Source organism: Glycine soja, chromosome 1 (genome assembly GCF_004193775.1).
Source record: "Glycine soja cultivar W05 chromosome 1, ASM419377v2, whole genome shotgun sequence".
Taxonomy (NCBI): domain Eukaryota; kingdom Viridiplantae; phylum Streptophyta; class Magnoliopsida; order Fabales; family Fabaceae; genus Glycine; species Glycine soja.
Window position 1 is genome coordinate 51,858,422 of NC_041002.1, and position 69,221 is coordinate 51,927,642.

Genomic DNA, 69,221 nt, shown 5'->3' on the forward strand with positions numbered 1-69,221 from the left:
TGACCAGTCGCTGTCGGTTCTTACAGAACTCGCATTCAAACAAATCACAAAACGACAAACATTGGAGTAAACCCTCGTTCATGTGTCCAACACTGCTGTACTCTCCTTGCAAATTGAACGAACCATTGGCCTCAATAAGTTGAGAAATGAGGATAACAGCAACTTCAACGCGCAAAAAAAAAAAAAAAAATCCTCTTTCTCTCTCGCTCTCGTCTTACTATATTGTACTTCGTATAGTGTATTGTACTATTATTATACTAATCTCTAATATCTAATAATCTTCACGCACGACACCTTCCAACCCCCCAAAAAAAACAAGTCTGACATCACCCTTCCTCATTACTACTAATTAATCAAACTTAACATCTTCTCATTTTCATTGCCCTGCGACTTTCCCATTTATCACCTCATTTTCTGATGAAAAAAGTTACACCTTTGGAAACGCCCAAGAGAAGAACCAACGAGATCGAGGACCTTCTTCTGCTTCTGCTTCCGCCTTTTCCTTCGCGCTTCGGTGCTGCCCACCTACACTCATTCCGTCCAAACCCCTTTTTGTCTGAAAAATCAAACCTTAATTTCTGCGTTTTTTTCTATTGGATCCAACTTCACTCGCCGGCTAGAGTTTCCCGAGGCACTACCCTATTGGGTCTAATCATTCGAGTTCTTCGATTAACGTGAATTTGGGTCAGAGACCCCATCATCAGAGCTGGCAGGTGGTGGGTAAAAGAAAATTTGCAGGTTGACCGGTAGATATAGCAAAGGAGAGTAGAAACCCTAGAAGAAGAAGAAGAAGAAAAAGAAACAATCCCCATATAAGAAAAAGGATCTAAAACCAAAACTTTCTCCGTGAGGTTAAATGCCCTTAAGGTTATTTTCCCTCTAAGAAATCCTCGAGTCGTTTAAGGTTCCCATGCCGGTTGACTTGGACAATGTTTCCACAGCTTCAGGGGAAGCTAGCGTGTCTTCCTCTGGCAATCTGACAGTGCCCCCAAAACCCACAACAAAGAAGAAGCGAAACCTTCCAGGAATGCCAGGTACCACAAAAAAATTCATTTTTTTCAATCAATCATCATCATCTTGTGTTGTTTTTCTTATTTTACTTTTTATGGGGTTATTCAGATCCGGATGCAGAGGTGATTGCTCTGTCTCCGAAGACCCTGATGGCCACGAACCGTTTCGTGTGTGAAATTTGCAACAAGGGGTTTCAGAGGGACCAGAACCTTCAGCTTCATCGGAGGGGTCACAACCTTCCGTGGAAGCTGAGGCAGAGGTCGAGCAAGGAGGTGAGAAAGAGGGTGTACGTGTGTCCCGAACCAACGTGCGTTCACCACGATCCTTCTAGAGCGTTGGGGGATCTCACGGGGATTAAGAAGCACTTCTGCAGAAAACACGGCGAGAAGAAGTGGAAATGCGACAAGTGCTCTAAGAAATACGCGGTTCAATCCGATTGGAAGGCTCACTCCAAGATTTGCGGTACCCGAGAGTATAAATGCGATTGTGGCACTTTGTTCTCGAGGTTTTACCCTTTTGGCTTTCATTCACCCTTACCCTTTGTGATACTATTGACAAAGTTTCTATTTGGGGATTTGGGGTTTATGAAAGTTTTGTTTTGTTTTTTTGTTTTTTTCTGAAGGAGGGATAGCTTCATCACGCATAGGGCTTTTTGTGATGCGTTAGCAGAGGAAAGTGCGAGATCTCAGCCTCAGACTGTTGCAAAGGCTAGTTCAGAGTCAGATTCGAAGGCTGTGACCGGTGATTCGTCGCCTCCGGTGGCGGTGGAGGCTCCGCCGCCACTTGTACCGCCTGTTAGTTCTCAGTCAAACAGTGTTGTTGTACCATCATCTAGCTTGCAGACACAAAAACCAGGTAGATAATACCCGAATCTGGAAAACATTGAAATCTTCTCGGTCGTTTCTTTTGTCGCGTTTGATAGGGTTAAAACTAGACCAACAAAACATTTGTTGTTTTTGTGGGTGGTGTTTTTCTTCTTTTTTTTTTTTGTCTCTGTGATCTTGGAGCTTACTGGTTTTTGTCTGCTACCGTTCTTTGTTTTCATCTGTGTGTTGTGTGCTTTGTATATTCATAACATCAGAGTAAGTGATATAAGATTCGGAGAGTTAATTTAAGTAATAATATTGTGAAAGTAATTAAGTAATGGAATTATAAAAGTAAACCGCGGAAAAGGTGTTCTTTGGAACTGTGGTATGTAAACTATGCAATTGTGGACAAAGAAACTCAAAAGATTCAAAAGCTAAAAAGGGAAAGAAAAGCTTTGTTTTTTGGGGGGTGGAAGGGGGAATGGATTTGAGAAAGGAAACCATTATTTGTTCTTTTCTTCCCAACTTTAACACAGAAAGAAAAGGCACATACTTTGCAAGTCTATGCATCGTAAGTGGCTGCTTCTTTACTCCCCTTAATTATTATCAATAGTTAATAGTAATATCATTCTTCATCTTATTAATTACTACAATTTTCCCCCCTGTTTTGATCTTTCAGAGTTGCCTGAAAATTCCCCACAAATCATAGAAGAACCAAAGGTCAATACTGCTATGAATGGGAGCTGTAGCAGTACCAGTACCAGCACTACCAGCTCAACAAGCAACAGCAACAGTGGTGCTAGCAGCAGTGTATTTGCAAGCTTGTTTGCCTCATCATCAGCATCCGCAACTGCAAGCCTCCACTCTCAAACACCAGCATTCACTGACCTAATTAGGGCCATGGGGCATCCGGATCATCCAGCAGACCTCTCAAGGCCTTCATCTTCAGAGCCCATTTCTCTGTGCCTAGCCACCAATCATGGCTCATCCATTTTTGGAACGGGAAGGCAGGAACGCCGTCAGTATGCCCCACCACCACAGCCAGCCATGTCTGCCACTGCATTGCTGCAGAAAGCCGCCCAAATGGGTGCAGCTGCAACAAATGCCTCTTTTCTTCGTGGGTTAGGCATTGTATCATCTTCTGCATCAACGTCATCAGTTCAGCAAGATAATTTGCAATGGGGCCATCAGCCAGTGGAACCAGAGAGTGCCTCAGTTCCTGCAGGTCTTGGACTTGGGCTTCCCTGCGACAGTAGCTCTGGACTAAAGGAGTTAATGATGGGGACTCCCTCCATGTTTGGTCCAAAGCAAACCACCCTCGATTTTCTCGGGTTGGGGATGGCTGCTGGGGGCACCCCTGGTGGAGGCTTATCGGCACTCATCACCTCCATTGGTGGTGGTCTGGATGTTACTACTGCGGCGGCATCCTTTGCTAGTGGAGAATTCCCTGGCAAAGATATTGGAAGGAGGAGCACTTGATATTTTGGGTGCAAGGACTATATTTTTCGGGGCGATAAGTTCTGGTTGTACAGTGTTATGTGGTCCTTGCACATTGTGAAGTTGCAGTTCAATTGGGGGAGAATTAGTAAGAAGATATAGTATGCTCCTATTGAGCAGTGCTACAGGCAATTCTGAACGGGTCGTTTTGGATTATCCTATGCCTCTAATGTGGGCGGAAAAGAATGTATATTTTTTATTATATCAAAGAAGAGGCCCAGAGAGCCTTCTTTCCATGAGTAATGGCACGAGTTACAATATTATGTTTACTCTGGACCACTGGATTTGGTGTTGTGCAGAAGGTTGAAATTGATGTTGGGTTGGTTTCATTGGTTGTAGCGACAATGGTGAATTTGAAGACTTCATCTAGAGATCTTTTGCTTATCGGGCATCTACAGTTTTGAATTAATTCTGCTGTTGGATGATTTGGTTGGTCCATAATAGTAGCCTGTAGACATAAATCAGGAAACTTCTATGTTTTCTTCTACTGTTAGCAGTAAATGGGTGGTTGAATGTTTATCGCGAAGAATATTGTCATTATGTTGTAAAATTGTATTCCATTGAAGTTCAATTTTTTCCCCATGAATCAAATTCCACGTTATTCTAGCATCCCCTAGGATGCAAAATTGCAACCGTTGCCTATAAGATTGTAATGGTGTAATTCCTCACAATAAAAAAGGATGCAAATAATAGCTCCCTAGTAGGTAGCTTTTCTTCGGTCCCCAAGTTGCATAAGCAACATGACACTTGACATTTGTTTGACATTTAAGCATGAAGAAACCTTTGCAAATCCATAGCCGAAATTGGTGTGCGAGTGCGGTGGCCCTTAATTTTTACTTTTTAGTAAAATGACTGAGCTGCATTCATTGACACTGACGTAGCGGGTTTGGTGAGGTTCAACGACCGACCTGTTTTGATTTTACGTTGGAATGATAATTTTCTTTGTCATTCCCATTACGTATTGATAAAAACGACACTCTATCATTCTTTCTTACTCGTCTTGGCTTCTTGAAGAATACGTGCTTTTCACCTCTTCATTTGTGTCTTCTATATTTTTAGCATAGAATGCATCTTTTTTCTGCAAGTATGCCCTGGTCTTTTGAAGTTTGGTCGTAAGAACCAAAGCAAATCAAGTCCATCTTCATAGATTGTAATATTCACATGCAGGTAAAAAATTGAACAATTCACATGGCGAGATTAGCCTCAGATTTTTCTGCGATGTTGTTTTTCAACCAATTCAAGTAACTCGCCTATAGATATTGTTTAGGTCACATTTATAAGGGCAGCAAGTCCAACTCATAATAATAGATTTGTTTGTTGTGATTCTCATGAAATATATATAAAAAATGTCTTTTGTGTCACTGTTTTTTTGTAAGTCTTTTTATGTCATAGATGTGAAAAATTTATATTTATTTATCATAATTTTTAATCACACTAATGTATTTAATATATATCAAAAGGACATAAACACAGGAAATTTCACACAACTTTGCAAATGAAGTATCCATTTCCCAAAACTTGCTGAAAGAAAATTATAAGAAAATAAAAAAAAAGGTTTGAGTGAAACCTTGAAGATTTCAAGTCAAAAACAATATCCGAAGGAAGATGGTGCCCGAGAATGGGAATCAAATTATGGTTGTTTAAAAAAAAAGCAAATAATTATTTTTTCTTTGTTTATAAGTGACCCTCTTGTTTTATATCTTAATCATATCTTATATTTTTTTCGTTCATAATAATAATCGCCCTCTAAAAAAAATATTTCAAAATATTTTTCATTTTAACTTTTTAATATATTATTACTATTTTTACTTATATATCATATAATAGATTATAAAACAAAAAATAAATTAACGATAATAATATTAATTTATAAAATTATTATTTTTTTCATCTATTTATTAATGTTTAATAACGATAATTATAACACAGAGAGAACACATTTCCGTCATATCTCAATATAATCCCATCATATCTTAGCATATTTCTGCTAATATCTTAAGAGAATTTAGGAAATACGAGGTTGGGAAAACTTGCTGAGTAAAAATACAGAGATGCCATTGATTGTTACCCACTATCCCACTTTCATTCTCGGCCGCGTTTGTTCTTGTTGTTGCAGGGGAAATTCTTGCTGCTCTTTCAACACGAAACGCCTCCTTCAACAGGTACGCCACAGAACATTAGAACCCATCTTCTTTTTCTTGCTGATATTAATTTACGGTGGGATCAGGTGGTTCTTAGTTCTTACGCGCCCCACATTTGAATTCAAGCCTGCACTTTTTCTGAGATGCTTAGCCGCTAATTTGTGTCTATAATGATGTTTTTGACCCATCTGTAACTGTTTTTTTCCTTTCATGTCCCTTCCTTGTGCCATTTCTCTTCTTAGTTCTTACTTTTTTTTCTTTCGTCTCCTTTTTCTTTTACCATGATTTGATCATAGTATCTTCGTAGTTGAAACAAATCTGCAATTCTTATATAAGCATATTAACTTCTTTGCCACAGTTGAAACTTGAGAATTTCATCAGTTTCTTCTGCTTGACATGTGTTGTTTTTTTCTTGGCAAATGAGAGCATTCTGATTTGGAGACAAATATAGACAGCTAATATGCAAAATTATTGAATTGCATGTGGAGTTGGGCAGAAAGGTTTTGACATGAAACTGCATAAATCTAGGTATAAATCTAATCCTTTAAACTATTATAGGGGTGTGAATTTGGGTACATGTACAAGGTTCAATCTTTTTGTTCAAATACCTCGTGATTCTCCCAGGAATTCGCCCTTTTAAGTTATTAACAATTTTTTTATCCACCATCTTCCTATTTTGCATTTGCTTTTTGTTATTTATATCACTAAACTGTCTTCCTTGTTTATACATTTTATGGTTGGCAATTTGTCTGTTTAATGCCTCAACACTGTTCTTTCATTTTGCTGATAAACTACTTTGGTTCAAACAGGGAGGGGAGGCATTATGTTTGCGACCACTGTATAAACGAACGATCCAATGAAGAAAGGCATGATGTTTGCGATCACTGCAGCACAGTGTGAATCGCTATTGGGAAAATTTTCAGCTTCTCAATTTCATTCTGAAACCAAAAGGCTGCACGCCCTCATCCTTACCCTAGGTATTTTCTCCTCCTCCAACCTTTGCTCTAAGCTTGCCACAACATACGCGCAATGCCACCACGCGTCCTATGCATCCCACCTGTTTGATAAGTTGTCTCAGCCATGTTTGTTCTCATGGAATGCTATGATGAGGATGTATGTCCAAATTGGGCGCCCCTTTGATGCCCTCAACTTGTTTGTGGAAATGCTCGGCTCTGGTCGTACCCTGCCTGACAAATTCACATACCCGGTTGTTATCAAGGCTTGTGGTGACTTGTCTCTGATCGATGTGGGTGTTGGAATTCATGGGCAGACCTTTAAGTTTGGCTACGATTCCAACACATTTGTTCAGAACACTTTGTTGGCAATGTATATGAATGCTGGGGAGAAAGAAGCAGCACAACTTGTTTTTGACCCGATGCAGGAACGGACCGTGATTTCTTGGAATACCATGATTAATGGGTACTTTCGGAATAACTGTGCCGAAGATGCAGTGAATGTTTATGGTAGAATGATGGATGTGGGTGTGGAGCCTGATTGTGCAACTGTGGTTTCAGTGTTGCCTGCTTGTGGCCTTTTGAAGAATGTGGAGCTTGGGAGAGAGGTTCACACGTTAGTTCAAGAGAAAGGGTTTTGGGGAAATATTGTAGTTAGGAATGCGTTGGTGGACATGTATGTTAAGTGTGGTCAGATGAAAGAAGCATGGTTACTAGCGAAGGGGATGGATGATAAAGATGTGGTGACATGGACAACTTTGATCAATGGATACATTCTGAATGGGGATGCTAGAAGTGCTTTGATGCTTTGTGGGATGATGCAGTGTGAAGGAGTGAAACCAAATTCAGTAAGTATAGCTTCTTTACTATCAGCATGTGGCAGTTTGGTTTATTTGAACCATGGCAAGTGCCTGCACGCATGGGCAATAAGGCAAAAGATTGAGTCTGAGGTCATTGTGGAAACTGCCTTGATTAATATGTATGCCAAATGTAATTGTGGCAACCTCAGTTATAAAGTGTTTATGGGAACCTCTAAAAAGAGAACGGCCCCATGGAATGCTCTTCTATCTGGGTTCATACAAAATAGGCTTGCAAGAGAAGCAATAGAACTCTTTAAGCAAATGCTAGTGAAAGATGTACAGCCCGACCATGCAACCTTTAATAGTCTTCTCCCTGCGTATGCTATTCTTGCTGATCTCCAACAGGCAATGAACATACATTGTTACCTTATAAGATCTGGTTTTCTTTACAGACTTGAAGTAGCAAGTATTCTAGTTGATATATACTCAAAGTGTGGAAGTTTAGGATATGCTCACCAGATTTTCAATATAATTTCTCTGAAGGACAAGGATATTATTATTTGGAGTGCAATAATTGCTGCTTATGGAAAGCATGGACATGGCAAAATGGCTGTGAAACTTTTCAATCAGATGGTTCAATCTGGAGTAAAACCAAATCATGTCACCTTCACCTCTGTTCTGCATGCTTGCAGCCATGCAGGTTTGGTTAACGAGGGTTTTTCTTTGTTCAACTTTATGCTCAAGCAACATCAAATTATTTCCCATGTTGATCATTATACTTGCATGATTGATCTTCTTGGACGTGCTGGTAGACTGAATGATGCTTATAACCTTATTCGAACAATGCCTATAACACCTAACCATGCCGTATGGGGTGCACTACTCGGTGCTTGTGTGATTCATGAAAATGTTGAACTGGGAGAGGTGGCTGCTAGGTGGACTTTTAAGCTTGAGCCTGAAAATACTGGAAATTATGTTTTGTTGGCAAAACTTTATGCTGCTGTAGGAAGGTGGGGAGATGCAGAGAGGGTTAGAGATATGGTAAATGAGGTAGGATTAAGAAAACTACCTGCTCACAGTTTAATTGAGGTCAGAGATATGTGAATTGAATATGCTCATTTAGATTACAATGTCAGCTTAACAACATCTGCCACAAACATTGAAATTCTGTCCAAAATGAGAGTCATTATTGCTGTAGTTATGGAAGACCCTATAAAATGTGAAAGGTATTTCCTTTATTGAGGAGGAAGTGCCTACCTTTTTCCATTATTTTAATTATGACGGAGGGAAATGTCTTTGCTTCAATAATGTTTGGCATGCATAGAGTTCAAGGCCGAGATTTTGGCTCCAATTTCCTTGATACACTTCTGTTGATGCACAATAGCCAATAACAACCAGTGCCTAATGTCTGCGACTTTTCACACACATTCATCACCTAACAAGCTTCTCAGTTGCTAGGTTTGTGGTTTAACTGAGATGGATTTTTGAGTATTCAGGATATTGCATTTTGCTATGATTGTCTGGTTGTTGTTGATCCCTTAGACTGGTTTCAACTTCTTATTCTCCCATTTTCTTGGTAAGTAGTTGGATTTTTTTTTTTTTTGCTACTTTTACTTTCACCTGCTTTTAATGGTTATAAAATAAATTATGTTGCTCCTGTTCTTGAATTGTGGTTCCTTGCAGCAAGATGACAATGATGACATATTGACTATGAGGGAAAGAGGCAGAGCAGAACTAGGTCGGTACCACCTATTCTTATAGACTTATACTTTATGCAGTCGCTTGTTAGCTATGTTGAGCATAATGACTTCACTTACTGGTGATGCTCTTTGTTTGATGACTCTGTCTTTATGAAGACATAGACACTGCTGTGAATATGTAATTTATATGTTCAAGGTTCACAAATTCTACTAGGTTTTAGTCATTTTATCATTAAGTATCTGATTAACTGAAGTGACTGCTTATATTTTAGACATATTGATGTAAGCCATAATCTTTTTGAAATTTTATTGGTTTATCAATTGTAAAAAATATTGACAACCTACTACTCATTTTTTGTTAATTCATGGAGTTAAATTATTTATGTACTTGACTTTGTTGGCACCCATTATGATCAGTTTTTTGCTTTTAGTTAACAAAAATATTATAGTCATGCATTACTTTTGTTTTATATGTTTATAATCGCTTGTTTTTTTTTTTTTATCAATGGAGACTCAACAGCTGGCATACAAATGATATAAACTGCGTCGGCATTGTCATGTTGTCTGACCATTTCATGGTATTGATAACGAATTAATCTTCGTCCAAGTTCACAAATATAAAATAAATGGCTTGTCTGCTAATTTGTTTGACTAGTTAAATGTTATTTTGAGGTGATAAACACAGATCATTGGTATACCAGAGATCTTTCACACACAACAATGCAATATATTTCTAACTACGATTCTCTCAAATTGCAGTAGCTATTTCGCTAATCTGTGGCAGGAAAAAGAAGCTAGGTTCTAAGCCAAAACTCCTGTTCTCGACAGTGTTCCAGACTAAAGAGTCGGTGCTATTTATCTCTCTGATGCAGTGATGCTTCATAGACATTATCAAATTATTCTGGAAAGAAAAAGGTGGAGGGGAAAAGCAATGAGCTAACATCAGTTCTGGAGAAATATATATAACCCAGATGTCATGATAGTGACCTTTCTTTTCTCACATTCTCTTCTGGGTTCTTACAATAATTTTGTCTCAAATATTGGGCTAATACATGCAAACCCAATAAACATATAGTTGTCTGTCTTTTGCCCTTGTTTCTTTAAAAGCCTATCAAATCACATAGTCCAACTAAAGGATAGTGCTGAGCATCTAAGAATTATAGTAGTAGTCTTTAACAAGTAGATTGCTCTATTCGTATTACACCCTCTCTACACACATGCACACTCGCCGCTGTATTTTTATTTTATTTACATCTAATTATCCCTACAACATTTGGATAATCATTATCATATATAACTATTTAATTAAATGTAGCATAAAAAATCTTTATATTATTAATACATTGTTATTAAATCGTTTCTTACTATTCTCTGTCTGTAACATGCAACTTTATCCTTGTTTAATATTTATTTGATTTAATTATTCATTTGGATCATCTGTATCTTTTAGGTCTAGTTTTAAAGTGATTTTTTTAGTCTTTAATTTTTATTTTAATTCTTTTTTAGTTTATATAGTTTGAAAGTGATTTTTTTAGTTCTTATAATTTACATTTTAATTCTTTCTTAGTCCCTTTAATTTAAAAGTGATCTTTTAGTTCTTATACTTTATATTTTAATTTCATTTTAGTCCTTATCATCAAAATATGAATAATATTATCAATTATATTTAATTACACAAATATTAAAAATATTATTTTTAAATTATATGAATTAAAAGAGGATTAAAATGTAAATCATAGGGACTAAAAAAATTACTTTCAAATTATAGAAACTAAAAAGTACTAATGAACTTTAAGTACCAAATGAATAATTTAACCTATTTATTTTTATATTTAAAAAAGTAAATTATTAATCATTTTTTTTAGAAAGGATACTTTCAAGAGAGGAACAGACAAAAGAGAAGAATTTAAATTTGAAATGTAATCAATGACATAATAGACAAAAGAGAAGAATTTAAATTTGAAATGTAATCAATGACATAATGAAAAGAGAGGGATAGATACAAAAATTAATGTTATATACATTATTTTATGTGTTTCATATCTCTTATTTTGAGATCTGTCTTCCTCGCCCTCCCCCTAGATTTCAATTTTATTAGTTTAAAACTTTTATTTCTTGTATTAAAAATTCTATTGTTTCAAATCAAAGTTATTGATACTCGAGTCAATTATTGTTAAAAAAAATTTCAAATTGATTTTTTTCTTATATATGTTTTCCTAAAAACACTAGTTGAAAAATAACTGTTCAAAAGGCTATCATTTAAGATAAATAATTAGTATAATTTACAGAGATTTTTTTAAATTATACTTAAGATTAGAAACTGCCCATCTAATTCTAAAACACAATATATACTTGTTATTATACTAACATTAACACAATTCACATCTAGACCATCACTAAGATGTTGACCAATTAGCATTAGGTTGTTACATCTAAACACAAGTTCGATTCCAAAAAAAAAAAAAAAAAACCCACATCTATATCCATTCTTTTTTCCGAATATATGTTCATTTTGTCATTTAATAATCATTAATGCTGTTCAAGAATAAATTCGTACCACCTATTGACATTGATATACTAAGAACTTAGTTTCGTTTTTTAAAAAATTGACATGAAAAACAATCCAACTATAGCTATTTGCTTGTTACGCACTTTTAATTCTCTCAAATTATTCTCTTTTGTTATGTTAACACTACATTCAACAAAACTAACTCAAAAATTAACTAAAAATTATAAAACCAACTTATTAAATTACAAGTATTCATTAAATTACAAGTATTCGATAAAACTAACTAAAAAGTATAAAATGAAAAAAAAATTATAATTTATTTAAAATGATAGCTAAAAAATTTGATAAATATATTGATGATAAAAATAGAAGAAAATATAAACAACTAGAAGCTAGTTTTAAAATATGTTAAAAGTTATTAAAAAAATCTTCTTTACCAAATAGATAAACAAGTTTTCCGGCTAATAAAACAACTAGACGCTACCTTGTCAAACATAGCCTAAAATACTAAATTAAAATTTGTTACTCTTAATTTTTTAGGCAAGTCGGTAGTATTTGTATTATGGATAATTAAAAATTCATGGCATAAATAAAAATATAAATATAAATAGACACATCTATATTTTAAGTAAACAAAAATCACATTACTCATTCTAAAGAAAACCTCCGCCACATTTTAGAAGTCCAGAAGTGTATAATCTCATAACGTGAAAGAACGACTGTTTGGCAAAGAATAGAAATTAGCCTGAAGTCTTTAATGAGCATATTATTTGGTGACTCTGTAAGCCTGCAAACCAAAACCAAATTTAGTGTGTATAACACCCAATTGATTGTTTTATGTATTTTACTAATTCGAAACAAGGCTCACCTTGACCCTTTTCAGTAGCTCTTTAGCATTGCTGTCCTTCCTAAAGTGTTCCCTAACAGGCTGCAGAGTCCAAGAAACAATAATTGAGCTTGTGCCACATACTAGAAATGAAGAAATAAAAAGAAAAAATACCATAGTTCACATAAAATATAAGCTATAACACCACTAGTCTTGGTTTGTACAAGTTCACAATGAATAGTAAGATGCTACCAGCACCAGTAGGATATAATGTCCAGAGCAGCCTAAACATGAGGGTAGCAGCTCTGGTGTCTAATTATCAATTCCTCTCCCAGGTGAAAAAACTTACTAGAGACATGAACATACCTAAAGCTAATAATTGAAGCAAATATACGAAGCCACTTGAGTCCCAATAAAAACGTTAGGGTTTGATCATAAAAATGCAGAAGGATGAAGTGTAAACAGTACACTATTTAAACAGAATTATTTAACTTGGAGAATCTGTTGGATTAAACAATTTGAATTATTTTAACTACCACATTGATATTTGCAGATTGAAACCACATTAAAATTTTAAGCCCAACAAATTATAAACACACAAATCAATACGATTATAGGAATCTGAAAAGCAATAGGCTTGCAGTATATATGTTCAAAAGCCTTCTAATGCCCTGTTTATATGCAAAGTAATAACACTACAACCTAGTATACATGATTGAAATTGTGCTTTTAAAACTTGGAAGAAAAAATACAACACACGAACATAATCAGAAATCGTCACCTCCAGAATTTTATTCAATGACTTTGCCAATGCTGGTTTAAGGTCACCAGGATGTAACTCTCCACTTTCATAGGCTGCAGTCAGCTCAGCAAAGCTTGTGAAAGTCCTAGATTGAATGGAAGAAAGAACATGTATCAAGTAAACATTTTTGCAGAAGAAAAGGTAAAAAAATTGTAAGACGGAATAAAGGTAAACAAAATTACCAAAGAAGTTGCTACTTTAAAGGCGTCAGAAGTTCAAAGAGGGAAAATAGCAAAACTTACTTATTCCCACCATTATCTGCACTACGCTCCACTGTGAACTCATTAAACCAAGGTAAGACAAGATATTTAATGTACTCCAAGCATGGGTTTCCTTCCACAGTCTTGGGAGGGCAATAAGCCTTTTTTATTTTCACATTCACTTCAGCCTATATCCAAATATAAAGTTAAACAGACACAACACAAGTTTTATTTTAAAAATATGAAGGAAAATTACAAATAAAAGGAACCACTTAAAATATATTTATCATTAAGGAACAAATACCTATACTTTGCCACAAAAAGCACAACCATATATTTCTTCATGGTTAATATTTTATTCCATTTTTATATTTTTTGCAATTTTCACAAAATGGAAAAAATTCTTAGCCATCCTTTGAATTAAAACAGAACGCAACTAGATAGGTCTTAGCCTTTGTAATAATGACACAAATTTGATAACCCTATAAACAACTTACCTCCTCATCTTCCATGAAAATGGAAGATGATGGGTCACTTTTTGACATCTTTTCTTGCCCTTGCTGAAGACCAGGTAACATGTCTGCAAATCACCCCTAAATAAGTTAGTGAGAGATACACAACTTCAATATACACTATTCAAAAGGAGATTCGAAGAATACGGTGTGACAAGATAATGGGCTTGTTCTTCCTCTTAATGTCATCACAATACTCTCTGGCAAGTACGTTCACTTTCCGCTGATCCATTCCCAATTGGCAAATGTCGGCCTATTTTGCAATACAAACATTGATGCATATTATTATTCACTAACATGTTAGAAGCAAATTGACAAGTTGTTTTAGAGGTTAGGACATAAGAAACAGCACAACATGTGAATCTTCAAATATTGAAAATAAATAATACATAGCTTAGATAAAGACAAGGAAAAAAAAAACAAGAACAACACAATTGAAGTTAGTAGAAGAAATCATCCATTCTTGGTAGATGTAACTAACACATTCAAGGCTGTGAACATCTACCATGATTTCCATTTTTAATGAACATTGTAAAAATCAAGCATCAATTTATTTTCGGACAGTTCTCTACAGTAAACTAACAACATCCATTGTGAGCTTTTATAAGGTTATTTTAGAATGATTTTGTACAAATGGCAAGCTAATAATGTATGTATACATAAAATAATTGATGCAAGCACAAACATATAGAAAAAACCTGAAACACACCTTGAGGAAAAATATGTCAGCACACTGCATGCATGGATAGAATATCTGAGCAGCAGTTAATTCATCCTGTTCACTTCGTCCCATTATTTGGCTACACCTATAAATCAGAAAAAAAAAACACGGAAAAACAATGTTTCAAGTCCAAATCCACTATTTACAAGAACACATGAAAGGGAATTTTAAAAAGGAAAGGAACCTGATAATCCTTTTAAGATTGTTCTTCTGAGCTATATCCAACACAAGAGGCCAGTACTCATCAGCTCTGGCGTTAATCTCTTTGGAGGACCACAGAAACTCAACTTTCCCACTCTCCAGATCCATCCCAACAGCCTTCCAAATCTCGATCAAGTAACGGCCCACGGTCTCAATTTTCTTCAAATCTCCTCCCATCTTGTTGTTGAGCTTGGCAAACCAATCAGCAATCCATATTTTGACGATGCAACCGGCAGAAGTTAGCTTGTTCACATTGATTGTCTTCATAACACCCTATAATAACATATACAAGTAAAAGAAAGTACCTATTATGTAATCCACACCACCTTCAAAAGATTCCATTCCATTCACCTTAGAGAATTCAAGTAATCAACTACTCAATATAAGTACATAATATGAATATTAAAAAAAATTGAGAATTGGGATTTACTGACCTGAGCAATGTGCATTCGTCCGGAGGGTTCGAAGCCATCGTAGCAAACTGGTTCGGGTTTTTTGGTGAGGAGGTTAAGGAGTTCGTCTTCCTGAATGCATTCTTCTCCGACGCTTCTCACAATTTGAAATTTCTCTTCCGGAGTCAAACTGGGGGCAAATTCAACGATGAAATTGAAACCCTAGAAAACGGAGTTAGTGAGGGAAAGAAACTTACAGATGAGTTGGACTGGGATTGGATGATTGGGGGATCTGAGGGTCGGAGACGGACAACGATTCGACGGCTTCGGTGGGTGGTTGTTCCATTGCGTTACTCTTTCACAGGCAAAAAAAAAAAAGTCAACGCCAGAGAGAGACGAACGCACGGCGGCGGCAGTCAGAGCGAGAGAGCGAAGAAGAAGGCTGAGTAGTAGGGTGAGTATGGCCTGGGTGTACGTGTCTTAAATAATTGTTTATTTATTCATTTTGGGATTCTTTTCAGGGTAAAAATTGTATTTTATTTTCTTTAAAATATTCAAAGAATTTGTAAAAAAAAAAAATTATTATTTTGACAAATTCTTTACTGGCACGACAGTCATTTGACTGTTAACATTATTTTATTGTTAATTAATATTGTTACTTGAACAAAACTAAAAGTGGTGAAAAAAAATTAAAAGAATTTTGATTGGTAAAATATTAGATTAGAAACTGCAAAAAAGGTCTGGGGATAAAAAAAAAATTAGTAAACCCTAAATCAAATTAGTAGAAGACTACCGTTTGTCTTCAATATCCCAAAAGAGATTACACCCTATGCTCGGTGGCAGACACTCCTAAGTCCTATCTAAAGCAGAAAAAAATTCTCTTTAATATATTTTTCCTTCATTATTAATAATTAATAAAAAAAATTATATCCTAATTCATTTTATTTAAATTACTTGTATAAGGTAAAAAAATATTGCTATCTCGAGATTCTAACTCTTATAAGTTAGTCAAAGTCAATATTCATCTTATCTTGATTTCTCAAAGGCTAAAAAAATTAAAGTGCTTAAAAGATTTAAAATTTCGAAAATTTAAATTTAAAAGATAAAAACATAATTAACTATTGTAATATAATTTACCTTGTGTTTGATAGTATTGAAATAGAGCGGAAAGAAAGAAAAAGTTTTAAAAATTATAAATGGATTTGACACCTATCATATAACTTTAAATCAAATATTTTTTTTTTATTTCATTTCATTTTCTTCCACTTCACCGACCATACCCTTACTGATTCAATTATTTATGTCTCGTTTTTTTCTTCTTCTTCGATTTACTTAATTTTTTGAAGAGTCAATTCATAAGTTACATTTTCTAACCCATTTTTTTTAAAAAAATTATAATAAACTCAACCCACCAGGCTACAACCCACCGAAGATTGAGGTGAATTGAAATTTGTAATTCACTCTCAAAATAAATTTAACCCAACTCAATCATTTTATCACTACTACCTCGGAAGTAACTGAAGTTGGAACCAGATTTAGCACCAAAACTTATTTATTGCTAGAGACGAAAACGAGGGACAAACCAGCACTCAATTGTCTTATTTTTAATTTTAATTTCAGATATTTGCTTTTCTAAAAAATAAAAATATAAAGACTTGCTTGATAGGACTTATTTTTATAAGTTACAGTACCTTAAAAGTATTACTTTTAATTTTTAAAATAAAAATTAAACATTTTAAAATTGTTTTGATTTTCTACTTTCAATTTTCTATTACTCATACTTTTCCTTATACTGTTGCATCTTCTTCCATTCATACTCTATGTAAAAAAATAATTTTTGAAAATTGTTATAAACACAATGAATACTTGCTCCTTGAGAGCTAAAATAAGTAATAACACAGGAAGTATTTGAGAGATTGCTTTTCAACCCGAGCTTCACTTGTAAGGAGAGATTCAATTTCACTCAACAAGGGTCCAATCTATTATTGATGGAAGCCACAAGTCAACAACAGGCAACACATTCCCTCAATAATCCATCAAGGATCACATCAATGTGTTCATGAGGTAGCACAGGAAAACCTATGAAGATCAAGGAATCAATCAGAGCCTTGATCCACAAGAATTAAGAAACAGTGGGCGAGCCTGTCTTTATTCTTGGCAATTCAGATCCAAACTGATGAACCTTAGCACAAGTTTGGAATTTGAAGAAATTGTGTATCAGTGTATTTCATCCCAAAGCTACCAGCCTACCACAAGGGTGCAACGAACTACACTAGTGAGAAATGACTCTAAAAGTGAAGAAAGGAGCCCCAAGAACAGGATCTGATCCCCATTACTTCCATTGCATATTTGATTCCACTACAGTCACGATCAACATCAGAAAGGAAACACAAAGGTATTTTTGGATTCACTAGGAATCTGTGAAGTCTGTCTCCTTAGATCATAGCTTCTACTTGTTTCCTTTTTCATCAAGTTTCAGAGACAAAATGAGAAGCAACCAAGTGATGATTGAGTTAGGGTCACTGAAATTGAAGTAAGGATTGGGCAAGTTAGGCATGACCAGGATGAACTCAAGGTCATGTGATCCATGCAAGAATTGAATAATTGAGAGTGAGAAAACAAGAACAGCATGAGAAATTGAGAGAAAGTTTCAGTGGTCTGTCATTTCATTTCATAAAATCAACCCTGAGAAGGGTTATTGTATTTATATTTTATACATATCAAATGTGACAGATCCTACTGAGTCTGATGAAACACAGATCTCTTTTAAAGATTGTGTTAACAACTGCTAGCAGAAATCTAGATTGAGGAAAGTTTTATTATTAAAATAGTGAAGAAATCATTCAAAGTTCAAACGCTAATTAATTTAAGACAACTACATTCAAAAGTGAAAATGAGGCTTGATATCAAGAAGTAAACAATTACCTGTTGAACCCTTTTTAGCAAATTTCAATAGGCGGACCAAAATTAACAATTAACAATAAACTACAAAATGACAGAAAACAGTCCGACAAATCAGTAAAAGAATTAAGAATAAACCTTACATAGTCTGAAAGATATTTAAAATGGTCTCTGTGGGGCTTTCTTCCCAAAGATGGCCTCCCAAACAGAGGGTGAAAATGGTGCTTTCTTGTCCAAAAACTGTCCAACAGCTTTCTCATTAACAACAAAACCCTTTTCTGTTAATGTTTTGATAGCACTCTTAGCTTCTTCGACACCTTTTTCATTGCAGAAACCATCCACTAGGCCAACAAAAGCTGTCACATTTGGAGAATGACCTGCTTCTAACATCTCCACACAAAATTCAAAAGCATCATGTAATCTATTACACTTATAGAGTCCTTGTATAAGGACTGTGTAACTGAAAGCATTGGGTGAAATACCACTACTCTGCATTTTCCTGAAAATCCTTTTGGCGTCATCAGCCTTGTGGGCCTTTGTGTATCCCTCCACTACCGCTGTGTATATGACAATCTCTGGAATGGTTCCCTTCTCCCGAATCAAACCAAAAAGTTTCAAAGCTTCTTGAACCAAACCATCTTTACATAAACCATCGAGCATAGCAACAGCATTGGGGATAAGGCCAGTCTCCTTCATCTTCTTGAAGATCTCGTTGGCATCTTGGGGCATAGACTCTTGAGCCGGTTGATTGGGATTTGACCTCTTTGCTTCTTCAGATTGCTTGCTTGCTGCAACCTCTGACAGATTAACTGTTTTATCATCAAAACCAAGCTTAAATTTATCAAGGAAACTGCCTCCTGATTTGCCAACATCCCTATTCGTTTCTGCCACATTTGTTGTGCCCTGAAATGCAAGATCAATTTGGGAAGATTTATTTATTTTGTCCAATTCATCAGGCCCACCATGGTTGTCATCAAATCTCGGAGGGAAGGAATGGGAACCTCTATCATATTCTCGGAAACGTGGAGGAGGCTGATTAATTGGCTTCTTACCTCTCAAAGGCCTACTTGGAATTGGTTCTGACAAAGACTGTTCAACATTGTATGACTCCTGGGTTCGGTTGCTACCATTGTCTTTAAAACTTGAGTCTGACTGTTCACGGAAAAAGTCATCAGATTCTCCAACAGGTTGTTTGCTTCTGCCACTGCGATCATCGGTAAAGCTAAAATGGCGCACAGTCTCAAGCCACGGAGGCAGATATTGTTTGGAATATAAAAGGGAAACTAGTTTTTCAATTCGAGAGGAGGATACAAGTTTATGAACCCCTCCTCGAGATGCTGCCATGTGAACCTGTTCATAAGTTGCACCAAGCATATAATCAACAACACCCCCAAATCAAAGAATAAACAGAGCAAAAGGAAAGGCGTGATGATGGATAGTGAGATAACCAAATGTTAAATAATAAAGTAACAAATCAATCAGATTATAGTGGGGAAAAGAATGAAGAGAAATTATCATCATAAAGTCCTGGTAATTTACCATCTGTTTTGTATTCACCATGCAGCTCTCTGCAACTAGTGCTAGAATTAAATCAAAGCCACTCTCAAAATCCACAACCTACCTAAATTGAATGAAAAATAGTAATAAATCATCCAATAGACGCAACAATGAAAGAGAAACAAAACCAAAGCAATTTAAATGCTAGAAATGAAACAAAAATAGAGTAAAATTGTAAAGTGTAGAAATGTAAAATTCATTTTCGGTAGCGTTTTCTCTTACCCTAACTAACACGAAACAAAGGGTGAAAGTAGCAATTCATATGCGAAAATAATGGCAGCAAATTGAGAGTGTGCAAGAAATATTTTACCGAGTCGCGCGATAATTGACCTCTGAGGAAGTGTATTGGTGAGTGGTGAGTGGTGAGTGGTGAGTGAGTGTGACGAAGTCTAAGGTGGAAAATGCAACTCTGCATAATACCCTAACACACCGAGAAGGAGAAGGAAGACCCTGTCGATGGACTACTGGGCCTGGGCCTAACATTCTTGGTGTTGGATAAAACGAAAGTTTTAAATTTTATAGTTTATCAAATTTGAATACTTATTTTAGAAATGTGTTTGATTGTATTTTTTGTTTTTTAGTTTTCAAAAATTATTTACGAATTTTTTTTTTAAAAAAAAAAGAGTTGGGGAAAAAAATGAGGTAGTATAAGAATAAAAACGATTAATAGAAAATAGAAAATCAAAATTAAAATAAATTAAATATTTTATTTTAAAAACTGAAAAATATAATTTTAAAATATTTTTTAAACATTATTCTTATCAAACAAGTTTTTTTTATTTTAAAAATATTTTTTTCAAAAATAAAGAATAAACAAACAAGTTTAAATGCCAGATTTTCTCACATGTAAAATTGTAAATTAAGGTACGTCAGTATAAGAAAAAAAATAGAAGAGGAGAGAAAATAGACGGGAAAGAAAATAGAAAAAATAATGGTCACACACAATTATTTTTTGTATTATTTTTTAAGTGATTAAAGTAATGACATGAATTTTATAAATTCAAATTAATTTATACATATAAATGAAAATGAAAAATAATTTCAAAATGTAAGTTATTTATTAAAAAAAATACGCGACCCATGAAAATCTGATCTCTCTTTTAAGATCATGAAGTATTTCAGCATTTTCAAAAGTATCACTTGGCTCTTATAGCATGATCATTGATAACCTTAGTGGGACAACTTCTAACAGGACTGTTAGCATTTCTCTAACCTTTACTTTTAGATTCTTAATATCTATTTGTTCCCACTTTTATGTTAAACTATTTTTATTTTTATTCGGGTTAACGTATTCACCCCACCATGAAAGAGCAAAACATAGCCCTATTATTACGAAACTTGGAGGTTATCTGAGTTTTTATTTAAGAAAGTAAAACACTGAAAAATTGAGTAAAACTACTATTTTAAGATCACATCACAGATTCATAGTGATCTCATTCTCAAGTGTATTGAATTTTGCGATAGTCAATCATCTAATAAAATGCCACATGTACTAATATTCATGACGTGTCTGAAAACAAGACACGCACCTCTCCAAATGTTTGTCACCTTACGCTATATAGAGCCACCTTTGCAAACTGCATAATCACAGTTTTCATCCAAGTAACATAATGGAGCCTCGCAAAGCTTCCCCATTATCGTGGGTCTTGATCTTCTTCCTTAGCATTTCCTTGAGTGGAGTTAAGGTATTAAGTGAAGAGCAGCACCATGCCAAATCTCAAGAAGGACCTGTGGTGGAAAGGGATCAAAGGAGGACATTACTTGTCACTGAATTCGGAGAGATCACTGCCATTGACATCAAGGAAGGACAAAAGGAACTGCCCTACCATCTTCGGTTCATCACATTGGAGCCAAACTCGCTATTTCTCCCTGTGCTTCTCCATGCAGATATGGTCTTTTATGTTCATACAGGTTCATACATATAACATAGTAACATACCCTTTTGAATTTCTAACCTCTAATCACACCATATTTCAAGGTTTTAAATTGTGGTCAGCGGTATGATTTAGTGAAATGTATTTTCAGTTGCAATATTCCTAATGTGTTATTATAGACACTTTAACAATAATCATTTTCTTTATATTTCCAAGACAACATAGAGGAACATGTATAATACTTGTGGTATAACTTACAAGGCTATAATAAGCATTTTAATTTCAACACATTCAACTCAATATGGCTTCAGGGAGTGGAAAGCTGACTTGGGCAAATGATGATGGTACTAGTACGATTCGTTTACGCGAAGGAGATGTCTGCAGTCTCAAGGAAGGATCTGTTTTCTATATACAGAGCAACCTAGAGGCTGAGAGAAGGAAACTTAGGATTTATGCAATGTTTACCAATACGGACGACAATACTTACGTAAGTGCTGGCTGTACATGTACTCTTTTTCATTGAACTTATACAAAAATGTAAGGTTTGTTTGCTGTAGTTGTTAATGTTAACCACAAATGCAGGATCCATCAATCGGTGCTTACTCAAGGATCAATGAACTGGTCAAAGGCTTTGATACGAAAATCATGCAAGCAGCTTTAAAGGTATTACTTACCCTCAATGTGAAACTGTGCAAGCACAATGTCAATGACTATATTTTTACTCAAATTTTTGTTTTGTTATGCATTATTTGGGGATTTAAAATGAAGGCTTTGACACAAATATAAATATTTACTAGTTACAAAACTCTAAATTGTGATCTTTTGAAGGTGCCGGAAGATTTGATTGAAGCAATCATTAACAAGACGGAGACTCCAGCTATAGTGCATGCAGTTCCAGAGAAGCGGAATATCCTCCAGGAGCTGGAGGCTTCGTTTCTTAAGAACTTTTTAGGCATTGGGTCCAACTCCAAGAAACTCAAAACATACAACATCTTTGATCATGACCCTGACTTCAAAAATCCCAATGGTTGGAGCACAGCAGTGACCAAAAAGCAACTAAAGTCATTGAAGCGGACCAACATTGGATTTCTGATGGTGAATTTGGCCATGGTTAGTGATTATAATAAAAACATTGATACTTGTCATTGCACACATACAATGCTTATGAAGTTATATTAAAATTAATTTTCAAACTATATAATTGAAGGGATCAATATTGGGGCCTCATTGGAACCCGAAGGCAACAGAGTTGGTAGTGGGAGTAGATGGGGGAGGCATGGTCCGAGTAGTATGTGGAAGCAGCAATGAAGATGAGACAGAATGCCAAAACATGAGGTTTAAGGTTAAGGAAGGTGATGCTTTTCTGGTGCCTAGGTTTCATCCAATGGCTCAGATGTCATTCAATGATGGACCATTTGTTTTTCTCGGCTTCAGCACTTCAGCAAAGAAAAACCATCCTCAATTTTTGGCGGGAAAGGGGTCAGTGCTTCATATTCTAGACAAAAGGATACTGGCTACCTCTTTCGGTGTGAGTAACAGAACCATTGACCAGCTTCTGCGTTCTCCCGAGGATTCCATCATTTTTGGGTGCAGTTCCTGTGCAGAGGAAGAGGAGAAGATAATGAAGGATGAGGAAGAGAATAGAAAGAGAGAGGAGGAAGAGAAGGAGAAGAAGAAGGAAGAGGAGGAAGAGAAGAGAAAGAGAGAGGAGGAAGAGGAGAGAAAGAGAGAGGAGGAAGAGGACGAGAAGAAGAGAAGGAGAGAGGAGGAAGAGGAGAGAAAGAGAGAGGAGGAAGAGGACGAGAAGAAGAGAAGGAGAGAGGAGGAAGAGGAGGAGAAGAAGAAGGAAGAGGAGGAAGAGAAGAGAAAGAGAGAGGAGGAAGAGGCTAAAAGGCAACAAGAAGAGAGGGAAAAGAAGCGAGAGGAGGAGGAAGCTAGGAGAGAGAAAGAAAGGGAAAGAGAAGAGGAGGCAGAAAGGGAGCAAGAACAAGCTAAAAGAGAAGCAGAAGCAGCAGCACAGAGGGAACAAGAACAAGCTAAAAGAGAGCAAGAAAGGAGAGAAAGGAGACGGCAAGAAGAAGAAGATGAAGAAGAACCAACACGGTGGGAGAGAAGAGGAAGAAGAGAGAAGGGGAAAAGTCCAGAAGGAGTAGAATGGGAGCAAGAAGAAGCCAGGAGACAGCAAGCAGAGAGTGATAGACAAGTGGAAGAGCAAAGCCACAGGAACAGCTTTGAAGGAAGGAGAGCTTTGAAAATAAGGAACGTTTGATTCCCTCTTAAGACTTAGACTCCTGGTATGTATTACAATAAGAGCTTCTTTTTATGTCTTTGTCACGTTTTTGCTTCCGTTTGTTTTTTATGACTGGTTGTTACAAAGTTGAAGACCAATGTTTCATGAAGCTTGTAGTTGATTAGTCATTTAGCACAAATAAGTGAATCTGGCTTCTCTAAATTGGGGCGTGCTACTTTAGATAATTATTATACTATAGAAATAGAACAGAACAAAAGCTCTGTTCCATCTTATTCTTTCCAAACTAGGGAAAAAGATAATTAATGATGAACAGTGGAGTATGCCATTATATCATCTTCGTTATACCAAACCAAAAAATGGACCAAAATATCGTTACATTTCATTCTCTTGCACCAGTTCAAACATAATAACCTCAGGGATAACAGTTGCATGCGCCCGAACAAATATGAATATACAAAAAATGAGACTCACTCACTCACGGAGCCTGATATGTATGAGACAACAACAGTTATGTCATCAAGTTTGCCACCATAATAACAGAATCCAGCTTTTTGAGCAGCAGTAGAAAATGGTGTCCGACTACTCTTGGACAGTGCTCGCTGACGAGCCAGTGCTGCTATCTTCTGAGCCCTAATTGCATGTACAACAACTCCGGTGATCTCACTATTGTACAAATTGTCAAATAACCCATCTGTTCCAGCAATGACCGCATCTCCTGAAGCAACAGGTATGGTAAAAACCTGGATGCATTATTGCAAAAACATATGCTTAGTTTGTTTGACTTTCCATACAGATTAAAGGCACACAATTGGCAAACTCATTTTTACTAAAAAGAACACCAACTTCATCTTCCATTAAGGAATCCTAAGTAATAACATCATAATGAAGGGAGAAACAAAAAAAAATGGTCTATCAGACAATGGAATGAAGAAATTGGAGCTAGGAAAAATGTGGGAAGGATGACTAATGGATGCACCTTATTTTCATTTTTCACCCTTTCTACCAAGTAACGTTGAGCAAAAATCAAAATCTCTCCATTTTCACTCCCCTCCATATTTTCCATGAAATCTTGCACAAAAGGGATAACATGAAGCAATTGTCGCCCCTCTACCATGGATTGCATCCAGTAGAAAACATGCTATTAGGAAACAAATCAGACTTTGTTGCCCCTACCGAATGTGAAAGCCAGGCCAAATAAAATTAGATCTTATTAAAAAGTTGATGCGTGAACTTTACCTCACCAGAACTGGGTAGATCAGCGCCATTGCCACTCTCCAACTGATACGGGAAATTGAAGTCGTGCTGTTGAACAGGGAACTCGAAAATGGTGAGTCCATCTCTAACCACAATGAATCCACTGTCACTCAAATTAATAGCATGCAGTCCCTGGACCAATAAACCAATCAGACATTATACATAAGAACTTGAGACTTATGAACTGGTTGGACAATACTTAAGTATCTGCATACATGATCACAAATTCACATGTCAGTATTGTAGACGAAGCAGAAGCTGGTAGAGCTCCCAGCGTGCTTTAAATCCATTTCTAAGCTTAAGTATTTTAACTTTTGACTTTAAAATAGCTTGGTGGAAGACATGTTCAATATGGTAATAGTTGTAATGACGTAATCTTCAACCCCATTTGGTATTGTACACAATTACTTCAAACAACATGAATTATGAAACACAATAAGTGTTAGGGGATGCATTATACCAAAAACAATCTCCATTATATCAGACATAGGTGAAAATGTAGAAAACTTTCATGTTTATGCATATGAGAAGAAAACAAACCATTTAATATTCCGTAGGCATGAAACGTGTATGATGATTAAATTACCTTTTCAGTAAGAGAATACAAGCTGTTGATGAACCCTTGACCTTTGTATTTGCGTGAGCTTTCTCTAACACCCTTGTTGGATTAAAAGAACCTTTAGGCTCCTTTTGAATTGCTCTCACTGAATTGGATATAAGTTCCGGTGCAAACAGTCCTGCATTAACACCAACATCCGCCCAGCCACCTACACCATCAGCAACACCAATTGCTTGTTCATCCGTGCAAATAAAATGAGCATCCTCTCCTCCAGTGTCCTCCTTATCTGGATGCGGTAGGTAACAAGATCCTGATAACATCTTCAAGGGCTTGCCACCAACAATAATTCTGAAAATAACAGTATTTAATGGTCAGGATAAGTATCAGCTGCAAGAAATATAAAATAATGTTTACAGATATAATTGGTGAAAAGCAAAATTGGACTCTCATGGAAATACTCAAGAGTGTGGAAAATGGAAATAGCAAGTCACACTTGTGGAACTTGCTGCAGAATCATTACCCCACTCTTCCAAACACGGAATAAATAGGGTAAGCTTCCTTCATGGCATTGAAATCGGCATCCAAATTATATTATTTGAAGAAATTCATGGAGAAATAGAATTCAAAATATAAAGAACAACAATCACATACGGGTCAGGTGAAAAAAAGGAATTTGCAAGCTGTTCATCAGGAGGGCTGCCATCAAATGAGACAGCATGTGCAGCCCCGTCTGAGTAGCAGGCAGAAGAAGAGGTTGAGAAATTCTTGAGCCATAATCCATGAAAAGCAAACTCGAATCACGGATCCTCCTATTAAGCATCAAAAGTAGAACACCCAAAACTCAAAGGACCATACAAAGGTTGTAGTCTCCTTAGATTCACACTATCCCTCCAGCAACCTGTATGTGCTCTATCTTTGAAGTACACTACAGCAGGCTTTGTGAAGTCTAGCACACTACCAAAACTTGAGATTGAGCCATAAGCATAAACATCTCCCAGCATAGCATTGGAATGTGAGGCAGTAACCATTGATTTTGTGTCAAGTGTGTGACTTGAAGAGCAATATGTGGAACCGGGCAAAATGGAAGTTGAATACAGCGAACCAAGAGACAAAGCAGAACTTCTGTGCAAGGATGTTGGCGCTCCTTGTTGCCGTGTTATTGCTTCCCGAATGCGACAGTAAATGGTAGCGTTCAGCCATGAGAGAATGCCAGGCATGATCTAAATTCAGTTTCCCACTTAAGAATAATGTGAAACCTTGGGTGTGATTTGAATTAACAAATCAAATTCCTTTTTTACCCCCACCAAACCTTGCTTCAAGAGTAACCCATAATCTGAAGTGTTGAAATTTGAACAAATATTATTCAAAGTTTCTAACTTCATGGAAATAGTTGATATAATCATTTGTGAGAGAAACTCCAACATGTTTTGACTTAAGAAATATCTTTTCATTGAGAAGCCAAATAAAACTTCTATAGAAACGTGTCAAAACAGAAAGTGTGATGCAGGATAAAACCTCAACTTAGAAACAGGACACGTGCGCAAATTGACTAAAGAAGGTTTCTTTTGGAAACTTATTTTCATAAAGGGTTTGTTTTGAAACATATTAAGGAGGGAGTCCTTTTTTGTAAGCATTTCGCTATTGGCAAAACAGGACACGTGGTAGCGGACAGTGGGTTTCACCAGTCCTGTTGGCGAAACAAGACATGTGGGGTGGATTTCGCCAGTCCTGTTGGCGAAACAGGGGACACATGGTGTATTTCGTCATTTCCGTTGGTGAAATACTTTTGGCTGTATGAAAATTATAAGCTTCAAACGGTTGTAACTTTTGATAGAAATATCCGTTTGAGGCCCATAATATGTCAAAACACTCGAAATTGAATGAGGAATCCCCTGACGAATTTACGAAAGGGATTTGGTCAACTCATTTTTCCAAAATCCCCTTCGGGAATTCGTCAAGGGATTCCTCATTCAATTTCGAGTGTTTTGACATATTATGGACCTCAAACGGACATTTCTATCAAAAGTTACAACCGTTTGAAGCTTATAATTTCCGTACAGCCAACAATATTTCGCTAACGGGAATGGTGAAATACACGTGTCCCCTGTTTTGCCAACAGGACCGGCAAAATCCATGCCATGTGTCCTGTTTCGCCAACAGGACTGGTGAAACCCACTGTCCGCTGTCACGTGTCCTGTTTCGCCAACAAGACTAGCAAAATGCTTATAAAAAAGGACTCCCTCCGTAATATGTTTCAAAACAGACCCCTTTTTAAAATAAGTTTCTAAAAGAAACCCCCTTTGATCAATTTGTCGCCATACATGTATCTAGGACAGTTATTATGAGGACAAACAAGAGAAGAACATTTATTTGATGGGCAAATATCTACTTGTGTCCCTCTTCTAGATATTCTTAGACTTAATTGTTTATTTGTAAAATGTAACATGTATTGTTTTTTTTATAAATTAAATTTAAAAAACTTATAATCTAATTATACATATATTTAGTTTATTTTTCTCCTTTAATTTTTTTTATAACTAGTTATAAAAAGCATCCAGTCACGAAAGTAAAAAAAAAAAGTTTGTTCTTTTCTTTTTCATTCGCTGCAATTTGTGGGTGTTTGGTTACTAGTTCTTGGGTGGGTGGCTTGCACGGTTCAGGTTTGTAACTAGGCATGCTAAGTAAACTTAAATTCGTAGGTATTCAGTCGACCCTAGGCTAAACTTGATGGAAGCAAATCTATTTTGACTGAATTGAGTTCAGTAAGTGTAATTATATTATAGAGTTGATTATATGACACAAGTCTCCTCGAATTCATAAATCAACCAGGATAATTCATAATACCCTTACATAGTCAATCAAGTCTCCTCGAATTACATGCTAACACCATGTATTATTTTTAAATATATAATTAACTTTTAAAAAAATGGTGTGATGAGTTTTCCTTGAATTTTTCTCATTCCCATAAAAACTAATAGAGATAAGGTTGAGTTTTAAAATTTGAAATTTGTCTCTTTAAAATCTAAACTCACGCACATTGCCATATCTATCTTTGATGGTGGGATTTTAACTTAATGGCAGTTCAAGAAGTTGCTGGGTGTGGCGTCATCTAGATATGTGATGATGGTACCAATAATAAGACACTTTTCTTAGCTAACATATTTGGACTAAAGTTTTCTTCGATCTCTAAGAGTATATTGATGATGGTGGGAAGTTGGACCATGGTGGGTGAGATTTTTTTTTTTTTTGTCGAGCTATGTTATTGTGGTGGTTGTTTCAAGAGAGAGAAATGCGTTACCGATAACAATGATATTTTTTTTTCTTTTTTCTTTGTTCTATTCTCACATATAACCTCGACTTGAAGCATCGACTTAGTCCACAATATTAAATGCCAATTTTTGGAAGATTTTTATTTTTTGTTTTTAAAGTTTAGAATAATATTAATTATTCTTTTATCAATTATATATTTATTTTTATCTAATATTTAATTATTTTATATGGATGCATTTATTGTGAAGTTGAAATGAAAAGGAATAAAATAAGAAACTTTAGATCCATTTTATTAAATTGTATCTTTTTGATTTCTACATAAAAACTTTATATAAAAAAATATAAAGCGGAGGAAATATTTGATAACAATGCCTTTATTGTCGCTTCAATTACACTAAAGTATCTATTAGTGTTGGCTTTGCATATTATGAACTTTAGACCCATAATAATACATTTTATTTTGTAATGCCTTCCACTGACCAAATGCAATTTTACAAATATTTTTATCACTAGATTAATTAGTTATTCATAGCCTCCCTCGGTTTGGTTTGGACGGAAGAAAAATAAGGAAGATACCTTTTTTAACGTGCATGTGCATATGAAACTTGGCCTATATGCATGGGAGAAAAATTAAGTAAATGTTTGAGAAACCATTCGCGTGATCGAAATAGCGTTTTTCAACGGATCAAGAACTTATTTTCTGTGTTTGTTTGCTCAACTAACACGGGGACGCTAGCTCGCTACCGCACAATAAACGTGAATTAAAAAATATCCTTAGTATTTATAAAGAAAACGAAGGGAGAAGGGCGACACAAGACATTGATGATCACAAAAGAGCAAAAGTCCGATCAGAGACCTGTGACTGCCACATATATGGTTGAAGTTCACACATTCTCTCCTAGGAAGCTACAGAGATCCCTAACTCTCACTTATGCAGAGATTGAAAATGAACAAGTCATAACAAATTACACAAAACACAAAACTTGGTCTGATCCTTAATGGCTTCTAAACTTCAACTAACTTAGCTTGGTCTCTAAATGCTACTCAATGTGTGCGACCAAGGGTTCGCGAGTGTTCCTATATATAAAAATTTTGTAAATAGAGTTAGGGTTGTCGACATTACCTGTTTGACAACCTGAGTTAGGGTTTGAGGTAGTGCCTGACTTTGCCAGACAAAATGTGTGCGACCTCGAGGTTCAGCGTGCACGACCTTTAGGGAAAGAGAGTTCAGGGTGCGCGAGCTTTAGGGAAAGAGGTTCAGGGTGCGTTTGACGGTGCAGGAGGCGCGAGGGTTCAGCGAAAGACAGTGAATGCCTGAGGAACCAAGCAGCATTTATATAACCATATCTACGACGGTTGTAGGTCAAAACCGTTGTTGACTTAATTTTTTTCAATATTCGAAGGCGGTTGTTTACAACCGCCTTAGAATATATGACGTAAAAACTAATTTTTTTCACCTATTTACAAAATTGTCACCGCGCCTTCTACTAAAGCGGTTTTCGAGAACTGATGTAGTTGTCGCGACGTAGAAAACAACTTTTCTAGTAGTGTGAATTAAAAAATATCCTTAGTATTTATATCCTCGGGATGTCCATTTTGAATTTTGATCAATAATTATATATAAAAAAAAATATAGCATCACTTGTGTACACATTTTTATGTCCATTTTGAATTTCCTTCAATAATTACATTCATAAATTATTATTTATTCTTATAATGATCTTTACAAATTATCCATCTACTTATATTATATTTTTTTATTTTAAACAACCACGAAAGAACAGTTAGACTGAGTGCCTGTTCTCCCAGTTATTATCTAATAATATTATAATAGAGATATGTTTTTCTATTTTAGAAAAAAAAAATCATTATCCAGCCCCTTTTTATCTCCAATGAAACTCATTTGTTTGTGATCGGACGACAAAAATTCCTTATTAAAGTGAGCCGTTTGAGTTGGTAACGTCGTGCATTGAAGTGGCTCAAAACAACACCAGAAGCACAAAGTAATCTTTCGGACTTTCACCTCAGACCACAAACCTGTGCCATAATGTCTCACATCAACTAGTAAGTATCAAGAAGACCACGTATATTATATAAAAATGTGGAGGAATCTCACATGCTCAAAATGAGAAAATGAATAGCTGTCATAGTAGGGGAAAAAAAAGAAGAAAAAAATGAAATTTGAATCGAGGGTCGCATTTTATACTTCTCAAAGCAACAACATATCCTCATGGATCCCCTGTTGTAAAGCATAGGGTGTGCCATTATACCATAGAGAAGATAGAAGATCCTTCTCTAATATTATTCCCCTAATATGAAAAATCACATCCTCCACTTCTTCAAAAACATCCTTTAGCTTTTCCCCCCTTACCTTTTGGAATGGAAGTGGGTGTGAATGGACCTCTTTATATGACCCATGATATATAAACTAGAATCTCTATTCCTCATACACCCCCACCTCTCCTCTTTTGTAATCCTCAAGCTTCTTTATATCCACCGTGTCCCTTACAACCTTAATCGCTAAGGCAATATACAGAGACACGCGCATACCTACACATACACATACACACGAGCCTCACACGCTACCTTTTACAATGATTTTGGAATCATGATGAAATCATGTATTAATTGACCCGGATAATTTCAATCTTGTGTACTTTAATCAAGATTGAGATATCCATTTGTTTTTTATTTTATTTTGAAAGATGAAACATGCCTGGTTTTGATATATTCTCTGTCTCTTTTGTATAATTTATTTCATCTGAGTTGTTATAGTGAGTAGCAACATAGGTCTAGATTTACAGGTTTAACAAACAGCAAACTAATTCAACAGTATAATAAATTAAAGAGTTAAGTTGTATTTTTTTTCTTTTTTTTTAATATATATATCAAACATAATACAATATTGAACCCTTTTATCCAACTTACTTAATCTTATGTTATAAATTTATGAGTATCTGATTAAGGAGAAATAAATTTTAATTTTTGATAAGAAAGTTTCGTAGAAATAAATTGCATTATGTTTATAGACAATTAATAAGTAATGCTTTCATTCATCCTAAGGAAGAGGAAGGACAGTATGATTACAAAAGTTTTCCTCACCGTTTCTAAAAGTAAGAGAAATGGTATTTATGTATAAATTTTATACAAAAAAACATACAATAAATAGAGAGGATAAAAATAAAAGAAAAAATCATATGAATATTATAACTCTAAAAGTAATGCATGGTTAGAGAAGAACGTATAGGAAGAAATGAAGATCAATAACAATAATATTATATTTTCTTATAGTAAACATTGGATCACTTATAACACTGACTAGAGTATATAGGCTACTTGCTAGAGTAATCATTTACGCCACATGCCTTATGCCTGTTATTAGAATATCTAGAAATTGCTCACAACTAATTCACAACAATCAATTCTGTAAAAGACTCCAAAAATAAACATAATCCTATAAAGCTGGTCATATCAACACAAAAGGATGTTACATGAAATAAAATAAAAATGAAGTGACTGCTGTTTATTATATTTCCCATGAGGCATGAGCAAATGGACATAAAGAAACTTTATTTTACAAGAGAACAAACTTTCTCTTAAAGTGTCCATTACCAATAACAAACAACCTCGTAAAAAAAATAACAATCAACAAAATTTAATAATAATAATAATAATAATCCACAGGCATATTTATTTTTCTAACAACAAGAGGAAAATTGATGCCCTGTAACGATTCATGGCTTGGAACATATTCCTTCATCACTACTTTTTGTTGTTTAATTAACTAACCACGTCCCGTCTTTACACGCGCCTACTCATTAAACCACCAATATCCTGCATGTATATCTAACAAAAAGCCGTCCAGTGGGGTCCACTGACACGTCAACTCCTCGCCATACTACTAAGACCCATCTCAAAGAGAAAAAAAAAAATGAAAATTCTAATGGATCCGGATCATGCTTTACTATATTTTTTTTATTAAAAAAAACAAGATATTCCTACAAGTAATATATTATCTTTTGGACATATATTGTTGTATTGAGGTTTCTTTTTTTTTTATTTGTAAATGTGTCTCTTTTAAATAGCTGATAAAAAAATGTGTCTCTTTTATGAAGAAACTTAATTTTCATTAATGATCATTCTTATAACTATATATTAAATATCAAGAAAAAGTGTATGTTAATTTTAAGAAAAATACAGTAAATCCTATAATAGTTTTCGTTTCCATGATAAAGCTTTTGTTTCCAATAGTATAATCTAATATTGCATGATAAAGTTTTTGTTTCCAGCTTTATTTAATGTTCTATTTTAATAAATATTTTATTTGGATGCACAATTATAAATAAAAATTTAGTGGGGTTTTATTTTCAATGTCTTTCTTTATTATTATTGATATCAAGTTTATGGTAGTTTAAGAAAAAAATATTAAATGGAATAGTATAATAATTAAATAATGTTTATCAACTTTGTTAAGAAGTGTAAGTTAGTTTTTCTTTTCTTATAGTCAACATCGGAGTGAGTATAAGGTTTGAGAAATCAATAAATTAATGTTGTAACTCACAAGTTTATACTCAAATTATAACATTGTTTTACAAAAAAAAAGGTGATGGCATGTCATTGTATTAATATATATAAATAAAGAGGAAGTTGGCGTACTTTATAATAGACCAGCAATGAATATGTGTGTCATTACTAATTGGTTGTGTATGTAGAAACAGTCTTAGATATTAAAAGAGGTAAAGTTTACTTTCCTTTAATACAGAACTACATTTTAAAAAGAAAACCTCTAATTATTAATTGGAAAGTACGCTTAATACACAATAAAAGATTAATATTTATATTAAATATGAAACTAATATAAAGTTAAACAAAAGTAAAATCATTCACTGTGTCGTCTCCTACGTAGCACAACGAATTCCCCTGTGGAGTGTGAACGCTAGCTGCTGGATTCTTGACAAGTACGCCTATGTTCCCCTCGTTTTTTCGTTTAGTTTGCCCCGTAAAATATAATAAATTAATAATAACATGTTCCTCAACAAAATATATAATTAAAATAATAAAATGAAGACAGAAAAAGCCATGGGAAACAAGAGTGTTCCTTACTTATTTCCAAGTGTACAATAATTGTCATAAAAGAAATGCATAGATTCATATTCCTTCCAAAATGTTATTATAATTTATTTAAGTTAATTATACATATAATTACATATATATCAAGATATATACACTATTGTAAGCATTTATTAGTAACTAATTAGCTATATGGCACAAATGAAATACCCAACCAAATTAGATAAGACGACAATATAACAGCAGCTCAACTAACACTTAATGTGGGTTCAAATCTCCTTATTTATGCAGGCTATTTGTAAGTATTTTTAAGGTATATTCTGATCTTGGTAAGTCTTAAATCTAACTTACCTAAATTTTATTAACTAAAAAAACAAGAAACGCTGAAATTCCATGTAAAACTACACTGTCGGCTAAAAGAAGGCCCACGTAGAAAAAAATTAAACTGATTTACCTTAGAACTTAAAAGGGACATGGAATTAAAATGTCAAACAAGGAAAAAAGGGTAAGCAAAGCTGGGTAATAGTATTCCAACAGAAATATGAAACAAACAATGCCGTGAAAAATTTGTCACAGAGCCATGGATCTATTATTTAATTTTCTGCCTAGCAAGGTTAAACAATTATATATTTTACCTTCTAGAATTTTTTTTAATATAAAATATAATTCTTCACAAATAATCCCAATCTGACGATGATCTGCATTTTATATTCATACAAAATCACCATTTAAAATATAATTTTCTTAAAAAGGATTACACAAAAGCCGGGAAAAAATATAATGCAATTGAGTGAGAAATGAAAATAATAGGTAGGAAATATTAGTAGCAAAAAAATTTAAATAAGTATAAAGAAAAACATCATACAGATGGACAGAAAATAAATACTTGAAATGTTTTTTTTTTTACAGCGAAATATTTGAAATTTATGAATAAAAAACTTACAAATGAACGAGGAAGCAAAACACCATGTAAATAAGTAAAAAATTGGAGGGAAAAAAATTCTAATCTATAAACAAAAATGCGAATGAGTGGGAAAGTTGGGAAGAAAACAATAAATAAGTAAAAAAAGAGGTGAGAAAAGTAATTCATATATGTGAGAAATATGCATGTAAATAGACATAAGAATATATCAAAGTCATACTTTGAAACTCATATAATTAAATGGTAATATTATAAAAATATATCAAAATTAAACTATTGAATAATATAAAAGGTTAACTTTCCTTCCTTGGTAGGAACTAATTGACATGATTCAATGGAACTCGAGGAAACAATTTTGCAAGATACGAATTCCCCCACATCTTTTACTGCTCAACTTTGCCAAAAACATTGAGTTAGTCAAAAGTGCCCTGATGGCCTGATTCCTGAAGATTGGAGACCTATTTTTTACCTTGGTGGATCGATCCCTATTCATATTTGCGACATTATAAATGCGGTTCTGGGAAGGGAGACTCGATTGACAAAACTGTATATTTCTAACGGCTAATATTAGAAGTTACGTAGGAACGTAGCTATGGCAAAAACTTTCCGCGTACTGTGCCTCCCTTACAAAGTAGTTAATGATGGACCTTTCCCAAAGCTTTTTTCTTCGGGTATAAATAAAAGAATTAAAGTAGGGTGGTGCTATGCTTGTCTTGGGGTCCATTTAGAACTTTTGTGGGCCCAATTTAAAGAAAGAAAGCACGACTTAACTAGCTGCTTTAAGCCTTTAACGCCCACTATTTGACTCTTTTGTCGTTTTACAGTGAAAGATCCTTTGACATATTAAAGAGACCGTGTTTAGATACGTGAAAATAAATCGAGCGTAGTACACTGAATTACATTGGGTGTTCCTATCTATTTGATTTATTTTATTTGGATGGAATGTATTTTACTTTATTTATATTTTTATTCAACTTTTAAATAAAAAAGTTAAGTCAAATACATGATACATGACAAGAATAGGTAAAATATAAAAAAGGTAATTAAACTAGAGAAGAATTAAGTTATTTTTCATACACCATAATTATGAATTGCAAAATAAGAAAAATGTTTGGTGCACACCCAACATCTTATCCAACATCTAGAGAAAAAAAATATAAGTATGATATTTATGATATAATAATAAAAAAGATAGGAAAAAAATGAGATCGTGAGGGATGTTAGTATAGAGTATATAAAATCATGAATGATTCGTGTATCACTACTCGAAAAATAATTATATCTAACGTGTAGCTAGCTATAACAAATATACTCTTAACTAGTTTTATGAATAAAAATTAGGTGCACATTTTTAATATTTGTTATCTTATTTTTTAAGTAAAATTAGAGTTTTATTTTCAAGGTTAACTTCAGCGTTTAAGATTAACTTTCATTGATCAGTAGATTTATGAAATAATTTTTTATTTTAATTAAAAATAGTACTACAATACTTAATTTATTATACCTAATTTTTGTCATAAAGAAATTCCAATTGGCTTTGTGCAAGTCTTCTTCAATTTCGTCCGTTTGTCTTGATTTTGAAAGGTGAGTGGACATAACTAATTTTTGGAGTCTTGTCTAAAAGACATATTAATATTACAGTTTACTTCGAAATGATGGATAATTTTCATCCACAAAGCATATCGTGTATGTACAGCAATTCATGACGAAAAGTCAGAGCTTATTATATAGAATATAGCTACATGACTAAACATGTCTTTACCCAGAGCATTGAGCGTTCAGCTATGAAGTTCAACCAAGAAAAGCAAAGAAAACAGAGAAGACAAGCTAGCCTGGCATCGCCTTGAAGCCTCAAGGTGATAAAAAGGTTTTAGGGCATGCTTGGATTCATGATAGATGGTAGAGTATTTTGAAAGTAAAATTAATTTAAAGTCATAATATTTTGTTATATCACAAAAGTAGTAAAATTTTGTCTGAAAATTTGATTTTAAATAGATTTGTAATACTTTACAAATTCAATCTACAAACTTAAGTTTAATTTAACTTAAACATGTACTTATTTTCGATTATTTTATTTAAAAAAAATATAGATCCATTAAACAATTTATTACATATTTTTTTCTTTTTTTTCTATGTATCTCCTCATTATTTTTAATTTTTCATTCATTTTCACTCATTATTTTTATTTTTATTCATCTTACTTCTTTCTTCTCTTTCAAACACGACCCTAAAAAATGAGTGTTAACAATACATACATTCTCTTAAAACATATTGATTAAAATTTATTAAAAATATGTGAAGGAATCATTAAATAAGTTATAGAATCCATAATTTGTATAATTTCTAAAAAAATTCAACTCAGAAAAAATATTTAAAAGAGTGTGTGAAAAAATATGTCCCCATATTTCCTTAAAAAAAACACATCTACTATGATTCATCGACTAGGGTCAAGCATGGTCATTTCAGGTCACATAGAGTACAAATGTATGACAGTAGTTAGTTATGTATCTATCTATATTTTTGTTTTTTTATTTGAAGGCATTGGCATGCATACATGACATGACCATAAATAAGTAACCCTACCCCTTTACGTGCACACAAGCAAAGATAAAAGGCCCACAATCATAACAACCAAAAAGCCCCCTTCTCCTTCCAACCCCTCCATTTTCAACAACAATTCCTCTAAGCATCGTTCAGACAAGGGTACACCACAACAGCTTTTGTTAGTCCTCACCAAGCGATGAGAGTTCCCGTTCCCTCATCCCCACAGGCCAACCCAAAACCCACCAATAACGTTGTCCGTACCATTGCCCTTCCCAACCTCAACAATAGCACCACGCCCCCCACGGGCCTGTGCTACGAGCCCACTTCTGTCCTTGACCTGTGCCGGAGCCCGAGCCCGGGCACCGAAAAGCCCACCACCGATCACTCCGTTCTCGTCACCAACTCCCAAGACTATCTCGACCTGGAAGACCATGCGTTGCACAACTTGGACTGGGACTCCATCATGAAGGACTTGGGCTTACACGACGACTCCGCCACCCCCGTTTTGAAAACTTTTCTCCACCCCGACGACGACGACGACGACGACAACAACAACAACCCATCATGCGACGACTTCACACTCTTCGACCACGCGCTTGAATTCACCACTCTCTCCGACATCTACTCCAACCAAAACTTCGCTTTCGATTTCAACCACTTGCCTCACGACTTCAACCACCTCAACGGCTTCGATTTCATCGAAGAGCTCATCCGCGCCGCCGACTGCTTCGACACCAAGCAGTTACACGTGGCGCAAGTGATATTGGAGCGGCTCAATCAACGACTACGATCGCCCGTCGGAAAACCACTCCATCGCGCAGCGTTTTACCTCAAAGAAGCTCTCCAGAGTCTTCTCTCCGGTTCGAACCGGACTCCGAGGATTTCATCCCTGGTGGAAATCGTGCACAGTATCAGAACCTTCAAGGCCTTTTCGGGAATTTCGCCGATCCCAATGTTCTCGATCTTCACCACCAATCAAATAGTTCTGGATCACGCGGCGAGCTCCTTCATGCACGTCATCGACTTCGACATCGGTCTTGGGATCCAATACGCTTCCCTAATGAAGGAGATTGCGGAGAAGGCGGCGGATTCGCCGGTGCTCCGAATCACCGCCGTCGTTCCGGAAGAATACGCCGTCGAGAGCACGCTCGTCCGCGACAACCTCGCGCAGTTCGCCCTAGATCTCAGGATCCGCGTGCAGGTCGAGTTCGTGCCGCTTCGAACCTTCGAGAATCTCTCCTTCAAGGCCGTGAAGTTCGTCAACGGCGAGAACACCGCCGTGCTCCTGTCGCCGGCGATTTTTCGCCACCTCGGCAACGCCGCCGCGTTCCTGGGGGACGTGCGGAGGATCTCGCCGAGCGTGGTGGTTTTTGTGGACGGCGAGGGGTGGGCGGAGACTGCCACGGCGTCGGCGGCGTCGTTCCGGCGCGGCGTTGTGAGCAGTTTGGAGTACTACTCGATGATGCTGGAGTCGCTGGACGCGTCGACGGTGGGAGGGGGAGGGGAGTGGGTGAGGAGAATCGAGATGATGCAGCTGCGGCCGAAGATTTTGGCGGCGGTGGAGAGTGCGTGGCGGCGGGTTCCGCCGTGGAGGGAGGCGTTTTACGGCGCCGGAATGAGGCCGGTGCAGTTAAGCCAGTTTGCGGATTTTCAAGCAGAGTGCCTGTTAGCGAAGTCTCAAATCAGAGGCTTTCACGTGGCAAAACGCCAGAACGAACTGGTGCTTTTCTGGCATGATAGGGCCATTGTTGCCACGTCAGCATGGCGCTGTTAGAACATGGAGTGTTATTATTGGCAGAGGGGATTATGTAATAATGTAGTAATTATAATAAACTGCAACGAAAGTAAATTTAGGTTCCAATTTCGAAGTCCACTACACTCGTTCAAACTATTGCTATGATGGAAAAAATCTAGGTATCTTTGGCAAAAGGAAAAGGTGGGGAGGGGGTGGTAGATAAGATAAACTTGTATTTTTCTGTACCATTTTGTTGTCCTTCTTTGTTGGATGGACTCTTTGTTATCCTGATGAACTTTACTACTGGTTTTCTAATCAAAGGGTTTGGCAGATTAAATGGTTCTTTGACTTATTTCTACCTTTTATTCCTGATGGTGTGGAGTATTTTGCTGCAAAATGAGAAATATCAAAGGTTTATATGACGAGCATATTCAATTACGAATATTATTAGTTCGTCATCCACTTTTTATTTATACTGTTTTCCCACCGATTCATGTCCTTCTCCTTTTGTTATTAGCGGTATGAAATAAGTTCTAATGCCAAACTGCACCGACGTTGATCTTTTGAAGATACATGTTTATCAAGAACTAGGACATTCTATGTATAGAAAACACCAAGTGAAATCATCTTATCTTCAATATAGAAAAAGCAAAGGGTAGGAAACTAAATGTAAACATCTTGTACCACACTACCACTAGTCTAGCAATTTCATGCTTCTTGAGATTTCAGATAGTGATGATAACGTGAATTTTATTCTTTTTAAGTATATTGTTACCTGTAATTTTTTTCGTATTCACCTGTAATGCAGAAAAGCATAGTAAACATAGCAGGCAATAACTTTACTGTGTATGCTTCTTGTTCGTTCTGAAATGGATCTTCTTCCTTTTCCTTTTGTGCCAACTTCCGACGATGGTGTCTCGCCTTGGTGAATTAATGGGGATGAGAATATTTAAAAGGCAATTTCCGATGCTTTGCTTAATGAATTTTCAAGTATATATGCTATAAATAACAATTGGTCAAGAGTCTTAGAGTTGGATCTTTCTCATGGTAGAGTAGAGGCTTTCCTCTTACGATAATAATCTGGGTGAGGTGGGGGTAATAATTTAGGAGACACGATTGGTGCACTTATCGTCCATCATGGTATATGATTGTACATGGCTACATGCTGAGTCTTCAAATCTCCTAAAACTTGAATATTGGCCGTAGTAAATGTAACTTATATATGATGGGTTCAGGACAGTTACCCACCTAAGTTTACTTCAACATTTTATATATGATGGTAACATATAGTCTATTCTTTGATTGTCTCATGAGTAGGTAATATATTATTGGATAGAACCTTAGTAAGACCTGCTTAATTATATCATCCACACACAAAAAAGAAGAAGTAAGACCTACTTATATTTTGGGTTGTTATGTGAAACAACTATTCTTTTTTCTGAATTTGTAAGTCATCTCTAGACATATAATAGATTTTTTAATTTATTGTTGAAATTATTTCGATGAACATTGAATGTGAAAACAAACGAACAATTGTCAACGAATTTAGTTGTTGTTTGGAAAAATTTCACAATGTGTCAATATCACTATAAAGTTGTTGGAAAATATACATAAGTCAATTTTTATCTTAATGACAACATCATTAATTGTGAAAAGACTTCCCTACAAGCGAAATGAAGACTTTTCAACAACTTCAATTACCATCAGGAATGATTTCACTATATCCTAATGGCATTTTAAATTCATTGTGAAAGATTTATTTTATTATAACACCTCTAGTTGTTATTGAGAAAAGTTTCTTTATATATTTTTTTTAAAAATTAATTATTTTAAAAAACTTAATACAACCACATTGAAACAATCTGAGTGTGTGTGTTTTTTAAAATAATTAATTTTAAAAAAATATATATAAAGAAACAATCTGAGTGTGTGTGTTTGGATGAGGGAATTTAAAATTTTGAAAAATTTAAAATTTTAAAAATTTTAAATACTTCAATTGAAATTCTTTTACCTCAGCCGTGTGATAGGCAGCGACGGCTATTCCCCTAACTGGCGGATGCAATTCTACATGTCCCCCTACGTCCGCAATCGATCGACACTTTGCGAGCTTAGACGATATTTCTTGAAGAAGGGAATCATCGGCGTGAGGGGAGAGTTGCGAGTTCAAAAACGATATTTCAGGAACTTTCATGTGGAAGAGAGGATGAAAAATACGCAAACATTTTGCAAGGTTCTTCTATCAAAAAGAGAATTTCAATTTATTACCTTTTATATGGAAATTAAATTTTTACATTTTTAGTTGTTTAAAATTCTGTTTTAAAATTTCAAAAATTTAAATTCTTTCATAAAAAAAATATTAAAACAATGAATTTTGGATAAAAAAATTTAAATTCTCTGATAAATTATTTTCCTCAATTAAAATTCCTTATTCAGACGCAATCTAAAAGTTCAAATCTCGGTTAATAAAGATGCTTACATTTAATATTCCATTGCGTTTCAAACATAATTATCTCTTGAATTATAATAATACTTGTAAAAGAAAGTCTATTGAAGTTAAAAAAAAAACTTGGCAAAATTAAACTTTCAAATAAATATAAAAATCAGTAAACTTGTGACTTATAAATACTATACTCGTTCTCTTTTAATAGTGTAAATATAACATGAATTATATTAACTTTAGACATGCAACAATTAACTCACGAGATAAGAAATTCATGCTCTGAATTAATTCTTTTTACTATATTTGTAATATATTTTTAGAATGTATTTATTGTCTCTTGCTTTTTTAAAAAAAAATCCATGCAATCTAAATTTAGGTTTGAATTTACAACTAAAAATTGACAAAACTTAAAAACTATCTTCAATCAAAATTAACCACATAAAAAATAACACTATGTAGTGATATTTCAATTTTAAAATACAACACTTGATTAATTTTAATTAAAAACAATACTATAAATATTTGTTATGTTATATCTAGATTCTGTCTCTCAAACAAAAATTCTACATGCGATGGGTCATTGAGAAGAGACCTGTGTCATTTTTGGGCAGGAGCCTGTTATGTTAGTCTTGGGCTTGACCCATTTTACGATATCAGTTTTTTCGGATCTTGCTATATACACACATTTTACTAAGTACACTCCATACCACCAATTTTACCTTCTTTATTAAAAAAGTACACCCCTTTTGCTTTCCATAAATGTATTTCTGGAATTATATATAACTATTTTAGAAATGTATCTCTAGAACTATGATTTATATTTTGGGAGATATACTTCTCGAGTAAGTATATATATTTTTAATAAAATATCAGTTAAGAATTAAGATGATTTACCAGAAATAAAAAAAATGATAAACACTTATCTTATATTCAAGTTTTTAGTCTTATTTTCATTTTATCATTAGTATTGTTTAAAATATTCATCTTATCTTTATTATTCTTTAAATCCTAATTTTAAACCATCTTCACCATATATTCATTATATAATATTGCATTTTCATCATTATTATATAATATTTTGTGATTTCCTTCATTTGATAATATTTTTTAAGGTACATTCATTGCTAACTTTATGTGACACTGAATTGTTGACGTAAACTTGGATTAGAAAATGAATATAAACACACTTAAAGAAAAGAAACCATTGTCAAAAGCTTTGTTTTGTACTTAAGGTGTTTAATATATGAAGTTAGTGATGAATGTACCCAGAAATTTAGTGTCACATGAAGAAAAACACAAAATATTGTATAATAATGATAAAAACACAATATTATATAATGAATATATGATGAAAATAATTTAAATTTGGGATTTAAAGAATAATAATGATGGGATGAAAATAAGACTAACGAACATGAGTATAAAATAAACGTTTATCATCTCTTTTTCTATTTCTCGCCAACCACCTTAATTCTTAAGTGATATTTTATTAAAAATATATACTTATTTTGGAAGTATATTTCGAAAACCATGAATCATAGTTTGGGCAATACATTTTTGGAATAAGTATATATAATTCTGGAAAGACATCTTCAAAAGCAAAATGGGTGTACTTCTTTAAGAAAAATGGTATAAGGAGGGTGTGAGGGTGTACTTAGGAAGAAGAGGTGTAAGTAGCTAGAAGTTTTTTTTATTCAACTTTTTTTTGGTTTTTGTTATTCTTCTCATTTTTTTTTCGGTGATTGACGGTTAGCATAAAACCAAAAGCTTATAAATTTCGCAGGAATTTACATAGCATGTCGGAAACTAAGGGAATGGTGCCTTGGGAATTAGAATGGCTCTCCTCGGATCAAACATAACAAGCGAAGTACGCATCGCTCTTCTTTTTCTCTTATTTATATTTCCTCATTTTTTTATTTAATTTTTCTTCATTTAGGGTTTTGATTCTGCATCCTACCCAAATTCTACATTTCAATTTGTACTTCTTAATATTGATTGCAATTAAACACGCTTTTTATTGTTTTCTCATATAAAAGAACTATTGAAATTATCTCAGGTATCATTGCCCAGAATTTTTTTTGTCTGTCATGTGTGCTTAGATTGATGTGTGAGCTATTTGGTGCAGGTTGGACTCCGATTGCTCCTTTGTCCACTTGGTTCCAACGTTGTAATTAGAACAGCATGGTCAGAAATTTTCATTTTACTATTAACAGTTATGATTTTAAGGATGTTTGTGGTTAAATTTGTTATTTAGCTATTGATCTTCTGTTTTTGCAGCTGTACTGTCGGAGTTGCTATGCCTGTGTACACTACGTTCAAGGCAATAGAAAGTAAAGATCAAGATGCTCAACATAGGTGTCTTCTCTACTGGGCAGGTGCGAATTTTCCTAACTTCTTCATTTTCTTTTTTGATCTCTTTTCACCAACCCTTGTTTTAGAGACTAATAGATAGATGAAAAAGAGAAACTATGTCAAGTGATTACAACATTTTGATTGATGGGGTGGCTATCTGACACGGCAGTGGTGTACCCAGCTCTCTTTTTTGGGGAGAAGCTACCTGGGGTGACTACATTGCCAATGAGTGGGGAGGTTTAATGGAGTCTTTTATATGAGATAGTGGGGAGAGTGAGAGTTTTACTCTCTAAGGCGTGTATTCTAATTTACAATATAGGAGTAGATTTGTTCCAATAATCCAAATATCCAATTGTTACATTTGCCTCCTAGATAGATTAATACAATTATATCAATTTATCCCCCTGCTTTTTTATGCATCTTTCTGTACGTTGGACTTGCTGTCATGAAACATTTGTTCCTGAGCATCTTTAGGTGTTGCAAGAAGAATGTAGGAACCACATATTGGCCCAACCCAACATACTAATTGATTTATCAGAAGATGAAAATTAGATCATAAAACTGAGGTGCAATTCCTACCCTCAAGTATTACAGTTTCCTACAGCCAACACACCACTTCCTATTCTGATAGCTGATAACAAGTCCCTAATGTTCTAACCAAGTTTGTCGAAATCAAGTTTCAACGTTGGAATGGAAGGAGGGTGTATGATCATTGGATCGTATCATGAATTTTAAGTTTAAACTAAAATGAAAAACTACATTGAAACACATGCGCAAATACACACACATGCATAAAACATAACATAGATAAGAAACCTAATAACACAGCAGCCCAACAACAGAGCACGTGGCAGCAACATAGTAACAGCACAAAGAAGCAACACAACCAAAGAAGAAAAAAGGGATGGGCAATAGTGTGCTGTTGGAATGAAAGAAGCACAAGGGAATGAACTGAAGCAGAAACAGTGAGGAAAGAGGGAATAGTGTGTTGTCAGTTATGAAAGAGAAGGATTTCAATGGTTAGGAAAGGATTGGGCACTAGGGAAGAGAGGGGGAACCAGAAGCCATAGGCAGAGATAATCATGGCCTAGGCAGAGATAGTCAAATATGCAGAATTTTTTTCCCATACTGAACCGGATTGCATGACCCAACCTACCCAAATTCACATCAATGGTACATTTTTTTTTTTGCATTGCTCCAAAGATACAATGCTTTGGAGTGACAATCCAGATCGCTCCATATGCCTGTGATCCTGCTTGACATGCAACTTGTCGGAGAGGAAAAAACTTGTTGGATTATGGATTGAATGATCCAACGGGTCGGCACACAAGTTTGACAATTCTGGTCCTAACATGCTCAACCCCCCACCTCCAAATACAATTCATGTTTTCAATCGCTTTGCATTACCATGATTAAGCATAAAGCATATTGTTTTACATTAATTATGAAGTTTTTTCTCCATTTTTATTTTTGCAGCCTATGGTTCATTCAGCCTTGTTGAAGTGTTCACAGACAAGCTTATTTCTTGGTATAGTTTGATCACATGCTAATCCATTATGTTGGTTGTATGGTACACTATTCTCTTGTTAACAAGAATATCTCCCTTTTTTTGTTGTTATTTTTTTATGGCTGTTGGTATCTTTTTCATCTGGATTACTAATTATTGCAGACTCACGGTGAACTAAATCACATGTAATTTTAATGGTTTTTTCAGGTGTCCTATGTACTATCACCTGAAGTTTGCATTTCTTGTTTGGCTTCAACTTCCAACTACCAGTGTGAGTTCCATAAAGACTTAGAATTAGGTTGACTCTATAATGATGTTTTTGACCCATCTGTAACTGTTTTTTTCCTTTCATGTCCCTTCCTTGTGCCATTTCTCTTCTTAGTTCTTACTTTTTTTTCTTTCGTCTCCTTTTTCTTTTACCATGATTTGATCATAGTATCTTCGTAGTTGAAACAAATCTGCAATTCTTATATAAGCATATTAACTTCTTTGCCACAGTTGAAACTTGAGAATTTCATCAGTTTCTTCTGCTTGACATGTGTTGTTTTTTTCTTGGCAAATGAGAGCATTCTGATTTGGAGACAAATATAGACAGCTAATATGCAAAATTATTGAATTGCATGTGGAGTTGGGCAGAAAGGTTTTGACATGAAACTGCATAAATCTAGGTGTAAATCTAATCCTGTAAACTATTATAGGGGTGTGAATTTGGGTACATGTACAAAGTTCAATCTTTTTGTTCAAATACCTCGTGATTCTCCCAGGAATTCCCCCTTTTAAGTTATTAGCAATTTTTTTATCCACCATCTTCCTATTTTGCATTTGCTTTTTGTTATTTATATCACTAAACTGTCTTCCTTGTTTATACATTTTATGGTTGGCAATTTGTCTGTTTAATGCCTCAACACTGTTCTTTCATTTTGCTGATAAACTACTTTGGTTCAAACAGGGAGCAAAACAAATATATGCAAACCACTTGCGCCCCTTTTTGTCGAGGCATCAAGCACGAGTTGATCAAGTCTTGGGTTTTGCATATTGTGAAGTGGTATGTCTGGTACATTGCCTTTTGACTTTATGAAGAAGAATCTTGTGATCCCATCAAAGATGGGAAAATCCAGAAATAGCCTTGTTGTGATCCCATCAAAGTACTTTTTTTATTAAAATAAGTTTTTTTTTGCTTGTTCGATTTGTTTGTTTAAACTGTTTTCTTTTTCTTTTAAAAAAACAGTTTTCTGCTTTTTTTAAGTAGCAAATCTTAGTTGCATCTTAAAAAACACTTTCTTTAGAATCACTTTTTTAAGATTAAACAAACTGTCCCATTGATTGGTATTTAGCTGGTAGAGGGGAAGCATTTTCTGACTCCACTTTTAATTATAGCGATATTTTTTCACCTTTTGTGAAACAGCTGTATTTAACAGTGGAATTTGACTTGTTAAACATGCAGATAAAACTTGTCAGTTCATACCAAGCAGAGATCCAGTTTGTCAGGAGCATGGTAGTAAAGATAACTGGATCAGGTGAAATATTAAGTTTCTGCCCCCTGCAATTGATACTGCTCATTGCGCATATATGTTACTAAACTGCAAATTGAATTTGTTTGTGGGTCAGCGGATCAAATGTTGAGAGGCAATGCTGAATCAGATAATAGATCGCCGCAACATAGTTCACCCGAAGACCCTGCCTCTGATGCTGAAACGGACCAAAACCACAATCACTGATGAGTGCTAGTGCCCTTGGACTGCGTGGAATAAGAGAGACTAGACTTCTGTTGTTTTCTACAAATGTTATTTTTTTAATTAGCGTTTTTAAGGTAATCAATATTAGAAATCTTGTATTTTTCAATTTTTTTATGATAAAAGAGTGATAGTGTTGTTTAGTGTCTTAAAGGTGTATCTTTATAGCTCAATTGATTGAGCAAAATGCTTGAGTTGTTACAAATTCTCTTGAATCTTTGATCCTACATATAAAATTAGTTTCATTTTTTTTGGGTTTATAAAAAAGTGTCTTAAAGTAATAGTTAAAGAATTAAAAATCAATTTTCTATTATTTAGTATAACATTTAATGCTATTAATGCGGCTTTACTGTGATTTTCAATAACTTATATATATATTAACAAACGTTTTCCTAGCGTTAAGAATTGCTGTGCCCATTGAGATGAAACTTGCCTCAATAATGCTATTAATGCGGCTTCAGTGGATGACGTCGACTAACTTCGTTTAGAAACCCCACATTTTCCATCAGCTCAAATATAAATTGGTAGAACAAACACATGGTTCCATGGTTACCTCTTACAAGGTGCTCGGAAATTAAAGCGGCATGTAAACATCAGCAGAAGTTGAGAAAGTGAAACTACTGAACACCGAACAGAAGTGCCCAATTAGCATAAAATCATCTATTCATCGGCACAAGTAAATACTAAAAATATGGGATTTCTTTGAACACTATCTGGCTTCTGAATATGCCAAGCCAATGCCCTTCCAGAAGCTCGACCCAATGGCAAGCACTATCCTCAACTTACGATCATGGGATGATTCATGATTACGATTTTTTCAAGATTTTGACCAAACCCCGAATTGGAGAAATATGCACCGTCATATCTGAAGAAGGCACAACACACAATCCTTGGTCCAAGACCTACTTCTGGAGTTACATTGTGACTGGAACAGTCTCTTCGATACAATCTTTATTATCACTGAATTGCATGTAAGTCTCGATAAATAATGTAGGCCAAGGTTATTTACTATATAACCTACATATAAAAATCTGCCCAATAAAAGTGTTGAAAAAAATATTTTGCTATAATTTGTTTTACAATACTAAACGGGCAAAACATAAGGGGAGTGACAATTAAGGGTTAATGGTAAAAATAGTAAACCAAGGAAAAAAATTATATCCTATGCTCAATTTCGCCATTGATAAAATTTCAGCTGCAAATTCGTGTCTTTTGGGAGTTGATAATTTTTCGCCGTTGCTTTGGCATGATAATAAGAAGCTGATTCATTCAAGATTAGCAATTGCTTCTGAACCACACATTCGTTCTAACTCTTCCTGTAGACAGCAATTATTGTCAAACGATACAATTTGAGTTTGTAACAAGACAACCTGGACTTTGCATAGTGTAACAAAGTGCTAAACTGCTAATGCTTCTGGAAGCAGAATGGTCAGAGAAATTACCTTGATGGAATCATTTTCAGATGTAAGTTTCTTGCATTCTTCAGATACTCTCTGAAGCTCTTCTCTGAGAATTCGATTCTCACTTCTCAGAGACTCCACCCTCTTTTGTAACTCTTCACACTCAGCCTGGTTGGAGCAAGAAATACAGAACACATCAAAATGTTGTAAAATGTAGCATTGAATATAGTCAAATAAAACCAGCTTTCCGGCCTCCAAATATCAAGCAATTAAAGAAGGGACTAAGGAGCATGAAGTAGATTTTCCAAAGTACCTGCTTGCGTAGCCTTGACCTCCTAGCAGACTCCCTATTAGACTGTTTCCTTTTCTGTTTCTTTAGTTCACGATCGTCCTAAAAAGTAAAAAAAATCATAGGGGAAGGGAAAAGGAAAGTAAAGCTCAGCAAGGGTAAAGGAACTAAAGAATGCAAAGTTGCAACATAATAATGAACGTCAGTCTATGGGAAATACTTAGTATCAGCAAAACGAAAATGTTTTTCTTACCTATTAAAATAACCATGAAAATGATAAATGTTAACTATGAAAAAAAAATGTAATACATGCTTTGAACAATCTTTAAGAAAATCTAATCAAGGAATCATACTTGTATCCATTGTTCACCAAGCGGGACTTCACGTCCCATTATGGTTGGAGGAGTAACAGCTTCTGAGGCAGAAGACTGATTATGTCTCATTTTTGCAGCTTCGGCACCAGCAGGAGATGCGTCCCACAAGTCCATTCCAATATTAAGACTAGTTGGAGACATTGAGACAGCGGGATTTCCAGGTACTGAAGAATGAGGAATGGTGCTCACAGAATTCTTCCGTGCATTGGCTCCTGAAAAGGTTCACGCAAACACAAAATTTTTTGAGCAACCACGAAAAAGAAAGATAATCATGAATAATGTTGCAGCATACCATCAACAAGCATTTGGTCAAAACTCCCTTTCTTGTTTGTAGCTGATTCCTACAATGAAATACAACTCATGAGATTGCAAGAAACAGATTAAGTACTTTTGCTGAGAAAATTGAAGTAACAGAAAAAGTTAGTATAAATGATGAGTGGATCAAGTATATTTTAGGAAGGATATTAATATTTAGTAATTTACTTTAAACAATTTAGAGCAGAAGTACTGATGCTAAACAGTACACCTGTTGGTCAGTATTCTCATCACTAGCATCTGAAGATCCCTCTGAACCACTTTCAGCACTGTTAATGAAATTTTGTAAATAGTGGATATTAAGGAAGCAAAGTGAGGAGAAAGAAGTCTCAGAAAGATCTAAAATTGACCAGTGGCTTGCCAAACCTTTGTGAGACACCATCATTTCCAGAACCTGAGCCTGCCTTTCCATTGTCTCCTGCTTTGGAACCACTGTTTGTAGACACACCCTTCGAACTTTTGGCAGAAACCCGATCTTTTCCATCAGACTCCTTTCCTAATAACTCTGTACCATTCTGTGTGGTGCTTGGGGTCTACCAAAACAATGAAAAAGGCCAAAAGAACAAAAGCAAAGATTATAAATGAAATGCCAAACAATAACATACCTAAATAAAGTTGCTTAGGAACGTGTGAATTCAATTCATCTTGTATAAGCAAATGACAGAATTCACATTTTTCTGCCAAGGGGTTGAGGGGTAAAGGGATTAGAATGAGTAAGTTGGATACCGTTGCCATGCTTGGATGAGCATAGACATTCCCAGGAGGATATATAGCTGGATATGGAACAGGAGTACCATATGGTGGAATTAGAGGCTGCTGAAAAAAATAGAAAAAACGTGTCAACAGAACTTTCTCTACCAGAATGTGCAAAAATATATCACCAATGAAATATGTTGTTGACCTGGCTTCCCCACAAATAAGGATGGGGAGTTGGGGAAGCAACAGTTGAGGCAAAAAATGCACGTGGTGTGACTCCAGGAGCATAGTAAGCCTAAATAAACAAGCAGACATTTAGATACTAGAAATTTTTATATGTTGAAGAACTTTCACAGATACAAAAGTCTGTAATCTGTATCACATTTTCCACTAACCTGCACCGAGCTTGACCAATCAGGATATGAAGGTGCCAGTGGTATCTACAGTTAATATTTAAAAGAAATGATTAGGACTTAAAAGGACTAGAAGAAAGAAAAAAAAATGTGAAGAGAAATAGTAACCTGAGTAGAAGAAGTAGAAGATGGTTTAGAAACTTTAGCTGTGCTTTCTTCATCAGTTCCCATCCAGATCAGCTCAGAAAAACTGCCTTGAAATCAGATTAAGTTCTGATAATTGTTTAGGTCATATATCACCTTCAACAAGTACGCATGCCAGACAACGTACTGAATAAAGAAATATAAAATTACATGTCACTAAAAGCATTCAGTACGTTTTAAGCTTCTTATTTTATGGAATCGTTTTAAGCTATTTATTCTCCTGAAATATGTATTACTATAATTAAACATTTCTTTTACAACTAAACAAATTAATATAATCAATGAAGGTCAAAACTGACCCTTCTCTTGATGAGATTTGAATTAAGGATCTATAGCATCTCACTAGCTGGTCCTTTACTCTAGATAAAACTAAAGCAATAACTCTTAATCCGAAAGATTGACACTCTTGGTCATAAGATGAATATCCTTACTTCAAATATGGAAAAACTGGCAGATTACCTAAACAACAAAACACATGAAGTGATCAAGTCTGATAATTCAACTTAGTTATTGCTTGGGATTGATGTTTGATGATCAAACACATTTAAACTTTTATCTACCAGAAACTTATTGCAATAAACAAATAGCAAAGAAAGGAATTTTTTAACAGAATGAATTTTCAAATATAAAGTGAGAAGATGAAGCATTATTTTCAATTCTGGAAACTAAGTTCAGTAACTTTTATTAATGATTAAAGCATTAAAAAATATAAAAAAAATAAAATTACAAAATCTCAATGACTTGTAATATTGAGCCTCACACGAAGTGGTTATCCTTTATATATAATCGTTGATTAGCAAATAGACAAGAGATAGCTTACCCGTAGCTATATTTTATCATGCAACACATGGTATGTTTAGAGTCCGATTCACACAAGGATAAAGTGAAAAGAGACAAGGAGGCAATGTATTTATGTTCTAGAAATTTTTCTTATTACAGATGTAAATATGTGGATGATTGTATTCACATATACAGGTGCAATTTCCGGTGATGCTATTTTGGGTTTATAATTGATTGTATTTTACTTTCCGGTGATGCTATTTTGGGTTTATAATTGATTGTATTTTACCAGGACAATCGTGCGTCAAGTCATCTCATGAGTAGTCTATTCTAATGAGATGAATTGCAAGCTTGGGCATTCTTACATAGCGAAATATCATGATTAAAACACGGTTTGTCTTGAGGGACTTCTATGATACCCCTATTTAAATGGCATATATTTTGAGACTAAAGTACTTTTGTCTATGGATCAAAACCCTATTTTTTTTTCATTTTACTTTTATTCGTTGAATTTGTATTAAAATACGAGCACAATTAAGGGGGTAAATGATTCGGATTGGGTTGAATTTTATTTATTTTTCTACTCAATTGGATTGGATTAGATTGGGTATATCTTTTTTTATTGTCAATCTAATCATTTAATTGGAGTGGATTAGGTTGGTTATCAGGTTTGACCATTAGAAAATTACTACTTCTTTAAGTTTTAGAAAAAAAAAATCCTCAAATTCAAAAATAATAAGGATATTTTTTTTTTACATAATAGTAAGGATATTTTCAAAAATCAATATTCATAATACATTGTATTATTCACATGGTAAACTGAAAAAAAAAACGGTAAATATAGACTGACAATATTATTCATAAAAAAATATATTATCTTAAAATAAATAAAAAAATAAACTCCAAAATAATATATTACCTTAAGACAAAAATATATTACCTCGAGAGTATGTGCTTAGTTTTAGGATTTTTATATTAGTAATTTAATTGTATACGGATTGAATTGGATTAAGTTAAGTTTTTGTTGAATCCAAAACTCCAAATTCGTCCCCCAATCTAATTTTAATTGGGTTTATTAAACTAAAATCAATCCAATCTAATAAATTTAATTAAGTAAGATTGAATTAGACAAGTTAACCTAATTAAGTAAGATTGAATTAAACAAGTTAACCGACTAGGTACAATCTAGTTACACCCCTTTACACAACACTTCTAACTTTAAACCAAACATTACTTAATCAAATCAACATCACATGCCTTTTTATTTAAACTTGCTTATGAAAAAACATGCAAGATTAACGATACTTCAAATTAAGATGTACACCACTTATTAAAGTCCTATATAAACCTCCAAACACTATTACTACATACCTACCACCCATTGAGGTGATATATGCATGTGGAATTAATAGGAATAAGACGCCCTACCAACCTTTACCATATCCTGCTGCTACTGTTTTGAACTTGTGCATTGGGCTGATTTTTAATAATATTTATTTGCCTAAAAAAACTATTTTGGACCGTTGTAACTTTCTTCCTTGAAAAATATTATTAACATCTTCATTTTTTAAATGCATTCTTTTTTATTAGAGTATATTCGGCAATCAGCACTTACATTAGAAATTGCATTTTTTATTATTGTATGACGCGTTCAAAAGTTATGTTAATAACATTTGTCTTCTTTATAAAGGAGGTATCATTTTGTACGACTATCAATTTGGGCAAGCCCAACACATTCGCCTAGTCTAATGTGAGCCAATATATTATTAGACGAGGCTGGGTTAGGCTAATTTTTTGATTCATTTGTTTTTCTATTCATAGGGCTAAGCTGGGTTAGGTTAATTTAATTGAGAACAAGAAACTTGTTAGTCCATCCTATCACTATATGGGGTATAGGTCAAATGGGTCAACATATAAGTTCACTCCTTTTTGAAATTTGGATTATTAAACTTTTCATTGATAAAAAAAAAAGCAATTTCAAGTTTTAAAATCTAAATTCAAGTTTTAACTAGTGCTTTGTTAATTTTATCCCATATCCAAATATAGGATATACGTGTGTGTATCCCTATCTATCATCAACCGAAGCTAAAGTAGGCTTTTCCTCCAGATTTAGGCGTTCTTACCCACTAGTATCTTATGTTTCAATATGTTCTTTTATATCAGGAAACAAACCAAATCCGGCTTTAGACTCCTTATTTCAAAGATAAATCGTGTTGAATTGTTGCTAAAGCCGTAAGAAATTGAGAATCGCATCAAACAAGAACCATGAAATGTTTTCTATTCTAATAATTAATATAGACTAATATTATAAGACAGTTATATTAAAGATTTATCACCAGATCTTATTTTATATGATCAAATTAAGTGAGTTTGTTAGACAACTAAATAACATGATATATGAACTTAAATAAATAAATGTCACTAACTCATTGGAGAATAATGAGAACCTTATTAGATTAACACGAATATAATTTTTCTTCTCCGCATCTCAAAAGTTATGAAGGTGCTATCTCTTGAGAAATGAAGAGGTTCTAATTGAGAAAAAATCATCATCGTCTATGATCTAATGGATAGTGCAAAAATTTTACAACAAATATCAAAGAACTTTAGATCAATAACCAACTTCGGATCGACATATTTTTATCTAATCCTTAATAATCAAACATTTTGGTAAATTATCTTAAATTATAAACCTATGAATCTTTAGCTTCCCCATAAGAAATAAAAATTAAAAATATTCCAACATGAGATTCTAACTTATCCAAGTATCTTTCTACTTTTTCCCGCTCACTTTTCTCATGCGGAAAGAATTGAAATAGAAACTAATTAAGAATTAATCAAGATATATTGATTAACATATGGCAGCAAACAGATTTAACAGCCAAGCAGCGAAATGTCACATTATAGAAAAATTGAAATTCTCCGAGAAAACAGAGTTTAGCTTCAATCTAAAGAGGAAAGTAAAAAAAAAAAAAGAGCAGTACAGCAAGTTCCTAAAACAAAATTGAAGCTGAAAAAGTTTGAGATCCCGAAATGGAGAAAACAAATTAAGGCAAGCACAACGGTGAACCATCACCGTCAGAGAAATATATAGTAGCAATTTGCAGAAAAATGAAGAGAGAGAGAGAGAGAGAGAGGGAGGGAGTGACCTGTTTCCATGGCGCAAAGAAAGTGGCTGAAAACGGTGAGGTGGAAGTCCAAGTGGAAGTGGGATAGATAAGGATGATTTGAAGTAAGTGTGTGCGGCTTTTGTTTTGTTGAAAGGAAGGAGCCAAAGACACAGAGGTTTCTGTTTTCAGGTCTTGTTTGGTACGCTATGAGAAACCAACACCAATGTTTGCGTGACACCTCGTGGAAGTTAGAATGAAACTACTTTAACTCAAATAGTTGAGTTGAGTGTGGGTTCGGTGCAACACGTGCGAGAAGGGGATTTCAGCTGTCCACGTCTTATTGGATTAGGTTTGCCCCATCGCGACTATCTATGTGCGTTTTATTTTATTAGAATTGATGATAAGATAACATTATTTATTTATTGATAAATACTAATTAATATTTTTAGGATATTGATTAAAAAATTCAAAAAATATTTTTATTAGAATATATAAATTACGCTGTTTATAATTTGTTTCGTATATTTTTTTAAATTTTTACAATATATATATATATATATATATATATATATATATTTTAATTTTTTAATCAATATCTTAAAAGTTTAAATTGTTTATTATTTACATATTTTTCCTTATAGTTTTTTTTGTTTTCATTAATTTAGCATGTGGCAATGAATGCCATGACAGTTGCTACACGCGCGCGCGCACTTTCTCTTTCTCTGCTATGCCTATTGTCCGGTACTTTGCCTCCGGTTTCCACTTGTTGTCTGCTATACTTTTGAATTTTTATGGCATTGCTGTCTGCCGCATGCCAAAGAAAATTCTCACCCGTATAAGCTCTCAAAAAGAAAAATATTTGATGAATACTCAAAATATTATTTAACAAAGAGAGAAGGAAAAAAATATAATAAGATTTATGAAGTCGCAAGAAAATTGTTAAAAAAAAAGAGATACTTCTATAATATTTAAAATAAAAGATGATTTATGTATTATTAGCTATCAAAATATCACTCGCTCTTTAAAAGAAAAAAGACAAAAAATACTATTATTCTCCAAAATACCGTGTAACGGTAACAAGTGTTTTCACACAGGTAAGATTGAGTTTAATGTACCCTGAATATTATCTTGCATTTAATTGGATGATTTGTACAGACATATACTTAGATAACCTTTGAAGTATTTTTACACTTTGAAGTAAACATTAGATACTTAGATTATCTTGCATTTATTCAAAAAAAATTATCTTGCAATTAATTGCATGATTTGTTCTGACATAATTTGTAATGGATACCTGCTACTTGAAACAAAATATTTAAAATTATTTTTTAAACTTTGAAGTAAACATAAAAATATCAGTTTTTGTCAAAATATACTATTCTTAATTTTCTTTTTTTTATAACAATAATTGAAATAAACGTACCAAAAAAGGATCTACTGGCGACTGGCGTTGATACTGGTTTTTTAGCCGAAAATAACATAAACAGAGATGATAAGAAAAGCCCATTTAGCACAGCCCAAAAATTAAGAGATTATGCCTTGCATCATAATCTCTTAAGAAAAAAAGGCCACTAGGCCAGTGAAAGAGGTTTTTCCACTGACCTTTGACACATTGCTACAATAGGAACCATTGACTTTATACATACAGGGAACATGACAATCTTCAAAGCAAATTGCTCTCTCTTCTGTACATAGAGTGGAATAATTTTCATAAGGTTTAAATACATTTTTATTCTCTTAAAAAAATTTGGAATAATTTAATTTTTAGTCACTTATATTTTAAAACTAATCTTTTAATTCATATTATTTGAAGTTAGCACCATCAATCCATCGATATCATCATCAGCATTCAGCAGCAACGGTTGTGTGGATACTATGAATCTCGAGTGTTTATGCGAGAGGCTGAGCAGCTAGAAGAGGAAAAGAAGAAAAACGTTGTAAATCAGTGATTCCTAATGTTATTTCAAGTGTGTATCGTCTTTAAAAAAAAAAACTCTCAACCCATGAGCCTATCTGGCTCAGGTTCCATCCGGGTGAGCCACAAGCTAAATAAGCAGGGTCAAATTTCACTCATAATTAAGGTTAGTTAATTTTTACCAATCCAATTAAGATCAAATCCTTGATGAACCAGCTCCACCCAAAAACACTAAAAATATATTTACAACTTGAAAAATGATATTTAGACATTTTTAAATATCAAACACTTTATTAATATTTTTAATTTTGTTTCTAATTTCTCTTCTTTTATTATATCTATATTTTTCTATCCATTTCTCATTCTTTTATTATATCTATTATATCTATATTTTTCTATCCATTTCTCTTTAGATGACATTAGCATTGGGTGTCTATGTATTTTTTTTTCTTAAAACTTTTATAACTACCAATTTCGTGATTGGACCCGAAGGAATGGCGAACTTGTTACATCCGATGAGGTTGTCGATAATACCTAATTGGCTAATCACCCATGATATTATTAGCACTGGCCTAGTAGAGTGAGCAAAAACCATAGTTTTGAGAATAAATTCATGTTGCAAAGAGACAAATGTATTGGCACCAAAACTTAAAAACAAAATTATGATAATATTTCATGACAACAAGTTTATAAGTGATAAATCATATTTTGATTTAAATTGAATTGAATTATAATCATATCAATTTATACACAGAAAATTACACATAAATATAAAATTCATTATCAATAAAGAAAAAAACAATTAAATCTGATATAAATAAAATAAAAAGTCATATACTTAAAAATAATAAATAAATTCAGAGAAAAAAAATTATAGATGATGTATATTATCATATAATGTCATACTAATTAAAATTAAATTGATTCATTCCTAAATATCACAATCAAACTATAACGCTTATACAAAACAAGTAATTCAATATATAAAATTAAGAAACAGATGATAACTCATTGACAAATCTATCATTATATTAAATTAATTATACATTTAATTAATCAGATTCAAATTTAATCATCTACTAGTACGACCACCATTATATCCAACTCTATCTTTTAGTATGACGTTTGAAACTTCACATTTCTTAAAACATCTTTATTAATGGCGCAACTAAAGTGAAGTTACTTAAGTCACTTTTAGTGGTACTATCATCTGATGCTATAAAGGAATACAAAGTCAATAAGACACTCCATTACAAATACATTCCCGAAAATTAAATTTGAATAAGGTGTGCCACACGAAAGGAGTTAATAATTATGATGATAACAAGTCATTGCCAAAAATAAAATAGATAAGGTGTCCCGCTAGGTTATGATTCAATATTATTACTATATGCCCCCGCTATCGAACGACGAACAGTTTGTCTTTATTCTTTGATTTTATATTGGTATAATATTGATTTCTCCCCCCTAAAAAACAATGAAAGCTAGGATTTGTAAGCTCAATTATTATTTTGTTGTAAAATTAAGAAACACACGGCACAACTATGTCTTCATAGCTGATCGACATAAGCTAATATTGCACACAAAGGGAAAATACTGCCATTTCTGGTCAAATTGCAAATCATGATGTTAATGGATACTTTCCAATTTCCAAACCATAGTCAAACAAACACGCTTAGCTACCTAGCTAGCTAGGAACAATATACATTGGATCATTCACATTATCTACAAAGTTCTAAATTCCTATTGCTAGTTTTACATATACAGATTAATCCATTCCATGCCGTTGATGTAATGGATCTCAGGCACGTAAAACACATCATCCTCATATCCATCAACTCCAAATTCTCCAAAGAATGGTGGGTCCACCGCTTCCATTGACTGTGACTGTGACGAACTAGAACTGTTGCTTGGGACTCTCTCAGCACTCTCTAGCAGCCTCTGAATCTCTTTCTCTGCCTCAGAAAGTTGCTCTTTGAGCTTCAACACCTACAAGCAAAGGTGCCAATATGAAAATAGTTAATATATTTATGATAATATCTAACCAAAGATAAAGCTTAAAGGGGTGTTAAGGGAATATATCTAAATAGAGACACATGATAGGTATTGATCAGAGGCTAATGGCATTTCACGTGGGAACACATGTTACGTGTCTTCTTCACAAGTGGGCCTTGAGCAGGCCCAACGTGTGCTATCCTAATAATATTGTACGGAACTTATCGAACAAATGGAAGAAACAGTGCCTTCTGTTGTCTACTAAGGTGGCAGTTTGCTGTTCTTTTCTTGTTAGTGGTTTTCCCCTTTTTTGTTATTATTATTATTTTTGTTGAATATTTTTCCACATGACTTATCTATGGCTGAGAACTCAAGTGTCACTTGGGTTTCTTCGAGCCCAGAGCTCCTCTCTGCACGTTCATATGGTGGGTCTTGGTTCCACTTTTCTTTACTTTTTTTTTTCTTTCTTGTTTTGCCCTGAAGAATCGGTTGGGGTGCTTCTACACCTCTTTCAACATTTACAGGAATAAACTACTAAGAAAATTTACAAACAAATAAATAAATACAAATCCTAACCTAATCAGTGATCTTAGAGCATTAATTAAGAAATTAAAAGAAGAAATTTTTTTATTGAAATATGCAATTATATGCTACTCATAACTTTTTTTAGAATCTCCTATATTTTACATAATAAATATTTTTTCTTTCAAATTTATAATCAATATTTCATGGACATTGATCAGTAAGATTCATCAAACAAATCAACCAGTTACAAAAGATAAAGAAAACAATAGAGAATAAAAAAATACCAAAGCCACCACAGAAGTAACGTGGTGACATGCTAGCCAGAAATTGACATTTCTGTTATGAGCTAAAGAAAATGACACAACCGTTGAGGGCAAACTGTGCAGTGCTTGGATATAAAGTAATTGATGGAAACAAAAGGAGTTTCAACTTTCAACTTACTCTCTCTATTCTCTAGGCAAGCGTACTACCTCCACTTGCGCTTTCAGTTTCCACAAGGTTAGGCCATAAAGTCAAACTCTTTGTACTGTTTTTTTTTTTTTTACCCAAAAAGTTTCCTAAGCACAAGAACTAATATGGGCCAGTGAAAATGGCTCTCGCTTGTTAATTGCGTGATACCTATGGCTTTTAAATATAGTTAATTTCTCAGAATAATTATTAATTTCTAGGAAAACCAAAAAAAAAAAAAAAAAACTTACATATGAAAAAGAAAAAGAGGTATACCTCAGTCTCTAGGCGACATTTCTCGAGCAAGGTGGCTTCATGATTTTTTTTAAGGTTGGAGTACTCTTCTTCCAACTTTTTGTTCTTCCAACGAGCTCTTCTGTTTTGAAACCACACAGCAACTTGTCGAGGGTCCAAACCAAGCTCCATTGCCAGCCTGTCCTTTCTCTCGGACTCAAGTTTGTGTTCATTTCCAAAGTTTTGTTCAAGGAGATTAACTTGGTCATCACTAAGCTTCCTCTTCTTGTTGGCTTCCGAGGCAGCGTTTTCTCCTCCTTTGTTCTTCTTGTTACGACGGCGTCTTGGCTTCTTAGTGTCTCCTGAAAAATAGTGATACATGGACACGAAAAGTTAAAACAAAGGTGACGTTTTTTATGAATAGAGCTCCAGAGTAACATTTTTGAGTTTGAGCACGCATGTATTCTAATTACCTTGTTGAGCAATAATTTGAGTGTATGCATCAGCAGGGAGTAACTGAGACATGAGCATCATGTGGTCTTGGAAAGGTTGTCGATGATTCATTGTGGTATGTTATGTTAGGTTCCTAGCTCTCTCGCTCGCTCTTCACTGGCTTCGATCTCTTTGATCGCAAAACCAGTGTGATATTGATGTTATCCTCAAAAGGACGATATGTTTTTGGAGAGACAACATAGACCTTCCGCATATATATAGGGAAAATGATGCCTGTCCACTTAATTTGTGTTCAAAGGGTGTGGAATAATGTACTCTAAGAAATGCCCCCAAGTTTTGCAGAAATTTGCAGATCAGTGCCATTCTGTTTTCACTGTTTATTAGTTAATACTCCCTCTAGGTTTTACGTAAAAAAAATTAAGAAAATAAACTTACTTTTTTATTCTAATTGTTGCAGAAAAAAAAAGGCTTCCTTATATGCGGTTAGATGTAACTTATTTTAAAAAATATAATAATTATTGAAAGTTAAAATAAAATATTATAATGATTAAAGATAAAAACATTCAGACAAAATATAACACCAAATAAGATTATTTCATTTATAATAATTACAAATAAAATAATCATAGAGTTCTTTTTTATTCCTTTTTCTTCTCCCTCCGTAATAAATACATGCGCCAAATAATTAAATATTAAAAATCTACAAAAATATAATTGATAAAAGAGTTTAAACTTTACAAATGGCAGATGATACAAACAAAATTTTTAAAAAAATCCGACTCTTTAAAAGAAAGTAAGGGAGTAGTTGTCGAGATTCAAGTGAAGACACACCAGCAAATAAAATATGTACGGACGCATCACAATAGATCATAAGATATACGTACGAGGCATATAATAAGTGGTTTTCATTGTGTATTTACGAATATATGGTACGAAAAGCATTAAACTAAATATTTGAATTTTTTTTAAATTAAATGTTGAATAAAATTTGTATTTTATGTAATAGTAAAAAATTGTTCTTAACTTTTTACTATATATTTATAGACACACAATGGACAACTTCACGTGATAATATGAATATACGTACTTATAATCGATACATTATATTAGATTTTCCTTCTCACAATTTTTTTTAAAAAAGTTATGCTTTCCCCCTTCGTTGATCAAGAATGCATCCATAAAGTTTGAATGTAACATCTTAATTTGTATGGAAATATAAAATTCCTCATTAATATGTTTCTGTTTTTTTCTAAAAAAAAGTGGGTGAAATATTTTTTTTGTTTCATCTAAATTTTGAATTAATTTTCAAAGAATATACCTGGATATATTTCTTCTGGCATATATGTATTCTGCTATTGGCCACACGCACGTACGAAGGTACTAAGTTCTATATATAATAATCTTAAAACTTATTTTCTATCAACATACTTTTTAATATATTTTTTATATAAATTTTATTATTATATGACCTGAGTTAGATTTTATTTAATATTTTTTACTTTTATTTAATGAAATTTTATAATAATAATAATAGTAAAAAATAATGTATTAAAATAATTTATCAAAGAATATGTTTAACCCTTACTATTAGTGTAGTGATTGAAAAATAATCATTTCACTTATATTGCTGAACAAGCCCAGTTGGAAATAATATATCTCAGTTTCTATATAAGAAAATAATAATAATAATAATAATTTCACGCCCTATGTGTATACTTTATATTTAGAAGTTTAAGAAAGTGATAATAATAATAATTAAAAAAGAATAGGAAGGTGAGGAGAAAAAGAAAATGTAAAATTGCAGCGCAAAATGTCAAGTTTTAGAAAGAGAAGGTTGAATGATTAATGAATGCAAAATGGTTTTCTAAAGTCTTTTGTTTGTGTATAAAGGAAAGTTAATTAGACTTTTCCAAATAAGAGATTTACAAAGAAGAGAAGGTCAAAAATACATAATGGTGTGTCAGAAGAGAACATATGCCACCAACCCAGACGCACACCTTTATTCAAAAAAACAAAATAAAAAAAAATTAAAGGGTTGGGTTGTGATCCCAAAGCTGACCACCTCGACCTTAATAAACAATGTAGAGCGGTTAGCCTCTGGATTTGGGACTTGTAAGCAATTTTGTTGTCCAATTGGGTGCTACTCCCTGAATGAGTGAACATTGGCGCTTACAACAACTTCCTCTTCCCCTTTTTATTAGGCATTTCCTCATTGTCTACCTAGTCACCTACAACTTCAAATTTATCATCTCTAAGCCATCTTGAGAAATATAATGATAACATTTATGAAAATACTCCTTAACCTTTATAAGATTAATATATATTTTTTCTTTTAATAGTAAATCCAATGGCTATGTTAATGGTCTTGGAAGAATCCTTTCTCAGTTTTGGGGACAAAGAGTGGCCGTGAATGAGTCTGAAGGGTGGGTGGCGGGATCTGCTGCAGCGGCGTAGCTCGGTAGACTCGGTTCTATAAGTGGAGGATTAAAGAAAAAACAATAAAGTGAAAATTCTTATTTCTTCACAAATCTTCTCATTTGAAAGAGGAATTCTGCATCGGTGGGTCCCATGTCATTTTTAAAAATTTATTCCTACGTCTGCGCAACAAAATCAACGAAGCAGCCCAATTCTCCGTTATTCCGTGCCTTTCTTTCCTCTCTCTCTCTCTCTCCCTTGTTTGGGCGCAACCAATCTAAGTGAGAAAATAAAAAAAGAAAAATAGGTAAAAAAGAAAGGTGATTTACTTTTAAGAGAAATATTTGAATTAAAATGATTTAATAAATTAAAAAATAATAATTAATACTGAATATAATATATTTTTATCCTATATTAAAGTTTTGTTTTTCTGCACGTCATTATATGAATGAGAAAGAAGAGTGCTTCACAAGGAATGTTAGAAAGACACAAGAAAGTTCAATAAACAGTACAAAATTCTTTCCCAATTCGCTCAGTTTAGAGAGAAACTTTATATGCATCAGAGCCACCTAAAATTTTAAAATCATCCCTCCCTCTCCGCCCAAACAAACCATCGACATACTCTCATTTTTCCTCTCTTCTCTCCCCTTCCCTCCTACTTATTTATCCTGTACCAAACCCATCGCTAAATAAGCAAAATCTCTTGATATATATTTATCACTAACGGATTCTTTTTAAAATAAATGGTTAAAAAATTTTCCAATATTATTCTTTAAAATATTTTAATAGAATTGCAACTATTATTTTTGTTTCTTAAAAAAATATTACTTTTGTTTCTTAAAAAAACTATTATTTTTCTTGTTTATAATAAGTGTAAAAATATTTGAAAATTAGTTAATACTAAGATTATACTAAAAAATGATAATTAATTTAAGAAAATTTAACATTATAATTAATGTGGTCTACATATAATAGTATAAAGCACGTACAACTTTATTTTACTAATAGCAATTTAAGCATGCATATATCGTTTTCTCTAGAGTTCATAGGTTTTGCAATTCGAGGGGACACACATATATAGAATCAATTGGCATTCATTGTCAAATTTTTACACTCTTTGATAATAACTTTTGCAAAAAAAAAAAATACAAAAATTAAGCAAAAATATCTTTTACTTACTTGTTTTGTAAATTGAAAATCATATTTGCAAATTGCTATTTTTTTCTTTTAAAATTTTCTTACAAATTCTATGTTCCTTCATATACATTTTAAGAAAAATCGGTTATTTAGGATGCAATTACATATATTTAGTCAATAACTTACATAGGAGTTTTTATCTAATTTGCGTGACTATATAAATCATTTTTATAATAATTTTTTAATATTTTTTCTTCACGTTAATCATTTTATTATACACAAAAGGAGGTTTGGCTCATGATCACATGGTACATAAGTTATTGTAAATTCTCTAATAATATGTCTTCGATTTCTACATACATTTCTTTTTATATATATTTTCTTCTTTGTTGTACATTTTCTTATATGAAAATATTATATTAACATAACATCTCATATAATTAATCTCGGAAAGGAAAGAAGAGGAGAATAATATGTTTGTATAATTATTTTGACATGTGTTATTGAAAAAAATGCAAGTCAAAGTAAAGATAGAATATATAAGTGAGGACAATTTTTCCTCATGAGATAGTTTTTGGAATTGAGTTAGATCTAAATGCATATTCTAAAATGATATCAGATACTATCCTAGATTCATTATAAAGGGACGTTTATCATATTATTCACGCACCAAGGTTAAAGGTATTGGGCGAGAAGGTTTTAGAATGAGTTAAACTCAAATTCACATTTTAAAATGATATCAGAATCTATTTTAGATTTATTACAATGGACCACCTATCATATTATTCATGCATCAAGTTCAAGAGTACTATGCATAAGGAGATGTATATGAAAAAACTCAAGTATCATATCGGATAAAAATAACAAGATAAAATATATACGTGAAATCAACTCTCGTTCTATGAGTTAAATTTTACGATTGAATTAAACCGAGATTCATATTTTAAGATAATATTTTTCATTAAAAGATTACTTATCATATTTTTCACGCACCAATTCTAAATTTAAGTCCTACATTAACTAAAAATAAAATAAAGATATAATATATAAATAATCTCATAAAGTAACTTTTGACATTCAGTTAAATTTACACTCCCATTCAAATGTAATCTCACATAAGATAAGGTAAAGAGAAAATATTCACTGTGGTAACTGGAAAAAAGAAAAAAAGGTTAGGGTTAGGTTAATTTGACTGTAGCGCAACAGCAGCAAACAACGTGGACCGTGCTCTGACTGCTCTCCGTGTCACCATATCAGCACTTTAGATTTCTGACTCTGCTTTCCTTTATTTTTCTTTGCTTTTCCTAATTTTTGTCGTAACCCTGGCCTGTACTGAATTGGAGGAGCGCGATATGGCAACAATCTAGTCAACGTTTAGGAGAATATTCAGATTCATTGCTGGACAAGAAATAAAGCTTGTCCCCTTTGCAATCCTTCAAAAAGGTCTCTCTATCCTAACATGTCGCAACTGATGAACTAGTAGTAGTAGTAGTATAAAAAGTATAGACGGTGGGATCAATGAATGAATTGGCCAGAAAGAAGAAAGAATTAAATAGAAAAAGTTAATTTCCCTGATATTTTAATTTCTTTTCTCCCTTGCCATGCCATCCATGAACATTACTAGCTTATCTTTCAGGGTTTCCTAGCTAGGGAGACAGGGGTTGTTGTAATCTCACCATTCATTGGAGACCTTTCAATGGTGTACGAACTTGCATGGCCTCCTATCGTGTCGTTTTTTAACGAGACTCGATTCGAGACTTTTCTTTTTATTTTTAATAACAGTAACAACAACTGTCAATTGGAATAATTTCTTTACTTAATTTGTTTATTACCAGCTATATATTAATCGTTACTTTCATCTTTGATCAATTATGATTAGTATTAAACTAAATAATACGTTAGATTCTCCTAAAGCCTTATTTTAAATTTTACGAAAGCAAAATAAAGGAAATTTGAATGATTCGATAAGTTTATTAATTCAACACTAGAATCAAGGGAACGTATACCATTGAAGTCAGAAAATGTTAAGAACATACCGATTGAAGGAAAATGATAAGTAATATGTAAAATCTACTTGTACGAATTATGTGCTGTCGTGTTATGACTCAATGAGGGATATGCAAAGTAACAAGAAATCTACGTGTACGAACTTGAACAATCTTACATGCTGCAGTTCTGTTGAACAAAAATAATTTTTATCTTCTTTCTTATGTGAATGAGTAATAATATTGTGCGAAACTTGATTCGCTATCTTTGGAAATTTGAGTAGAAAAAGATGCATTGCTATATCATTTTAAAAGCAGTAAATATTTCAATAATAATATAATAACATGTTATCATCAAGTAATGATAATTTCTCCAAAGTAAGGTAATGAAATTTTTACATATACTAAAAACAACCGAAGATTAGTAATCTCTTTTGTTAAAGAAGGAGATCACTAAAATAGATAGAATTTATCCACTAATATACTAATATCTTCTATTTGTAATATTGAATATTGTCTACGTGAAACGTGGCAAGCTTTATATATGTATTGGGTGGTTATCCTTGGTAGCAAGTAACTTGTCTTAGTATGTTAAATTAGAAAGAAAGCATAAAAAATGTTCATATAAAAACACATTATATATTCACTAATTTAACCTTATAATAATATGATAGAAGAGAAGGGAAAATATCACAAACATAAAATTACGGTGTTAATAATATTTAAAGTACGTAGTACAAATATCAGAATTCAAAGAGAAATCATTCTAGACATAATAAAAAAGAAATTGCCTGGTGGTCTCGTGATGATGAAAGAGAAAACAAAAGGAGAGAGCTGAGTTGTGAGCCGTTAATTTGTTCGAAGCCGGAGTTGAGTCGTACACAAAGTTGAAGCAGAGGCACGGGAAGAGCTGGAGTTTAATCACTCCGTGCCAAAGACACGCACATGGGGGCAACTCAAGCACATCAACGCGTGTCACCACCCCTTGAGGACTTTTCAGGGACCACACACTCCATTTCAACTCCACGCGTAAGCTCTCTATTCAACTAAATTCTGTCACAGCACACGTTATTATTAGAGGGATTATATTTACATACCTCAAATTTTAAATACTTTATTCATATTTTTCATTTTTCTTCTTATCACATTTTATTATTGTTGTGTGTCTAAGAGATAAGTATTGAAAAAGATTTAACTAATGAATCATAAATAATCACATAAACAAATTTAACATCACATATTAATTCAATTTTAAAAATTTAAATTTGTATGTTTTTTTTTCACTTATAGAATATATAACTTGTTTTTTACTAAGTAATTTTAAATTCAATCTTACACTTATATTTTAACAATTATTTATCTCTTATCTCTTTTCATCTTTATCAAAGTGTATACACTAAAGAAGGTGTCAAAAAAATATTTTTCTTATTATTATTAAAAAGAGCTATGATATTTGATTATCACTCATAATTTTTTTAATTTACTTTTTGTTATCACATCATATCATATATAATAATTATAATTTATTTTTGTGTTTTATCACTCTCTCACTAAGTATCAATTAACATGTTGAGTGTCTAAGTATTATATTTTCATATTATTTGTGGTATAGAAAAAAAAGTTAAAAAATGAGATTAAGAAAATTTATATTTTCTTATGAATTTTAATTGTAACTAATAATATATTCTAGAATTTATTGTTATTAATATGAATATGATTCTAGCTACTAACTATTATTTTCTTTAGTCCCTGTCAACTCCTCTTCTTCCTGACACAATCACTGTCTCATCCTCTGATTCGTTATTCCCCCTACACAAGCTGTAGCCGCCACACTTGACAACGGCCACACTCAACATTATTCCAAATTTACATTTTTTTGCGTCCATTTCTGTCCCTGGTGATGTATGAATCTGATAGATTTTACTACTAGCATGGTAGCATGTAGAGAGGGGTTACAACTTACAATTTTTTTTTTACTTAATATGGTGAAAGTGTCTCTACCATACAAAGGAAAGACAAAGGTTCCTTGTCAAAACCTGGCGAAAAAATAACATCTCATTAACTAGGGTGGATTCAATGAACCATGTCCTGAAAGCTAGAAGAAAGTGCGTGAGGAATTCGTCAGCAGTGTCAGGAGCCATGGGGCACTGATTGGGATGGATGCTTAATTTTTTTACATTATTATTATATCCTGGAGCTAGCTCACATAGTTTTCAAGCAAAAGTGAGTGTAGCGGATGTGTTTTGTCATTTTTTCATTTGTGAGCGGGAAAGTTGGGATTATTGTAATGGTGGGTACAATAGACATATTTGTTTTGAGTAAAATAAGATAAGGTGAGATTGCAAAGCAGGAAGGATGCTTCCTCAAGTTTACTAGAGATCGAGTTTATAACTGGATTTAAAGTAAAGATAAATAAAGGTGGTAATAAAGGATAAGGATGAAGGTGCATAGAGCATGGTCAGCAGTGAAAAAAGGAAACAAAGATAGAGAGAGACGGAGAGATTCGCTCGTAAGTTATATATATTCTTCTAGGCAGATCAAGTTGATTTTGTGATTAATTAATTTGGCATTTGTTTAATTAAAGAATGGATAATATATGCCAAAGAATATGCGCGTGGCACGGACGGGATTCCTTTGGTTATGCTTTTGAGTTGTTTTGCAGTCTAATAATTTTGACTTTAACTAAACTACTCAATCAACTTAAACTAAAAAAGGGCTTAAACAAGTGGGTGTCATGTTTATCCCGACACCTACAGCCCTTGTTTCCCATCTTCCAACTTTCATTTAGTTTGGTGATGAGGTATCCTCATCAAGATTTTCAGTCACACACCCCGGCTAATCAAAGTGCATTCCCTTGATTATGGAATATCATATAAGCTTATACTCACTTAAATTAAAGCATATTTGGATGCACCCCGGATCCTAACAAATTAAATCAAATAATAACCACTTAGTCCCCATCTGTTTAATTTCCCACCTCTTTCTTTTCGTAAAGAAACATGGTTCAGAATTATAGTGGTCCCATGAATTTTTTTTTGTTTCAGCTTGCACATTGCATGGACTAATGCGATCCAAGATAAACCTCAAACATATGATCCATGTGTAACAATTTTCATGGGCAGCATTTTATTAACACTTAATTAGTCTCTTCCACCTTTTGAGTGATCAATATATACGTATCACAAATATTATAGAAATTAATAACGAGCAAAAAAAAAACACGTCGTTTAATCATCAGGAATCTCTCAACTCTCAAGCCTTAATTAATTAATATGTTCTCATTTAATCTCAACGTGTGAACAATGTCATCATCCACGCGGTCAATTTTGTTTGTGTTGTATGCGCCACACACAGTAGACTTCCATGTTTCCCTCCTTCCAAACTAATCCATTTCACGTTTTAGCCTCTAAATACGTGCTTAATTTAATGTCAGTAGGTATCTTTTTTTAATACGTAAATATGCAGGCATGGTTTGTGTTCTATATCATTTTTTTATTAAAAGTTTTTTTTAGCTATAGACCTAGTTTTCAACAACCCCTAAATTGCGCCATAAT

General features: G+C 33.7%; 9 protein-coding genes and 1 pseudogene across 21 annotated transcripts; 5 read left to right on the top strand and 5 right to left on the bottom strand.

The window, feature by feature from the left end:
• The first annotated feature begins 238 nt into the window (after positions 1–238).
• On the top strand, positions 239–4,004 carry LOC114420715 (zinc finger protein GAI-ASSOCIATED FACTOR 1-like). Its single transcript, XM_028386536.1, has 4 exons — positions 239–1,034; positions 1,120–1,516; positions 1,634–1,866; positions 2,497–4,004. The coding sequence occupies exons 1-4, from the start codon at positions 911–913 to the stop codon at positions 3,294–3,296; spliced, it is 1,554 nt and encodes a 517-aa protein (XP_028242337.1). The 5' UTR covers positions 239–910; the 3' UTR covers positions 3,297–4,004.
• Positions 4,005–5,287: 1,283 nt separating this feature from the next.
• Positions 5,288–10,275, top strand: LOC114420721 (pentatricopeptide repeat-containing protein At5g39350). Of its 4 annotated transcripts, XM_028386554.1 has the most exons (5): positions 5,288–5,476; positions 6,270–8,784; positions 8,892–8,946; positions 9,420–9,486; positions 9,668–10,275. In XM_028386554.1, the coding sequence occupies exon 2, from the start codon at positions 6,312–6,314 to the stop codon at positions 8,310–8,312; it is 2,001 nt and encodes a 666-aa protein (XP_028242355.1). In that variant the 5' UTR covers positions 5,288–5,476; positions 6,270–6,311; the 3' UTR covers positions 8,313–8,784; positions 8,892–8,946; positions 9,420–9,486; positions 9,668–10,275. The 4 variants fall into 4 exon arrangements, with proteins under 4 accessions (XP_028242355.1, XP_028242352.1, XP_028242340.1 ...); XM_028386551.1 differs by lacking the exon at positions 9,420–9,486 and having other exon boundaries at positions 6,265–8,784; XM_028386539.1 differs by lacking the exon at positions 9,420–9,486.
• Positions 10,276–11,949: 1,674 nt separating this feature from the next.
• On the bottom strand, positions 11,950–15,543 carry LOC114420749 (tyrosine--tRNA ligase 1, cytoplasmic-like). The gene is made up of 10 exons (XM_028386559.1): positions 15,329–15,543; positions 15,114–15,261; positions 14,663–14,952; positions 14,467–14,563; positions 13,905–14,010; positions 13,743–13,825; positions 13,288–13,433; positions 13,025–13,130; positions 12,286–12,345; positions 11,950–12,204 (listed from the first exon to the last, which is right to left on the bottom strand). The coding sequence occupies exons 1-10, from the start codon at positions 15,415–15,417 to the stop codon at positions 12,184–12,186; spliced, it is 1,146 nt and encodes a 381-aa protein (XP_028242360.1). The 5' UTR covers positions 15,418–15,543; the 3' UTR covers positions 11,950–12,183.
• A 1,349-nt stretch (positions 15,544–16,892) lies between these two features.
• LOC114420759 (pentatricopeptide repeat-containing protein At4g38150-like) lies at positions 16,893–20,005 on the bottom strand. 6 transcript variants are annotated; one of them, XM_028386568.1, is made up of 4 exons: positions 19,840–20,005; positions 19,512–19,589; positions 18,116–19,322; positions 16,893–17,593 (listed from the first exon to the last, which is right to left on the bottom strand). In XM_028386568.1, the coding sequence occupies exons 1-3, from the start codon at positions 19,942–19,944 to the stop codon at positions 18,132–18,134; spliced, it is 1,374 nt and encodes a 457-aa protein (XP_028242369.1). In that variant the 5' UTR covers positions 19,945–20,005; the 3' UTR covers positions 16,893–17,593; positions 18,116–18,131. The 6 variants fall into 6 exon arrangements, with proteins under 6 accessions (XP_028242369.1, XP_028242366.1, XP_028242371.1 ...); XM_028386565.1 differs by lacking the exon at positions 16,893–17,593 and having other exon boundaries at positions 17,972–19,322; XM_028386570.1 differs by lacking the exon at positions 16,893–17,593 and having other exon boundaries at positions 17,972–19,322; positions 19,512–19,593; positions 19,840–19,952.
• Positions 20,006–21,106: 1,101 nt separating this feature from the next.
• On the top strand, positions 21,107–23,855 carry LOC114420821 (vicilin-like seed storage protein At2g18540). The gene is made up of 5 exons (XM_028386573.1): positions 21,107–21,440; positions 21,715–21,890; positions 21,986–22,066; positions 22,232–22,513; positions 22,611–23,855. Exons 1-5 carry the CDS (start codon positions 21,140–21,142, stop codon positions 23,670–23,672), a joined length of 1,902 nt encoding a protein of 633 aa, XP_028242374.1. The 5' UTR covers positions 21,107–21,139; the 3' UTR covers positions 23,673–23,855.
• A 79-nt stretch (positions 23,856–23,934) lies between these two features.
• LOC114420837 lies at positions 23,935–26,815 on the bottom strand (annotated as a pseudogene).
• Positions 26,816–37,315: 10,500 nt separating this feature from the next.
• Positions 37,316–39,360, top strand: LOC114420853 (scarecrow-like protein 15). Its single transcript, XM_028386576.1, has one exon. It carries the CDS (start codon positions 37,470–37,472, stop codon positions 39,045–39,047), a length of 1,578 nt encoding a protein of 525 aa, XP_028242377.1. The 5' UTR covers positions 37,316–37,469; the 3' UTR covers positions 39,048–39,360.
• A 3,824-nt stretch (positions 39,361–43,184) lies between these two features.
• On the top strand, positions 43,185–47,300 carry LOC114420864 (HVA22-like protein k). Its single transcript, XM_028386585.1, has 8 exons — positions 43,185–43,315; positions 43,574–43,632; positions 43,726–43,823; positions 45,277–45,328; positions 45,515–45,578; positions 46,257–46,352; positions 46,752–46,824; positions 46,916–47,300. The coding sequence occupies exons 1-8, from the start codon at positions 43,283–43,285 to the stop codon at positions 47,023–47,025; spliced, it is 585 nt and encodes a 194-aa protein (XP_028242386.1). The 5' UTR covers positions 43,185–43,282; the 3' UTR covers positions 47,026–47,300.
• A 289-nt stretch (positions 47,301–47,589) lies between these two features.
• Positions 47,590–54,809, bottom strand: LOC114420875 (G-box-binding factor 1-like). Of its 5 annotated transcripts, XM_028386610.1 has the most exons (13): positions 54,601–54,808; positions 50,971–51,130; positions 50,636–50,797; positions 50,510–50,554; positions 50,320–50,409; positions 50,145–50,234; positions 49,785–49,951; positions 49,630–49,687; positions 49,396–49,444; positions 49,083–49,315; positions 48,754–48,831; positions 48,483–48,608; positions 47,590–48,356 (listed from the first exon to the last, which is right to left on the bottom strand). In XM_028386610.1, exons 3-13 carry the CDS (start codon positions 50,696–50,698, stop codon positions 48,306–48,308), a joined length of 1,050 nt encoding a protein of 349 aa, XP_028242411.1. In that variant the 5' UTR covers positions 50,699–50,797; positions 50,971–51,130; positions 54,601–54,808; the 3' UTR covers positions 47,590–48,305. The 5 variants fall into 5 exon arrangements, with proteins under 5 accessions (XP_028242411.1, XP_028242401.1, XP_028242416.1 ...); XM_028386600.1 differs by lacking the exon at positions 50,971–51,130 and having other exon boundaries at positions 50,145–50,231; positions 50,636–50,721; positions 54,601–54,809; XM_028386615.1 differs by lacking the exon at positions 50,971–51,130 and having other exon boundaries at positions 50,636–50,717.
• Positions 54,810–58,078: 3,269 nt separating this feature from the next.
• On the bottom strand, positions 58,079–60,373 carry LOC114420912 (homeobox-leucine zipper protein ATHB-40-like). The gene is made up of 3 exons (XM_028386625.1): positions 60,151–60,373; positions 59,720–60,039; positions 58,079–58,465 (listed from the first exon to the last, which is right to left on the bottom strand). The coding sequence occupies exons 1-3, from the start codon at positions 60,239–60,241 to the stop codon at positions 58,232–58,234; spliced, it is 645 nt and encodes a 214-aa protein (XP_028242426.1). The 5' UTR covers positions 60,242–60,373; the 3' UTR covers positions 58,079–58,231.
• Positions 60,374–69,221: the final 8,848 nt, after the last annotated feature.

What these genes read in the sequence shown, in the direction of transcription:
- LOC114420715 (XM_028386536.1), top strand. Translation starts at nt 911, where the DNA reads ATGCCGGTTGACTTGGACAATGTTTCCACAGCTTCAGGGGAAGCTAGC. An exon ending in AAACCTTCCAGGAATGCCAG is followed by an intron (nt 1,035 to 1,119) that starts GTACCACAAAAA and finishes GGGGTTATTCAG; the next exon opens with ATCCGGATGCAGAGGTGATT. An exon ending in TGTGGCACTTTGTTCTCGAG is followed by an intron (nt 1,517 to 1,633) that starts GTTTTACCCTTT and finishes TTTTTTCTGAAG; the next exon opens with GAGGGATAGCTTCATCACGC.
- LOC114420721 (XM_028386551.1), top strand. Translation starts at nt 6,312, where the DNA reads ATGAAGAAAGGCATGATGTTTGCGATCACTGCAGCACAGTGTGAATCG.
- LOC114420749 (XM_028386559.1), bottom strand. Translation starts at nt 15,417, where the DNA reads ATGGAACAACCACCCACCGAAGCCGTCGAATCGTTGTCCGTCTCCGAC. An exon ending in CTGACATATTTTTCCTCAAG is followed by an intron (nt 14,011 to 14,466) that starts GTGTGTTTCAGG and finishes ATTGCAAAATAG; the next exon opens with GCCGACATTTGCCAATTGGG. An exon ending in CATTGAATAAAATTCTGGAG is followed by an intron (nt 12,346 to 13,024) that starts GTGACGATTTCT and finishes TGGACTCTGCAG; the next exon opens with CCTGTTAGGGAACACTTTAG.
- LOC114420759 (XM_028386568.1), bottom strand. Translation starts at nt 19,944, where the DNA reads ATGCAGAGTTGCATTTTCCACCTTAGACTTCGTCACACTCACTCACCA. An exon ending in GTCAATTATCGCGCGACTCG is followed by an intron (nt 19,590 to 19,839) that starts GTAAAATATTTC and finishes CAATTTAGGTAG; the next exon opens with GTTGTGGATTTTGAGAGTGG. An exon ending in TGGTGAATACAAAACAGATG is followed by an intron (nt 19,323 to 19,511) that starts GTAAATTACCAG and finishes ACTTATGAACAG; the next exon opens with GTTCACATGGCAGCATCTCG.
- LOC114420821 (XM_028386573.1), top strand. Translation starts at nt 21,140, where the DNA reads ATGGAGCCTCGCAAAGCTTCCCCATTATCGTGGGTCTTGATCTTCTTC. An exon ending in GGTCTTTTATGTTCATACAG is followed by an intron (nt 21,441 to 21,714) that starts GTTCATACATAT and finishes ATATGGCTTCAG; the next exon opens with GGAGTGGAAAGCTGACTTGG. An exon ending in TCATGCAAGCAGCTTTAAAG is followed by an intron (nt 22,067 to 22,231) that starts GTATTACTTACC and finishes GATCTTTTGAAG; the next exon opens with GTGCCGGAAGATTTGATTGA.
- LOC114420853 (XM_028386576.1), top strand. Translation starts at nt 37,470, where the DNA reads ATGAGAGTTCCCGTTCCCTCATCCCCACAGGCCAACCCAAAACCCACC.
- LOC114420864 (XM_028386585.1), top strand. Translation starts at nt 43,283, where the DNA reads ATGGCTCTCCTCGGATCAAACATAACAAGCGAA. An exon ending in GATCAAACATAACAAGCGAA is followed by an intron (nt 43,316 to 43,573) that starts GTACGCATCGCT and finishes TATTTGGTGCAG; the next exon opens with GTTGGACTCCGATTGCTCCT. An exon ending in TTCAACTTCCAACTACCAGT is followed by an intron (nt 45,579 to 46,256) that starts GTGAGTTCCATA and finishes TGGTTCAAACAG; the next exon opens with GGAGCAAAACAAATATATGC.
- LOC114420875 (XM_028386594.1), bottom strand. An exon ending in CTCATCCAAGCATGGCAACG is followed by an intron (nt 49,952 to 50,144) that starts GTATCCAACTTA and finishes TTGTTTTGGTAG; the next exon opens with ACCCCAAGCACCACACAGAA. An exon ending in CTGAAAATGATTCCATCAAG is followed by an intron (nt 48,357 to 48,482) that starts GTAATTTCTCTG and finishes TGCTGTCTACAG; the next exon opens with GAAGAGTTAGAACGAATGTG.
- LOC114420912 (XM_028386625.1), bottom strand. Translation starts at nt 60,241, where the DNA reads ATGAATCATCGACAACCTTTCCAAGACCACATGATGCTCATGTCTCAG. An exon ending in TCAAATTATTGCTCAACAAG is followed by an intron (nt 60,040 to 60,150) that starts GTAATTAGAATA and finishes ACTATTTTTCAG; the next exon opens with GAGACACTAAGAAGCCAAGA. An exon ending in AATGTCGCCTAGAGACTGAG is followed by an intron (nt 58,466 to 59,719) that starts GTATACCTCTTT and finishes CTTTGCTTGTAG; the next exon opens with GTGTTGAAGCTCAAAGAGCA.